The 71,230-nt window shown below is 50.4% G+C and overlaps 1 protein-coding gene across 1 annotated transcript; it reads right to left on the bottom strand.

Moving 5' to 3' along the window:
* Window positions 1-21,144: 21,144 nt before the first annotated feature.
* BLK (BLK proto-oncogene, Src family tyrosine kinase) lies at window positions 21,145-67,331 on the bottom strand. Its single transcript, XM_060153616.1, has 13 exons — window positions 67,211-67,331; window positions 40,172-40,280; window positions 37,825-37,879; window positions 36,266-36,359; window positions 35,258-35,356; window positions 34,129-34,232; window positions 29,636-29,782; window positions 28,994-29,146; window positions 27,568-27,747; window positions 26,367-26,443; window positions 23,725-23,875; window positions 22,487-22,618; window positions 21,145-21,793 (listed from the first exon to the last, which is right to left on the bottom strand). The coding sequence occupies exons 2-13, from the start codon at window positions 40,277-40,279 to the stop codon at window positions 21,588-21,590; spliced, it is 1,506 nt and encodes a 501-aa protein (XP_060009599.1). The 5' UTR covers window position 40,280; window positions 67,211-67,331; the 3' UTR covers window positions 21,145-21,587.
* Window positions 67,332-71,230: the final 3,899 nt, after the last annotated feature.

The raw sequence follows: 71,230 nt of genomic DNA, 5'->3' as shown, positions 1-71,230 counted from the left end.
TTAAAAATCTCGATGCTCCTGTGGTTTATAAAGGATTTGACAGAGGCTGTTCTTCATCCATCCTTTATGAGAGAGACGGGGCTGGGGTTAGTACTGTCACACTTCCTTCGAGGAGGAGACAGGCTCAGAGATGGAGGGTGACTTTTTCCAGATAAATGACTGCACTGAGGAATTCAAACTCTACTTCCGATCCTGAGTAGAGCCCCTCCACGCCACTACTCCAGCTGCCCCACCTCCTGCAGCGCTGTCCCTGCCAGTCTCCAAATATACCTATCCTTTTGGTTTTTAATTGTGGTAAAGTATACATAACATAACAGTCCCCATGTTAACCGTTTTGGGGCATACAATTCAATGGCAGTCAGCACAGTCACAATGTTGTGCAGCCATCAGCGCCATCCATCTCCAGAACTGGCCCATCACTCCAAACTGGAACTCCGTGTCCACTAAACACGAACTCCCCTTTTCCCCTCCCCCACTCCCCTGGCTACCCCCAACCTACTTTCTGTCTCTGTGAGTGTGATTACTTAGGTACCTCACGTAAGTGGGATTATACAATATTTGTCCATCTGTGATTGGCTTCTTTCACTTAGCAGAATGTCCTCAAGCTTCATTCATTGTAGCCTGTGTCAGAGTTCCCTTCCTTTTTAAGGCTGAACAATATCCCATTGTATGGCTAGACCACATTTTGTTTACCCCTGATCCATTGGTGTACTCTTGGGTTGTTTCCACCTTTCCAAATCTCCCTCCTGTTATGACTCAGCTCAGGTGTTACCTCCTGCACAAACCCAACTGCACACAGTTGCCGAACATGTCCAGGAACGGAAGGTGAGAGTTGTCTGGGGACTTGCACAGGGGGAGGTAGCCCCTTCCCCACGCCAGCATTCCCAGGTGCCTTGAGCAGGAGAAAGAGCAAAGCCTGCTTGTTGCCCAAACCTGTGCCAATCTGAGGCCTGGCATTGTGTTCCTGGCACTGAGAGTCGCTTGTTGGAAATGACTGAATACATCAGACTCATAGGGTGGCCTTTTCTTCCAGAAAGGAAATGTTTGTGTCAAGTCCCAGTGAGACACTCTACTGGTTGGAAGCTACTGGAGGGCAGGGCGGGACCTCTTGCCCCCAGATGGGCCCCAGCTCAGCCCTCAGACCCGGAGGGAGTCAGGATGACTGAGCTTGAGCTCTGAGAGCTCCCAGGGCTCAGGGTGGGAGGCTTATAGAACCGATTTATTCTTTAGTGAGCATCGATAATTTATAAGCGCAGACCCCCTCCACCCACTCCTGAACCAGTCAGCAAGGACTGGGGTCCTGGGGATGAGGCACCAACGCAGGAAAGAAAATGAAAGAAAGCATCAAGGAAAGGAAGAGAGTCGGGAACAGAGGCTAAAAGCATCTGGGAGCGTGACATGCTTTCTGAAAGTTTGGAGAAGGATTGCTCTAGATGCTTAAGAATGTTTTGCTTGGTCTTTAAAAAAATAATTTTAAAAAATCACTTTGGGTTTAGATTGCACATCACTGACCCCTTGCAGTGTTGAGACTCCTCAACTTTCCTTCTCACATGCGAAGGAAAAGGGAACCTCGATGCTGGGAGGACCAAGTCCCCAGGAAGTGGTGCATTATGGCGATTTGCCAGCAGGTGGCGATAATGTGCCTTGGGGAAAGACACGTTCGTCTAATTCACAAAGGCCCTGGATGGGTTAGTGGGTGGCCAGGGGGTGGGTGAGGGGCATGACTTAGACATTACTTAATTTTCCTTGCCGTTTGTCAGATGTGGAGTATGACCTGCTAGTGGATTAGAGACTACTTCACACAAGATCTGTGGAGGCAAGTTACACTCATGCTACTCTGCCCCAGAGACAAGGAGTAAGACCAAGGGGTAGATGCTATGGAAAAGCAAATTTTGTTCTGACCCAGGGTGAGCTTTACAATAATCAAAGGTGTCAAAGATTTATGGTAGTGAGGTCTTCGTCACCAGAAGTATTCAAACTAGGGCAGATGATTCTTTCTTAGTGATATTGTAGAAGGTCCTCAAACATTAGGTGAGGTCGGGTTAGGCGGCCTTTCCAACCCCGGGAGCCTTTCCTGTTATTTTACTAAAGGAAAATGATGATAAGGTCTTGAGCTCATTGAAGGAAGCAGTGTACCTTATTTGCCAGTGACTCATATGTCCCTAGAACATATAGGCACATGTGATAAATATGTCAGTAGCTACGGCAGCCTTATTAAGCAAACGGGGGCCAGAGAATCGGGATCAGAGCTGCTGTTAGCTCACCTGAGTAACTTATGAGGCCCCCTCACCTGGCTGATGGTTAACGAGGACCCTTCCCACCTCCCCGATGGTATCTTACCCCCTCCCCAATCTCTCTGCTGGTTGCCATGTCTGTGCTGCCATCTTGAAACTTCAGGTGAGCATTCAAAGAACCCCACCTCCAAACACCAGCTCCCGGCATCCACCAGGCGTAAGGTGGTAAGGGCAATAATCCCTGTCATTTCTCCTCCCTCCCTCTCTCGGGAGGTGGAGCCAGGCAGGAGTGACCCTGCCGCTTTGTACCCGTCTGGGGAGCTGGCCTAAATCCAGCTGAGAACTCAAAGTGTCCTAAAAATACCAGTCCCCACCCGAGTGTCCAGTCCCAGCCCGCACGTCCAGAAAGCCCTGACAGTAACCATATGCCACCACCAAGTCAGTCCAGGCAGCCTTGGCAAATGTCAGCCACAGTTGCTCGTAATCTTCCGGGAGGGAGGGCGGGGCCAGAACTGACCGGTTTCTTTATCCGCATCACCCAGATATAAACAATATCGGGGAGCTGTGACAGGGAGCCCCCCTGAACCATTTCTCCCTGAGCAGAGTTACCCTCAGGCTCGGGGCCCTAATGGCTCCTGGGATTTCGGCTTATGACTCTTATCTGCTGGAGGCAAAAGCACCCCAGCGAAAGACATTTTGGGTGTGCTGTTCTGGATGGCTCGGTAATCCTCTCATTTATGTACGCAGACAAGGAGATCAAAGCCCCCAGGGATGCATAAAACATGTCAGGGCTGGGAGCTGTACATCCATTAAAGCTGACAAATGCTTTGTCCAGCTGATGGGCGGTCAGATAGCCACCCCGGGGGGACAGGAGAGCTGCGAGGGTTGAAGCAGAGGAGGGCGGCCCCAAGCAGGGATGGGGGCGGGAGAGGCAGGGCTGAACGCAGAGCCAGAGCGGGGCACGCGGGGTGGGCGTGGTACCCAGGCCCCAGCCTCCGGCAGCGCCCCAGTCTTCCATGTGAACGGTGGATGATTTCTCAGTCTTATGACAAGTGCTGTGCAGAAAAGGAGGTTCAAGATGCCCTTCCAAGAATCCCTAGGGTCTTCTGTGTGGACATGGCGGGATCAACAGACATGGAATAGGACTGGAAATCCTGAGAGCCGGGAGGGCAGAGAAGAGGCAAGAAAGAAAAAGGCGAGGAAGGAATGTCCTCAGTTCTCTTTTAAAAAAGCACGAGACTGAAGTGCTCATCTGTAGCCCAACCTGTCACCTCTGCGGTTGCCATCATGTCCTCCAATTCTCTGGCTCAGGCAGGAGTGTGCTCTCTGGGGTCCACGGGAGAGGGAGACCTTCCTGGAGTTCCTCCTCAAGGGAAATCGTCAGTTTCCCTCGGCTTTCAGGGGGCTCACTCTGCAAACAGTGGAGCAAAGCGTCCCCGAGGGTGTCTGATGCTCTCCTGGTCTGTGGGAGAACACAGGCCGCTGTTCATGCCCAGATAAGGAGAGGTCTAGGTCAGAATGTGCTTGGGTCTGTGTGTGTGTGTGTGTGAGAGACAGAGAGAGACAGGGACAGAGGGGCCGAGACCTGCACCAGGAGCCCTGGCTGCTGCTGCGCCCCCAGGACCGTGGCACAGAGGGCATTCTTCGTAGGTGCAGGAACCCGTGATTCGAGCTGCCGAGCTGTACCGATGCCTGCAAAGATCATTCTGTTTTTTTCCTAACTTGTGGGCCTTCCAGGGGAGCCTCGTGGCAACTGCACAGCCTCACAAGGGAAGTCTCCCTCCCTGCACAAGGGAGCAGGTGGGAGCCACCCTAGGAACTGCCAGGGAGGCCTTGTCTTTAGTTCTGAGAGATGCTCTGTACAGTTGCTAGGAGAGAAACTGGTTCTCACAGTTGCTCTGGCTTTGCTCCTCTGCCCCCGGGGTCCCTTTGTCGAGTGCCGGGCTCCTGGTTGTAGTTCTAGAGGAAGTGCAGTCAGTGAGCCTTCCCTTTCCTCACGTAGGGATCTGCTGTCCCCATCACACCTCCATTCGTCCCCGTAGACCTTGTCTCAACCTGGACGCTAAGGAAGTGATGCTCCAGGCAGCCCCTACGTATGGATGGGTTTGTTTGGAAATAGTAACACACTTCCTTGTGGAAACAATGTAATAGTTCCAATCCCCTACCCCACCTCCCAATCTATTTAAACCCATTGTCTAAAATGATGTGTATTTGCAACAAAAAGTAAATGCTCTTGCAAACTCATCATTTACATGAACAAAATAACAGATTCAATAAAGCAATCAGGGCTTCCCTGGTGGCGCAGTGGTTGAGAGTCCGCCTGCCGATGCAGGGGACGCGGGTTCGTGCCCCGGTCCGGGAAGATCCCACGTGCCGCGGAGTGGCTGGGCCCGTGAGCCATGGCCGCTGAGCCTGCGCGTCCGGAGCCTGTGCTCCACAATGGAAGAGGCCACAACAGTGAGAGGCCCGCGTACTGCAAAAAATATATATATATAAAAAATAAAGCAATCATTTTCCTTTCCTAAATGCTAGTTCTTGAGGAGACATAGAGTTTTAATCAGAAGAAGGTGGAGAAATAGATGGAGACTTTTGCATGTACCCGAGGGCGCTCCTGAGTATCACCTACGAGTACTGTGCTGTAGAGATTGATAACATTGCTCTGCTTTTTAAAAATTGTGCTTAGTTTCAAACCTAATGTATTTTCCTTCCATTCATACAGATCCTTTGCTGTCTTTTATTAATGGTGACTGGGGTCATTTAAGGAAATCCCCCCTGTCTCAAAACAAAATTCAGGAAAGAAGAAAAGAAAGCAAGATAGGAAGGGGGAGAGGTTTCCCCTGAGAACGCTGGGCGTGAGCTAAGGCAGAGATACAGGAGTTAAGAGAGAACATGTGTATATGTGAACAAGCGTCTGATCTGGAGTGAACTAAGTTGTGCACAGAGAACCACAGAACGTTGTAAAGAGGTGAGGGCAGAGTGTCTGAAATTCCTTCAAAGAGAAAGGGGAGATGCCCACCTAGAGATCCGTCTCTCGCTTTTCCTCTCTAGCCACCAGAGGGCAGCACCAGCCCAGAACGCTTTGGTTGCTTTGGGCAGTGAGTCTGGTGGGTGAGACCTGCAGGGGCAGCTCTCCGGCCCGGACCTGCTTAGTTCTCAGCTCCCCTGCCTCACAGCGAAGACCACTTCATTCCCACCTTCACTCCAAGCTCTGAGACAAATCTTGATGAATCTGGTTTTCATGTTTATTCCTGTGTCACCGAAGCTTTGATTTTTGTCCCTGGCACCAAGTTCTCACTTGTACCCCAATTCCCACCACTCCCTTTTACCTCCTGACCACTGCTTCCTCAAAAAAAAAAAAAAAAAAAAAGCTCTCCTAGATCTTTATACCTCAATCTCCTCTCTCCCCTGTGCCCCCAGGATTAGAGTCCTGTCCCCCTGCCTCACAGAATTTCCTGACTATGCAGAAACTGGCATCCACTGCAAGGTTTCCCACTGCTGACGTATCTCATAAAACTGCTTGCCGGGATGTTGCCTTTGCCCACGATGGTAGGTCCTGTCTGGAGTCTGTCCCATCCCCTGTGCTGGGGTTGCCTCTTCAGCTCTGCCCCTCCTGCCCGACCCCCAGGCTACTGCAGTTAAATTTCTCAATCCAGCAGTATCAGGAAGGGAGACAGCCACACGCTTAGACCCTCCATGGTGCCACATGGTTTAGGACAAAGCTGACACTCCTTAAGACGGTAGATTCCAGGATCTTTCCCCATCTTCTTCTCCAGCCTCTCCTCTCTCATCCCTTTATGCACACCTTTTGCTCAGTCATCCCCTGCGTAAGCTCTTTTTGTTGGTGTTTCGAAGTCCCTCGTGGGCTTTTCCTTCTTTCTAAAACAATCTTCTCCAATACGAGCCTGGCTAACTCCTCAACTTGATTTAAAGCTCAGCTCAAGCAGCTTGTCCCATGGCAATCCCTCCCCGATGCCTGAGCTGGGGTAGGTGCCCTCTCCCGGGCATCTCCAGACCCTACGCTGCCCACTATTCCAACTCCTATTCAGTGTTTTGTGGAATTACACAGCCCCTGTGAAGCCAATTGACCATGGTGTCCCCCATACAGTGTATGTCTGGTGGAAAGGGACTGCACTCATGTACTCTGCATTTCTAGTACCCGGACAACACGTGTCTTTGTGAGTGAACATTGACTGTTCAATGAATCATGGGGTGAGTCAAGGGTATTTGAATGATATACTGAAGCATTTTCCTAAGTATGTTCCTAGAAATTCTATTTCCACAGAATGACAGATATTAGTGGAGAAAGGTTTTTGTAGAAAATTACTTTGCAGAAATGCTAGATTAAGCGAAGTAAAACAGACTTCTTTTTTGAAGTATTTTTCACACTTTAAAGTATGCAATATGTATTACTATCTCAAGGAGTGATTACATAGAGCTGCCGGGCGCATCTCTGGGAAACTCTGCTGTAATCCTGTATCGGTTCTCATATGAAGCACAGGGAGAGACAGCACTGTGATCTCTCTTGTGGGAATAAGTCATCACGGCCATAGTAACACATAACCTGCTGCCATGTTTAATTAACCAAGTATCCACTACTCTATCTTCTTATACTAGTAACACTGTTTTTTCATAACCTTATAAGATCTGTGGAAAACTGATTGTACATCAGCATTCCATCCCAGGAATGTGGGGAGGTAAGGCCACTTCATCATTTCTTTATATCTTCAACCCAGACGTTCCTTTAGTCAGGGACCCTCTCCCTTTTCCTTACCGGATGGAATTCATTTGCCTAATTTGTGAGTGTTGACATTCGTTGTGCCCTTCTGCTGCACAATTACTTCCCTGGGTTTCAGTGGGACCCAGCAATCGGCCACCATTGGCCTCTTGGAGACACACTCGTCACAGAGAGCCTCCAAAATTCCATTATTCACCTCTTGGCTGTTGTGAATAACGCTACTGTGAAGTTGGATGGACAGCCAACTTTCATTTTACTTTAATGGTGTAGGCAAGCGTCATTTCCGGGAGGAGAAGGGGGAGAGGGTGGCATCCCTGAATCACACCAGGCAAGTTAGGATGTCATGCATCTAAGGTGCCTGGCTACATAAGTGTTTTGTGGCCGTAGCCTTATTCCAACAGATCTAAGAGACAGGAAATAGAAGGTAAGAGACTCCAAGGCAGATCCTGAACTCATCTGAGGTGTATCTTGCAAGTTCAGGGGAAGAATCGACCTAAGGAAGGAAACGTGAAGCAGAGCGTGAAATGACCCTGGGGGCTCTCCACCTCCTCTCAAGGTGGGTGAGGCCAGATTGGTAGGATAAAGAACGTGAGCTGGCATGTGCCAGACTTCTCTTAGAGACCGTGCTGTAAGTGGAAGTGCGGCATCTCCCTGGCCCCAGAATTCTTACACCCTGCGGTCTGCACACCCACTAGCCTGGCCAGGGTGGGTACTAGAAACTCGGTCCTGACGGTTAGCTGGAGATTCTTTGGAGCCCTCGTTTTCCCCTCCTGGCATATCCTGCCACCACTTCTTTGCTGCTTACTTTTTTTTTTTTTAAACCAGTAAAAGTGAGTTGATTTGAGAATAGCCAAAGGAATTGCAATTCAGGAGGCATGAACTATGGAGGCCCATAGGCAACTCCAGAGAACAAGGAAGGGAAGCTTAATTTTACAGGGAAAAGGGAGGGAGTTGAGAAGGGCTGCAGGAACCACAGAATCTATTGGAGGAAGCTGAGTCCAAAGTATTTTGCTGCTTACTTTAAGGCACGTGTAGAGGAAAAGAATGAAGAGGAAACGTAAGTCTTTACACAGATTCTTATGAACGGTCCTGATCAGGGAGAGATCACCGTCAAAATGTTTGCAGTATCTGAAGATGTCAGTGTATTGATCACTCGCTAAGCAATTATTTCCTGGCCCTTCAGTCCTCCGAAGCAGGTGGAGGCTGAGGCAACGGGCTGGGGATCCTGGGTCTGGTGTGGCGGAAGTTCAAGGTGGGGGGAGGTGAGGTCATGTGAGGCACGCTGGGAAGCCAGATGGCGTGATGGGGAGAGGGGAGGAGCCAGAGCGCCCAGAACAAACATGGCTGGAGGAAGACAGAAAGGATGACCATTATTTAAGATGCTGAGCATTTACTGTATGCCACGCTTCATCCACAGGACTAACGGGGAGAATATCTAGAAAGAACTGTAGGACGAAGGGCAAGAATTTTGGTGTCAGAAGGACCCAAGTTGTGATCCAGTCTCAGCTGATTGTTTGCCTAATCAGTTCTCAGTTTTCTCATCCATAAAATGAGAATAAGACTAGAACCCACTTCATAAGGGCAGAATTACATAATAGGACCAAACTCTGAGGGTGTAGTAAGCACTTGGACATGGGAAGTACTTAGTAGATGGTAGCCTCCATTATTTTTGTGGTTTTGACTATAATTTATTCCCCTCTCAGGCAGGGTCCGTGCCTGACTGTGTGTCCCTCGAGTTCAGCGCCATCCCCGGCACATGGGAAGCCGGGGCATCTGTACCTCGGGGATGATGGGGGACGATGAACAAGCCAAGTGTGTGGCGGGCCTGACCCACAGCGAGCGGTCCCCATGCAGCAGCTACTGGTATTGAATTAGGACCCGCGGTGCTGGAGCCTGGCTTCAGCCCCGGGCTGCTCGGCCCAGACCCCGGACTGGCCGCCTCTGTGGACCAGGGAAGGGAGGAGGCTTAGGGGTCAGGCCTGGTGAGACTGACTCCCAGCTAATTTGGGGAAACACTTAGCTACGTGAGCCTCTGAAAACAGTGCAGATAACTAGTGAGACGTTTTCTCATGCCTCCCCTCATCAGCAGAGCGGACATAATTGTTACCCCCACGTTAGGACATGGACGCTGGGGTTCAGGAGGTTGAGAGCCTGCTTGAAGCCCACACCCCTGGTGAGTGGAGGTTCCACCTGAGCCAGCTGACCACAAGACCTGTAGCCTTCACAAAGGAGAGCAATGTGACTGGGTTTGCCCAGCTCTGCAGGGGCCTTGCAGCTTCAAAGTTCTGTGATTCTATCTCCATGTTTCTTCACTGACGGATGTCACAGACCACACTGCCTCTTTGGCCCATCCCAGGGGCCTTAGCATCTTAGGAAAAGACTTCTGGGGAGGGCAGGACTCATAGCGGGAAGGTGCTGACTGGTACTGAGTGCTTCTCTGTGTCCGGACACTGCACTGGGTACCGCACAATCTGATGCTCACAAATATTACAGGTCAAGCAAGAGGAGGCATTATCCTCCATTTGCAGAAGAAGAGACTGAGGTTCACAGTGGTCCCATGGAATGCAAAGGAGTATAAGGGGGAATGCCAGGAGTAAAAATGCCAGAGGGGCAGTGTTTCAGGAAAGGGGGCCTCAGAGAAGGCCCATCCCTTACCCCACCATATGCACAAGGTACCTTGGGCATACCTGTGGGTACTGGGTCTTTGGGACAGGTCCTCCTAGGCTGGGATGCTGCTTTTTCGGCCAGGACCCCCTCCCCCCAGGCCCGTGGCTTCCGGCAGAGGGAGAGATGCTTCCTGGTTCATCCAGATTTGCTGCGGATGCTGTCGTGTTCATCTCGGTGTTTACACCAACGTCTCTGAGAGCCTCAAGCCTCCGACACAGCCCCCCATCAGCAGGGAGCGTGGAGAGATCCGGATGCCTGAGCAGCTGCTGGCCCCAGGCTGACCCCCATGACCCCAGAGTTATCGCAGGGATTCAGTGCTGCGGTGGGCCTGAGACCACCTACGACGCAGCCAGGGCAAGGGGGGGGTGGAGCAAAGAGGGAAACTAGGGGAGGGTCCCTCAGGCCCCTGGACCAGCCCTGGCTCCACACGGGTGCTTAGTAAATGCGCGCGGCTTGCAGGGACAGTAATGCAAACATTGGCTAGCATCTCCTGGGAGCGTTACAGACACTACCTCACTCACCCTCATCACAGCCCTCGAAGTAGGTACCGGTGCTATCCAGATTCTGTGGCTGAGGAAGCCGAGGTATGTAACAGAGATGGGGTAAATGCCTTTCCTGGGGGCACTCCCCACCTGGGAAGTGACAACACTGGGATGGTAATCCAGGTGTGTCAGCCCCAGAACCCCTGCCTCACTCTACAGCCCTGGCCTGAAGACCACTCGAATTCCCACCAAGCCTTTACATCACCATCTGGGATCCGGAATCCTTGTGGGACATAAGGAACTGGGAGAGATGGAGGAGACGGTTGGGGGTTTCAGTGTCAGTGGGTAGATGGCCTGTCTTATCCTAGCCCCATTCCCAGGGGATGCGGCCATCGACCCACAGCACGTTAGCCTTAGGGCTCACCAGCCATGGGAGAAGGGGCTTGTTCAGGACCATGCAGCTGTCCCCTCCCCTGGGTGGGTGGTGGTAGTAGAGGATATAGAATCTATTGGGTCCCAGCCATTGCCCCAGTAAGGCTGATCACACTTGCAATTAAACTCAAGGGACAAATCATAGAACCCTGAGGCAGAGAGAGGTCATTTCCTCTAGCCCTCGGTCTCCAGACACTTTGTCGTAAGATTGTTCCATACTGTTAGGTGGAACCTATGAAATTGGTAAGATTCAATTATTTTTGACCAACAAAAATGGCAGTTTCGTATGGTCTAACTTAATATTGAGAGGGTCGCACTGACCCAAGAGAATTTGCTGGAAAGACCCAGATTGGAACTCTGATATCCTGCTTTACTCCAAGTCCTTTCTCATCCAGCAGCATCTTCCCGGCACAATTTATCCAGAGCCCATGGGGTTGCAAGCAGTCGGGTCCCCATCCCGCAAACGTCACCAGCTGAGGAGTATGGATAGGGGACTGGGCTGGAAGTCTAAAGCCGTGTGAGTTTGGGCCATTCACCCACCTTCTCTGGGCCTCAGTTTCCCCATCTGTGCCTTCTCATGGGGTTTTTACCGTTAGACAGAACGATACATGCGAAGTACCTAGTTCCAGGCACCCAGTCAGTGCTCATGCAGTATGTGCTGGGTGAATCTGAGTCCCCAGGATCAATGTTCGGCTCAGAAAGAGTCCCCACAAAGACGCAGATGCCACTTGGGCATTGGCCACCCCCAGCCCAACTCCACTGCGGAGGACGCCCTGCCTCCAGCCACTGGTGGCTGCCACCGGCGTCCCCGTCAGCCTCTCTGCACCCACATCCCCTGCCAGCTCTGTCTGTTCTACCAGCCTGCCTGGGTGCTGTTTTCCCAGAAGATTCACAAACATGTTCTGACCTGCTGTTGGGGGCTCGGGGTTCAGGAGACTCTGCCCTCTGCTCTAGCTGCGCCCGAGACCAACTACACAATCCTACCAGCCTCCCTAAAGCCCACCCGTTATAACATCCCCAGACCGTGGCACCATCCCCCTCCATAGCCCACCCCCCCCATGACACCCCACTGCTCTTTGATTTTTTTCGCCCTGGACCCTTGGGGAAGGGTCCCCAGCACTTTCAGTCAAACTGGGAAATGATACTGGAAGAATGGAGCAGAGTCACCATGTGCCTCAGAGAGAACCAAGAAGTTGATGTCATTTCCCCAAATCAGCTCCCCTGAGTCTTGAGGGGGGTCCTAGAACCCTAGGACACAGGACGGGACGAACTACAATTTTCCCAAGAGAAACCGGAGGCACAGAGAATTTAGGTGACTTGCTGGAGAGCACACAAAGGCTGGACCCAGGCAGGGGAGATTAGGGGAGCTCTGAGTCTCTCCAGGTCTGATGGTCTAAGGGTCCTTTCTAGGCTGAGGCCTGGGACAGCTTCGTCCACTAAAAAAATAGCATTAGGACCCAGAGGGAGCTGTGGCTGCGAAACCAAATAGGGATGGAGCTGGGAGCAGATGGTAAGCCTCTGAAAATCCAGGTGGCTGCTTCAAAGACCAGAGATTCCTGCTCTCTCAACTCATGAAGGGATTTTTTCCAAAGCTCCCCAGATCCCCGGCTCCCGCACACTTCCCTGAGATGCCACAGCGCCGGGGTCTTCTCCCGGTCAGCCGTGCCAACCCTTCTGAGTGGGGTGGAGGTGAGCCTGACTCTCGGAAGCTCTGTGCTGGAAAGTTGAAGATTTTAATAGTAAGGCTGTCCTGATACTTTCAGGGATGTAGGGCACTGCCGGGGAATTGCTTCCAAAGAGTGGCAGATCTGTGGTGAGCACGCTATGTAGGTTTCCGGAGGTCCTTGGAAGACTCTGCAAGTTGTATCCCGGCCCTGGTGAAGGACTGGGAAATCTCTGCAGGCTCGTTTATGCTAGTTTGGCAAATCCTATTTCCTCCAGGGGGGTACCAAGCAAACGTCACCTTGGCTAGCTGGGATTATAGAGAGAGTTGGCATAAACATAAAAGATCATCTAACCTTCCTCTTAATTTTTACAAATGAGGAAACTGAGGCCCTGAGATTGGCACAAATGACGCTGATGATGTTGTTGGTGGTGGTGGTGATGCCACAGTTCCTGTCACCCATTTACTTGACTCCCAAGGGTGTGATCTACGTTGGCACACCTTTTACTTGCACAGGGACTTGTACTATACCACTTTTACAGATGAGAAAAGCGAGGCTGGCCAGTGGCACAGCAGAGGTTCAGAGAGGCCTGCCAGGTCTCTGATCCTATCACGTGCTCTTTCCACCCACCCAGTCCCTCAAAAAGCCGAAAGACACAATTCTCAATTAGCAGGACTCAAGTGTAATGACGTTTGTGTGAGTCAGCTCAAAAGGAGAGGGCCCCTCACCCACTTCCAAGGATAAGGGGCAGAATGAGTCACTGCTGGGGCTCCGGGCAGCTGGGGGAGACCCAGGGCTGGAGCTGACATGGTCCACTGGGACCCCCTGCTTTCTGGGCACATGTCCATTCAGTGACCTGCGTCCAAATCCTGGTGCTGCCACATATTGGCTGGAGACCTTGGTCACTTAATATCTCTGAGTGTTTCCTCGTCCCTCCGTACTTCCCTGTTAGGTCTAAAGATGAAGAAGCAAAAAAGCAGGCCCACCAACTAGCACCGTGGTAGGGCCCGGGGTAGGCGTGCCATGCATTCTAGGTGCCATGACCGGTACTGTAGGAAACAAGGGCAGCCTGAGGTCTGAAGGCTGTCACAGGGCTGTCCGAGTCGTGGAGAGAGGAGTCGCTGGTGGTGGGAAGTTAGGCTCCCACCCCCCTACCCCATTAGGATGAGGAGAGGGGCTTGGTCACCATCAACCAGCCCTGCCTGGTCCCTGGACATGCCCCCCCCACCCCCGCACCCCGGCCTCCCTCAGTGCAATGATAAGCCTGATGACTGCACATTAAAGGTGTGGTGCCGAGCTGGCCTCCCCGTGAGGAGGCCGCTGATAACCTGGTGGGGGGCGCTATCTGGAGAGGAAGTGGGCTGGAATCGGGGTGGGGGTGGGGTAAATGAGGCCCAGCGTCAGGAGGCCTCTTGGAGCCCCAGGGCCGGACCCAACCCCGGGGTCACGTCACCCTGTCTCTGCCACCAGGCACAATTGCATCGCGCAATCCATCACTGACGCTGCCTGGCTTTTTTTCTCCAAGTGCATTACTGCATTCTCATCCCAAAAGATTCGAGCCGGTGGAGGACAGAGTAAACTGTGAGCCCCTCCCTCATCCGCCTTTGTCCCCTGAGCCCTCACCTCCACGCCAGGTCGTGCTGGGCTCGCTCTGGTCCCTTTGCTGCACTTGTACGTATGTGTAAGGGTCTGTGTGATAAATACAAAATTGTGTGTGTGTGTGTGTGTGTGTGTTAAATCACGCCATGTGTATTTTTCTGCACCTTCCCCATCCCGACCACGCAACGTATCTTGGGCATGTTTCCATAGCATATGGAAGTGCCCCATTCATTTTAATGACAGAATACGAGTCCACAAAATACATGTGCCTAAATTTACTTCCATCTTCCCCATGGTTGTACCTTCAAGTTGTTTTCAATGTTTGCTTTTGCTAAGACAGCATGTGGCCGCGAAGGGTATCATACACACGTCTTTGAGAACCAGGGCTTGTTTTAGTGTAGGGTAGTTTTCTAGAAGTGCAATTACTCCACCACTGTATGTAGGCTTCCCAAATTTTGAGTGGTACTGCCAAAAATGCTCCCCAAAACGTTTTTTATCAAATTACACTCCCATTGACACTCGATGAGGGTAACAATTTTCCCACGTCATCATCAATATTATTGGATATTAGCAGTATTGCCATTTTGCCATTCTGATGGCAAAAACACTGCATTACTATTTAATTTGCACTTCTCCATTTACTGCTGTGACTGGACACCTCTCCCTATGTTAGTAGCTGTTTGTAGTTGTCTTTCTGTGCACCGCCCATGTCAATCATTTGTCCATTTGTCTTTAGGTTGTTTAGAAACAGGAAGGACTCCTTACTTTTTCTTTGCAGTAATCCTTTGTTATACAGCTACTGCAAATATTTTCTCCCCGTCTGACACTTACTTTTAACTTGTTCAAGTCCTTCCTGAGGCTCTTATGTCCTTTGCAGGATTAGCAGTGATCCCATCCTTTGCTTTTGGATGTTTAGCCCTCATTTCTCTTGCAAACATCTGGTACCAATAGTAACAGTTACCCTTTTATCGAATGCCTGTCATGTGCCAGGCTTTCTGCGGAGGGCTGGAGATGCACCGCCTGTATCAATGCAGGCAAGGTAAGGCCCCGCGTAGTGGGTGCACTTGACGAGGGAGGACTCGGGCTTGAGGAGTGAGCTGACTTGCCAAAGGCCACCTGGCTGAACAGGACTCCAGCCCCCAGAGCCACGACCGCTGGCTCTTGTCTTCCCAGCCTCAGCCCCCTTATCGATGTGGCTCACACCATCCTTGCCTGAGCCCTGATTGGGCGTATTGTTTTGACTTTAATATGTTACTGTCTATCGGGCGTATTGTTTTGACTTTAATATATTACTATCTATCGGATGTGGACAAAGAGCAAAATAGCAACTTGTCCCCATTCATTCATGTATTTGACGCATATCCACTGAGCACTTTCTATGTTCCGGGCTCTGTACTAGGGGCTGGGGACACAGTGGGAAAAAGAAACAGCCCAGCTCAACAGAAGGGACGGCCTGGCAAAACCTTTCCGCATTTGACTTTATCATTTACTCACTCACTTAATAAATACCCGTGGATCATCTGGGATTCAGGAGGTCCTGCCTATTTTTCTTAATCTCAGGTGGGGTGCACGGGGGTGCAGCGGGCCTACTGTTCAAATCTAGGGGCTAGAAATGAGTAAGAAAGAAGCAACACAATCAAGAAATAATGCCAATGGCAAAAAGCTTGCACAATTCTGGGATTGAGTCTCTTTCCCAGGTGCCCTGGCCTGGTGAGTTAGGCGTGCAGGCAGGCCCGCCGGTGCAAGCACTCATACACCCTCACGTGCACATGCCCTACCCCTCTTGTCCAGCCTCTGGAACAGAGGCCACATATTCTACTTCCCTCTGGAGAGCAGAGGGCTCGCAGGCCAGTCGGTCTGTGCAAGCCCAGTCCTGGTGGCTCATGGGAAAGGCCGTTCAGTCCAGAGTGATGAGCTGCAGAGCGACCTTGGCCCAGAGGGAACGGCTCCAGCAGAGGTGCCTCCAGATGGTACCCTTGTCCTTCCAGAAGACCTCAGGCCGAGATTAGGGCCCCCCTGTCCTCCTGCCTCCCCTTCCTCGCAGGCGATGCTGTCAGCTCACGGGCAGCTATCCCCTTCACCTCATCAGTCCTCGGTAATCTGCCTGAAGACCTCTTGGGACTGGCTCCCATCAGCCCCGACAGCCTCTGCTGCCCACGGGGGCCTGGTGGCCCAGGGGCCAAGCTGATTGGAAAGGGGAGGCAGACGGGCCCCGGGGTGGGCAGGCTGGGCTCCCACACTGACTCCCAGGTGACCCTAGGGAGATGCTATCCAGCCTGGGCCCTGACGGGGGAGGGGCCGTGCATGTACTGACCTTCTACTGCACGTGTGACCCACACCCGAAACTTTAGCACATCCTCAGCTTCCCTGTGAGCTGGTACGTTTGTGTCCAATTTAAACATGATGGAACTGAGGCCGAGAGGGGTTAAATAATTTGCCGGGGATTCCACAGCCAGTAACAGGCACAGCCAAGAGGTGAAGCGAACACGGCCTGGTTCCTCCAAAGCCCGTCCTTCCACAGCAGGCTCGGCAAGTGGCCAGGGAGCGAGGCCACAGGGGTCTGGGCCCAGCCCGCGGATGGGTCTGGGGCAGCTCCAGCTCTGTCTCCAGCAAAGCCGTACCTCCCTCACTCTCCCAGGAACTCCCGCAGGAGGAAGCTCTACACGGAGGCTTGCGTCCCAGATGGCCAAGCTTGGCAGGTGACCTCACCTCTCACAGCCATGGTTTTCTCATCCATGAGGGGCACGGTTTGAAACATCTAGACCAGATTCTTCCTGGAAGAATGGTTAAGAGTGGTGAGTCCTCACTCCACCATTTACCAGCTGTGTGGCCTCGGGCCAGTTACTTACCCTCTCTGTGCCCCAGTCTCCTCATGTCTAAAATTAGGATCATAGGATCTACCTCTATCTTTATACCCAGTAAATGTTGACTGGTCATGAAGGTCTATTCAGCTCAGAGTGTACACGTGGTGTCAAGGTTAGTTCTTTCTTTAATCCAGAAGACTTTATGAGCTCAGCTTGGCTGGTCGTGGGGCGCACCGAACAAGCCTATGTCAGTTGTCTGTTTTCCCTGATCTGCCTGCGAGTCATGGTGGCCGCTGCCCGCAGCTCTCTCCTTGTTGCCTCTGCGGCTGGGTGCCCAGAACAGGATGTGTTTCTTCCCTGTGAACATGTTGGGGTGGAGGTCTGAGCACGTGCCCACGGATGCAGACCCACCTGGGGACGGCTGGTGAGAGCCTTGGGCAAGTAAACCCCGAGGCAGTGCTGGGCAGACTCACCCAGGGGGAAAACAAATAGAGTCCTTTCCCCAGAATAGAGTCCTGCCCGCCCCCCCACCCCAGACCTCCACCCAGCAGGGACCTCTCAACCAGGCCCACGAAGCCCCTAACACCCAGCCGCAAACAGCAGAACTTCAGAGGCACCAGCCTGAAGGGGCTTGTCACCAGCAAATACAGGGAAAAGAACTCGGGAAACTCAGACATCAAAGAGGACTGAGGTCCTGTGGTGTCCAAAGTCACAGAAACTTGGGTTAATACTATTAAAATGACACTAGCCACCCCAAACCCATTAGGATGGCTATTACCAAGATATCAAGTGTTGGTGAGAATGTGGAGAAATCAGAACCCTTGTGTGCTGCTGGTGGGAAGGTACAATAGTGCAGTTGCTGTGGAAAACGGCATGGTGGTTCCTGAAAACATTAAAAATAGAACTACTAGATGAGCCAGGCTTGGGTCTCAAGAGATATTTGTACACCAGTGTTTATTGCAGCATTAGTCACAAAAGCCAAACGGTGGAAACAACTCGTGTCCATCGACAGATAGATAAACAAAATGCAATATATATAATATACAATGGAATATTACTCTGTCTTAAAAACGAAGGAAATTCTGACACATGTCACAACTTGGATGAACCTTGAGGCCATTATGCTAAATGAAATAAGCTAGTCACAAAAAGACAAATATTGTATGATTCCACTTACATGAGGTTCGGAGAACAGTCAAATTCAGAGACAGAAAGTAGCATGGGGATAGCCAGAGGCTGAATGGGGAGTTAGTGTTTAATGGCAACAGACTTTCAGTTTGGGAAGATGAAAAACTTCTGAAGATGGATGGTGGTGAAGGTGGTTCAACAATGTGAATATACTTGACACTGAACTTAAAAAGTGCTGAAGTTGGTCAATTTTATTCTACGTGTATTTTACCGCACTTAAAAAAAAACCCAGACAACATGAAGCCTGGGGAAACTCGAGCCTTCCTTTTAAAGTACCTAAAGGAGTATGTAGTGGACCCCTTTGTAAGATAAATCATTGGAGACAGTTGTATCCTTTGCGTAAATCTGGATTATCGTGTGTGAGTTTGCTGAGAGCTGGTCCACTGGTTTTCCAGCTTAGCTTTGGTTCTTCCTTATTCGTAGATGGGAAGTTTATTCACACTAAATATTCTTGTTTTTAAAACTGGTCAGTTACAAGGATACATTGACCCCTACCGTACGTCTTGCACTGGGAAGGTAGAACGGAAGGTACAAAAGAAGAAATAATTATTATATTATGTCTGTGTGTCACTATTTGCTATGGGCTGAATTTTGTTTCCCCTAAATTCCTATGTTGAAGTTCTAACTCCCAGGACCTCAGGATGTGGCTGTATTTGGAGACGGACCTTTTAAAGAGGTGATTAAATTAAATGAGGTTATTGGACTGGACCTTAATCCAACACGACTGCTGTCTCTGTAAGAAGAGGAGAGAAGGACCAGACACACACAGAGGGAAGACCACGTGAGGACGAGGACACAGGGAGAAGACGGCCGTCTGTAAGCCAAGGAGAGAGGCCTCAAAAGAAACAACTCTCCTGACACCTTGATCTTGGACTTCCAGCCTCCAGAGCTGTGAGAAAATAAATGTCTGTTGTTGAAGCCCCGCAGGCTGCGGGGTTTGGTACTGCAGCCAAATGCACCAACTCAACGTCTCTTTAAATCCTGAAAACAGCCCTGCAAGGGAGTCACTGCTCTTCCCTGCCTGGAGAAGGGGAAATCGAGGCTCAGAGGACTTGAGTTACTAACTCAAGGTCACACAGCTGGAAAGTGCTGGGTAAACCCAGGTCCCTGACTTCAACACCCGGGGCCGCTCTTCTTGCAGTCCTGCCCCGAGGGTGGGAGCAGTGTGATGGCAGACAAAGAAAAATCCTAGCAACCAATAAAGAACAAAACGCTGAGGGGCACAGTTTGAAGCCCACCCTGGGAGACAAAGAGGACAGGGGACACCCAGTTAAGGCAGTTGGAGGTTGTGGATCAGGGTCTCTGAAGGCCTTTCTTTGGGGGCTGTCAAAATAATAAGAGCTTGGGCTTCCCCGGTGGCACGGTGGTTAGGAATCCGCCTGCCAATGCAGGGGACACGGGTTCAAGCCCTGGTCCGGGAAGATCCCACATGCCACGGAGCAACTGAGCCCGTGGGCCACAGCTACTGAGCCCACGTGCCATAACTCCTGAAGCCTGGGCGCCTAGAGCCCCTGCTCTGCAACAAGAGTAGCCACTGCAATGAGAAGCCCTTGCAGAGCAACGAAGAGTAGCCCCCGCTCACCGCAACTAGAGAAGGCCCGCGCACAGCAACAAAGACCCAACGCAGCCAGAAAAAAAGAAAAAAAAAAAAGAGCTAAAGTGTCTGAGCATTTACCATAAGACAGGCACTGGGATAAATACCCCATGTGTTCTATTTTGTCTAAACCTCAAAACAAGCCTATAACGTAGGAGTTATTAATGTGCCCATTTTCCAGATGAAGAAACTGAGACTCAGGGAAGTCAAGCAAAGTGTCTGAGTTCACACACCCGGGAGAGGAAGAGCTTGAATTTGAACCTAGGTGTATCTGATCCCAAAGGTCTTGCTGTTACTTATTTTACAATAGCACTGCAAACGCCCTGGCTCTGGGGAGGGAGGGAGAAGGGGAAGCACAAAATCCATGAGGGGTCCGAGGCTGGGGTGTACTCCTTACCAGAGCTCTGGTTGGGGGGCAGCAGTCATAGGCTCCACTCTCTCAGGCCTGGGCCCCTTTCCAATACCCTCACACGGACAGCTTGGGGCTGGGAGAATACTACCTCCACAGCCATGAATAGGGGCTGAGGGCAAAGAGTGGGTTCAGATCCAGGGTCCAGCACTGGCCAGCTAAGAGCCTCTGGACAGGCTTGGTGTGTGGAGTCTCTGCCGGTTTCCTCATTTGGGAAAAGAGTTTAGGCATAATAATGGTGAGCCCCCGCCCGCCTCTCCATCCCTCCCGGGGCTGTTTGGGAAAGCACCCTGGAAACAGCAATACTATGCAGATGTCTGTCCTCCTTTGCCTGTGCGGCAGCCCCTCCTTGAGGCTCTCCCAGCCCAGCATCCCCCATTCTCTGCTGCCACAGTCCAGCTGCTCTGCTTGGGGGCACATCCCTATCCCGCTACTAATGAGCTGTGTGACCATGGAAACACCGCGTACGCTCTCTGTTGCTGGTTTCTTTCTCTGTAGTCCCACCTCCTTGATTGTCACATGATCAGAGGAGTCGAAACAAGGCAAGTTGTTGGCCAGAGGTCCAGGGGGAGGGAGAGAGGAAATAGGTGGAGCGCAGAAGATGGCAATGAAAGTATGCCGTATGGTAGTATGATGACATGCGATTTTACATTTGTCCAAACCCACAGAATACAAGGCAAAGAGTGGATCCCAGCGTAAACTATGGACTGCAGTTAATAATAATCCGTCAGCGTCAGCTCATCAGTTGTAACAAATGTACTGCCACTATTGCAAGATGTTAATTATAGGGGAAATTGGGGGTGGGGCGGGGTGAGGGGTAAATGGGGATTCTCTACACTTTTCATTTCTTTTTCTGTAAACCTAACAGCTCAAAAAAAGGAAAATCTGTTACAAACAAAACAAAAACATGACAAATGGGGAGCCTCCATGAACAGTGAGGAACCCTGGAACCTTCCTTGGTGTTACCAGCCCCGCCTCATCAGTTTAGGCGGCCGGTCCCGGCGCCACCGGAGCCCAGGGCTGCTTCGCCTCCCCGGTGCGCGCACGGTCAGCTCTGCGCTCTGCAGAGCAACGGCCCTCCCACCCGCGACCCCGACTCAGACCTGGAGGCCAAGGATTTCTGAGGTAAGAGCGCCACCTGCTGGTCCTACTCAAGCTGCCCTAAAAGGCAGTGACTGTCGGGTCTGCGTCCTCGTCCTGGGGGGATGGAGGCTTGACTCTCACCCAGGGCCGTCCGCGAGTCCCTAGCGGCACCACTCATGCAAACACGAAGGTCATGTATGCGATGTCCAGGCTTGTCACCAGGAACGACACGGGAAAGGTCAGATCTCGTGACTTTATTACGGAAAAGTCCCCAAGTGCTCGAGCGCAGGACGGGTCAGGTGGGAGCCCGCGGGGCGCAGGTCGCCTGCGGTAGACTCCTGGCTTTTGGTGCCAGCACAGGAAGCCTTATATGACATGAGGACAAACACGAGTGTGCCGGGCACCATTCTCAACACCTTAGCGGGTCATCCTCGTGAAGGAGATGCAAGGTAGATACAACTGTGGCTCTTCCCCGTTGTGCCAATGAGACGGCGGAGGCACAGAGAGGCTAAGTAACTCGCCCAGGGGCACACAGCCGGAGAAGCTTCGTGCTGAGATTGGATCCGGAGTCCAAGCCGTGACCCACCTGCCAGGCCGCTCTACCTCTAGTTTGCTCATCTGAGAAATGGGCTTGCCGACCCCTCCCTGCCTTTGCAGCGCATCTGGGGCTGAGGAAGCCGCCAGTTGCACACGGGCCTAGGGCTGCAGCTCGTACTGGCCCTCGGTGGCCGTGTGGAAGTCCTCGAGCACCGACTGCAGGAACTCAAAGGTGGGCCGCTCCTCAGGCCGGCTGCGCCAGCACTCGGCGATGACGCTGCTGTACAGCTCGGGTGGGCACGAGTCTGGGCGCGGCATGCGGTAGCCGCGTCCCAGGTTGCCAATGACTTCGGGGTTGCTCATCCCTGGAGGCGGAGGGGACGCGGCTGAAGGGCGGCAGGGGCCCGCCAGGCACGGACCGCCATCTCCGCCCTCGCAGCCCGGCTGGTGCCACCTTTACGCATCCCACCATTTACTTTCCATTGCTTGGAGAACAGCTGGAAACGAGGCTGTAGCTTATCTCAGTGCGGGACAGTTCCTCCTGGGTGGGACCCTACCTCGCTTACCTGTGACTGCGCGGCACACAGGCGAGCATCACTCACTGCGCAGGTACTTGGTGAACAGGCCCCAGCCCCTCCCAGAGGCTGCTAAGAGGCCCCAGCCCCCCGGGCCTGAGGCTGCGGGGCTGGGGGTTGACCCTCAAGATGGGGCTTTGTACACAAGGTGAAAGACCAAGGGAGGGGCCACCTGCCCTCAGTTGAGGGCAAACGAGTTGGAGGAAACCTGAGTTCAGACCCCGACCTTAACTGAATTCCAGGCTTGGGGGCTCACTGACCTCTGCTGGATGAAGGGGACACAGCTCTGTTGCCAAGAGCAATGTTGAGGAAGGGGGTGGAAGCCCCGCCCCCAGAGTGGCACACTTGGGTTTCTGTTTCAACCACTGGGCTCCATTCTGACGTGCAGGTGGCAACCCCAGGCACTGAGGATGGGACATCTGCCATCACGGTCACGTCAGGACAGCCCCGAGCAGTAGAGTCGTGCACGATGCAGCCGCCTACCTGGGTAGGGCACACGCCCATAAGTGATGATCTCCATGAGGAGGATTCCAAATGACCACACGTCTGCTTTGATGGTGAACACCCCGAAGTGGATGGCCTCTGGGGCAGTCCACTTGATGGGGAACTTGGCCCCTGTGAGACAGCCAAGAGCAGCCTTGTGAGGCCGTGACTGACCGCCCCTGCATGCCCCCCGACGCCCTGCTGTCCCTCCCCTCCACCCTGCCCTGCCTGGCGGAGTTAGGGCAGCTGCGCCAGACACAGATGCATCCCGGGAGTCACTCCGACCCCGAGGACACACGACCAGGAGTGTGCAGACCCCGGGCGTCCGCAGCATGAGAGGACCAAGACCACCCCTGTCACCCGCTTTGGGTCTTTGCCCAGTGGGCTTCATTGGGCAACCAGCACGTGTTTCCATCTGGGATGGAAGAATCCTTTGGCACCTCCCATGAGTCTTGTTTACTAACAGGAACCCATGGCTTGGGAAAGTCATTTAACTTGTCCCTGCACTCATCCTCTCCTGCAAAAGGGAAGTGGTGACACATGACTCATATACCTCCTAGGGTCACAGTGAGGAAGGAATTCAAATCCTGCTGTCCATAAAGCCCACCGGATGGCCCTGCCCTTGATCACCTGCACCTTGCCTGGCTTTATCCCCTGAAGCTCCCTCAGGGAACGAGTCATGTCAATCCTTCTCCCGTATCAACTGATGAATGTGCTGAGCTAACACTGCTCACTAACTTGCTTGATGAAATGTATTTTGATCCTTTCAAATCCTCTTGTGAAGAGGGTTTTTTGCCAAAGTTTTACAAAGTAAAGTAGAGACCCGTGGAGACCCCAATTCAGGTATTAGGTTTCGCCGCTCATACTTAAGAGCAGTGTTTTCCAAAGTGTGTTCTGTGAACCCCTGGTTCTGTGGGAGGTTCACAGAAGTTACATGGAAAAAGTATTTGGGATTCCAATTAGTTTGGGAGACCCGAGGTGAGGCACAAGTACACTGTTCCTTAGCTGCAGGACTTCTCAGTGCCTTTAATATGCTGCTGTGGGCTGGGAGTCTCCAAGGGAGGGCTGGATGGACTGGGCGGTGTCTCCAAACTTACTCCCTCGCAGAGCTATTCCTCCTGAGGCACCTGTGCTCTACAGAACACTTTAGGGAAAGGCTGGACTAGCTGGGGGGCAAGGCCAGAATTGCACGACAAGGAGTCCAAAGGGACTGGGGGGAGTTGGGAGGCTCCGCTCACCCTCTTGGGCGGTGTACTCATTGTCGATGATCCGGGCCAAGCCGAAGTCACCGATTTTGCAGCACAAGGTCTCAGACACCAGGATGTTGGCCGCCCTCAGGTCCCGGTGGATTGAATTCATCTGCTCGATATACGCCATTCCTTCTGCAATCTGAGGGAATGGGCCCCACGGTGAAGGCCAGCGCCCCTCGGGGAGAAGGACTCCGGCCGCCCTCTGCGTCAGAGCCAGGGGCCCCGCCCTGCTCACCCACCTCTCCTCTCCTTCCAAGGGTCTGCAGGGCAGGAAGGTGGCAGATGGCAGGCAGGAGAAAAGGAAGGAAGGGGCGTGAGAGGAGGGGAAGGCAGGAGGTTGGGCAGAGGGTTTCATTTCCTCAGCAAGTTGCAAGCAGTGGTCCTGGAGCAGGGAGCCCTGGATTGCAATCATTGCTTAAGCTCCTCGGGGGAGGGGGAATCACTGCCCTGACATGGAACGTGAGGGGATGGGTCTCCAGGGCCCCAGGGTTGCGGTGAGCATTAGGTGAGACCGGTAGGAGGACCTAACCCAGCAGGATCCTGACAGAATGGAGGCAGTGAAAGAAGAGAGTTGTTTCTGTCCCAGGTCACCAGCATTGGGCCAGGAGGAGCTGTTTGTCCTGCTCTTGTGCCGTTTAGCCAAAGAAACGAACTCAGGGTTTATTCACTGCGCTCCCAGTGGATGGATGAAGAAACTGAGGCAGAGAGTAGAAAGCCAATTTACCTCCTCAAAGCCAGCACTGGAATTGATCCCACTCCTACTTAGGCTTCCATTGCACTGGTTTATTCATTTATTCATTCATTTGTATATTCTATCTTCATATTTATTCCTTCGCTAAGTCATTCCATCATACGTATGTGTTGGTATGGTACTGTGAGGACTATAGGGCTGAATACCAAATATCTTATATCTGGACAGCATTTAGCAGTATTCGTCCCATTAACAAAAATGTACTATATTGTATTCATGTATCTATGTACTATACAAGCGGTATTAGAAATTTTAAAGAAAGGTCTAGCAGGACCCGGATCTGCTTTCAAGAAGCATCCACCTGGCACGATGCTAGGGGAACAAGTGACCAAGGTGCTCTCTGCACTTCCTTGTCCAGAAAAATTGAACAGAAGAGACCTTAACCTGGGTCGTGAACGTTGATTAGGATTCTGCCAGCTGAGAAGAGAGGCAAAGGCATCCTGGGCAGAGAGGACAGTCTGGGCAAAGGCTCCCAGATGTGACAGGACAGGGGGGAGCTGCCGTGTGGCTGCAAAGTGGGGCACATGGGCTTGTGGTTGGAGGGGAGCTTGGCATTTCATGCCTTAGAGCAGGAAAAGGAGCGCCCAGGAGGCGGTGAGGGTGTGCGTGTGCGTGTGCGTGTGTGTGTGTGCACGCAGTGAGGTGTTAGCATGATCAGAATGTGGTTTAGAAGCTGCTCGCCTGGAAGGTTCTGATTTTCTTGTTTCCTAACCTTCAGATTCTTGACCACACCTACTTATAAACTCAGGTGGCTTTTCGCATCTTTTGCCTCTGGGTGACCCAAGATTTCCCAAAGGATTGACTAAGAGACAGCGGACAGAGAGAGAGAAGGAAAAGAACGGGGGAAAAAAAGAGTGGGCAGGCTGATCACTGCGCTGTGCTTTGAAACCGGTCACCAGCGTTAATTTTCCGAGATCACCTCACCAGCCTGTTGGACCCGGCCTGTGCTCACCTCGATGCAGAGAAGAGGGGTAGTGACCTCAGTGCCTGTCCTGATAGTAACAGCAGATAACGGTAGAGGAGAAGGTAGATGCGGGAGGATGCCTCTCTGCAGCAGGATGTGTGTGTGTGTGTGTGTGTGTGTGTGTCTCACGGGCTGACCACAGACCGGAGCTTTTCTGCTGAGAGTTCCAGTTTTAACCTGGAGCCACCAGATGTGCTTTGCTGCCAGTTAGAACCCTCAGCTAAAATCCCCGGGGAGGAAAGATCCCTCCCCTTCCTTTTGCTCTTTACCTCACGCCGTCTGAGTCTACAGAAGGCATTTGTGGGCACCGTCTGAGGACAGGCGAGGTCACCACAAAACACGGGCCTACCGTGTGGCATGGAATTCGTGGGAACTCTCTGGGTCTCCCACACCATCCTTTCCTCCTTCTCGTCCTTAGCAATAGAACCCACCTCGCTCCTTCACGGCTGCCCAGGATAAAGACTACATTTCCCAGGTTCCCTTGCAGTAGGTGTTGGCTGGTGACCGCTGGCCAGGGGGCTGGGAGAGCAAGGGTAGTGGGTGACTTTGGGGACGTGTCTCTAAAGGGAGGGAGGTGGGCTTCCCCCCACCCGCCGCCCCCCTACTTCTTCTTGCTGGCTGAGGAGGACAAGATGCTAAAGTGTGAGCAGTCTCCCTCGGTGGGAAGACGACCTGCTAAGACCTGGAGGGTGGAAGAAACCTGGGTCCCTGCTCTGAGGAGTGGCCCCGCTGCCCGCCCCAGGCTGCCCACCTCTGGTGTTTACACATTTAAGCCATGATGACTTTGGGCTCTCTGTCCTTCACAGCCCAGCCTAAATCTAATGGACACAACCTCTAACTAGTTGATATTGTTAAGCCATGGGGACGGAGGAGAGGGTCTGGGGGCCTGGCCCGCTGCACTCGGTTCTCACAAACCTGGGCCGACATGTCGATCAGCCTTGGGAGGGACAATCGGCTACCTTCATCCGTCTTCAGGAAATCCAGCAAGCAGCCTGAGGAAAGAGAAGTTGCAGCTGCATTTGTGCAGTGACCCAACCCTGGCTGGGCCGGCCTCTCAGGGTATGGGCTGTTCCCCACCTGTGGCAGGAAGTGGGTGGCACCGGATCTCTAGTGCCCAGAGACAAACCCACCCACAGCTGCAGGTGCCTCTGCTCTACAGAAACTCCCATCTCAGCCCTCACAGCGCCCAGGAGGTGCTGATCTGCTACCAGCTGCTTGGAGGATGTTAGGTCTCGGCCAAGTTCAGGGTCATGCAGCCAGGGAACCGGAGCAGAACATGCTCATTCCCTGCACCACATTCCGAAGCATCTTCTTGCCCCCTTCTCCGTCTGTTGGCAGAGATTCTTCCTCCGAGGACCAAGGGCACAAGAAAGCACCAGAACGGAGAGACCCGTCTCCTGGGTTGGTGCAGGGAACAAACGCAGCTCCCCTTTGGCGTCTAAGAGTTGGGGGATGCTCACCACAGGGGTGGCTAAGAGGTGAGCTGGGGAGTCAGGTGCTCAGCGTGGGCCCCTTCATGACGACCTTTCAGGAACTGTATTAGCAGAGCACGTTAGGATCTGACCAGAATCAGTGTGCGGTCAGGGCCACAGGAGGGGTGAGAAGGAGCCCCTGTCCCGGGAGAGCGTGGCCACACCATGGACCTCAGAGGCCATCTCGCCCAACCTCTCTTTTCATCCATGTTGTAAAATGCTCATAGGGTTGTCAAACGTTCTCTGGACTAGAACCGTCTCTGGACACCCAGCCTACTGTTCTTTGGACTTTGCCTCGCTCTGTCCTCCCCAGGGGGCATCAAGCAGTGCCAGGCACAGAAGGCGCGCTCCAAAAGTGCTGGTTCAAGGGCTCCTGCACCGAGGACACCGCTCTGTGAGGACCACTTATCCGTCTTTCTCATCATCCTTCCCTCCGCCCCCCACGCACACGGAACTCCCTAGATCTGAAAGATGTTGGCTAACTGATCCAGCCCGTGGCTCAGGGATCTCCTGCCGAGGTCCCCTGGCCAGGCAAGCCCATGGCAGCAGATCAGCCTCAGCCTTCTCGGGCCCCCAAGCCTGGACTCCCACCCTCAAGCCTCCCTGCCTCTGTCTGAAGGATGCAGTCCCAGGCAGGGCACCACCTCTGGCCATGTACTCGGTCACGATGTAGATGGGCTCCTTGGTGACCACGGCGTAGAGACGGACCAGCCTCTCGTGCTGGAGAGTTTTCATCAGGTTGGCCTCACCCAGGAAGGCCTCCGGAGACATGGTTCCCTCCTTCAAGGTCTTGATGGCCACCTTGATGTTGTTTTTGTAATAACCTGAGCCCCAGGGACGGAGAATGAGGAGGACATTCAGAAGACCCAGAGGCTGTGGGAGGTGATCCCTTAACCAAAATCGACATAAGCTTCCAGGAGCCATCCCTGTTCTATAGATGGGGCACTGAGGCCACAGCCGCCCCCGCCCCGCCCCCGGAAGTGGTCCTCGGCTGGAATGACAGCTCCTGAGACGGACGGATGTGCCTGCTTACCTTGCGGGACGGCAGCTTGTCCCAGTCTCCCCTGCCAGATGGGAGCGCCAGGCAGTGGAGGAACTTCCCCGGCCTGGGAGGGGGGCCATTTCACCTCCTTGCCCCTACACCCGGGTCTGGGGTGCATCTCTTGTCCTTCAAGTAGCCTGCCTCCTACCCCTACGTAGTGAGTCTCTGCTACCACTTGATAGCTTCAGCGTGGCAGGGAGCATCACAGCCCACGACAAAAGCATAGAGAACGCAGAGGGGGCCTGGAGACTCCTTCCCCCTTTCTGCGCCCTGTGATGTTTCCCTTACAGCGCCGGCACCTGCACACACCCACCCCCACCATGAGGTCCCCATCCACACTGGAGGGAGAAGGCGAGTCATGACTCAGACTTGCAACAATCCAGGTGGAGCTCCTGCCAGGGGCGCCTCAGGCATCAGTCCTGGGTGCCAGGGGACTGCGGGGGAGGGGGCAGCAGGATCCCACCGTGAAATCATGCCCATAGACACGGACCTTTCCGGGGATAAAATAAAGCACCTTGTGCTCTGAGAGTGCCCATGCTGAGCAGAGGAGCGACCGTCAACTGTCATTGAAGGTGAGGCCACAGGAGTCCAGAAGTTAAGGGACTGGCTAGTCTCACAGCTGCAAGTGCTGGCTTTGGTCTGTTACCAGAGTCTTGGGGCCCCTGGTTCACCGCTCACCACGGTTAACACGTGTTGCCGCTCTATGAGTTAGCAAGGCGTTCCAGGTCACACACAAATCAATGGCAAAGGCAGCTCTGGGCAGCGAAGAACCAAGGAGGGACTGGGCTGAGGGGGTGGGAGAGTTGGATTCTACTCCTGCTTCACCATCATGTGCGGAACAGCTGAAGGCAAGTCACTTTAGTGTCCTATGCCTCCATTACCTCATCTGTAAAATGGGTATATAGCCGCAGTCCCTTCCCCCTCATAAGCCTTTATGGGAAGCACGATGCCCTGTGCAAATCCCGAGACTTCTGTGCTTCGGGACGCAGGACAGGGAGAGAGCGGCTCCCGGCGTGACACATACTCACCCATCCAGACTTCGCCAAACTGCCCAGACCCAAGTTTCCTGACCAGCTTGAGAGACTGCCGGGGGATTTCCCATTCGTCCTGGGCCCAGGGGTTCTGGAGAGCCAGGCTCACACAGGGTTGGGTCAGCCTCTGGCACAAACCATCCCCCTTCTCTGCATTAGGAAAGAAGAGGTGGGGCTGGAGCCAGACTGATCTCATTCTCATGGGAGCCATAGCGCTCCCAGCTGTGTCCCTGCCCCCTATTGCCCGCCCTACCCCACCCCTACCCGTCGTGCACACACCACACACACACAGCTCTCTGCATTCGTTTTGCGCTAAGCAAGGAATGCTATCATTGTCTTGCTGTCTCTAAGACTGAAAATACTTGTTACTCCCCAAGTGCTCACAGCCAGTAGAGGGGATGAGGGACACAGAATGTGAATCATTATGTCGACAGTTGTCAACTCCTTAGGTCCAGCCTTGGGATAATCCTCCACCCCTCCACCAAGATGGTACCAGTAATTCACACCATCCTGAGATCTTAGTGACAGGGAGATACAAGGGCTCCTCTGGTACAAGCCCCCCGTGCGCCCTCATCAGACGCCCCCTGTATCTCCTCTGGTACAAGCCCCCCACGCGCCCTCATCGACGCCCCCTCTTACTAGAATAGTGCTGCACCAGAGCCTGCAGGGTGGGGAAGGTGTTTCGGGGGGAGATGTAATAGCCGCCTTCATCCAGGGAGCGGATCTTGTAGTGTTTGATCACCTCCCCCTGGGTGGTCACATCCTTCACAGACAGAGAAAAGGCACCTGGAGGGTTAATAAAAACACATACATGAGAAGCAGGGCATAGAGGGAAACCCAGGACTGGGATTTGGGCTTCATTTCAATACCCTGGAAAAAAGTTCCCCAAATTCTGCTCTCCATTTTGACCACTTCCATCAAAAGTTATCTTTTCCTTCATCTCGCCCTCCACCCTCCTGGAAGCCTTTCCTCTCAGCTCCATCTGACTCTGTCCTTGACGTTCCTCCCCAAATCTCCCCAAACTCAGCCAGAGAATCCCAGAGCTCTGGAGCAGGCAGGATGTTATCTTAGCAATCAGGCTGTCCCCCAACTTGGGCCCTGGGGCTTGCGGACCCTTTGCCATGGGATTTTGAGAAATACAGAGTTGTTGGAGGGACTAAGAGACTGACTCATTCATTCATTCATTCATTCCAGCTGAAAGGCTGACCCTACCCCACATGCAATACTAAATTACAACCCCAAGCACTCCTGTCCATGGGGGAGAACATAAGACACTCCCCAGGGGTTCTGTTCAAATCCATACACACAACTAGGTATTCTGTCTTCTAGGTGAACGTAGCAGATGGCAAGCGTTAAGAGCAATTTAGGTGGCAAGAGTTTTCAGCTGAAAAACATTCCACGAACTTGATGGTTTTTATAAAGCGCCTCTCTCCAGCTCTCTGGGCACCACACTCCTCCACTCTTATTTGGAAGATGAGGAAGCTGAGGCCCAGAAGGGGGATGTCGCTTTGCACCAGGGTCCTCCGCTGGCTAGCAGCAGGCTTGGGGGCTCCCGTGCCCTTTCTAAGGGCTCGCCTACCTCGAGCAGTACCAGCCCTCCCCGCCAGGTGTCAGGCTTGGACACCTCTTGTCCTGGGTGTGGGCGCTTGATTTTGCTTTGCGGTGTTTGTCTTTACGCGTCTTTCCTCCCCCATCAGCCCATCAGCCCATCTCAAATCTCTTCTCCCCTAACCCTTGGCCATTGCGCCTCTCTTATTGCCCACCTGCAAAAGGATGCGGAGAAGCCTTGCGCCCCGCGGCGCGCCCTGCCTCCGCCACAGCCCGCTCCACGCGCCCGACCCCAGCCCAGCCCGCACGCGGCAAACTGTGGCCCCGACTTCGCCCCGGGTGGGTGCAACGTGCCCCGGTATCTCAGGAACCAGAGAGTGGCTCTAGTGAGTCCATTCATCCGCGCATCACCCTAGTGAGGAAGGGAGCTGTTCTCCCCGTTCCCTCCGCTGCACCCTGCTTGTGAATCCTCTAGATTAGCCAGGGAGACCGGGCTCTCCTCCAGCAGGGCTGCAGAAGCTCGGATTTAGGGCCTCTCTCTTGTGTGGGCTCCTCCTAGGGACTGTCCCGAATATCTATTTACAATCTGGCATTCCTTCCTCTTAAAGGGGACTTCAACCCTTGAGGTTCACAAAATCTGGATCCCCTTGTCCTGTCTCCACGCTGCGTGTGGGCTGCGCTGGGCATAGGCAAGGCTGGGCTCCCAGACATTGAGATTTCTTAACACTGTAAGGACCACCTGCCCTTGAACTGGGAAACTAGTCAGTCCTCACACAGATACCAATTAAATGAAGCTTGAGAAGCTAAGGGATGTCCTGGAGGCCTCTCGGGGCTAGAACTCGCTCCCTGGCTTCCGGGGGCAGTGTTCCTTCCCCATCTCCCATCCTCTGTCTGTGGCCTCCAGATGCTTTGGAGTTCGGTGGAGTGTGCACATGTGTATGCAGGGATGTGTATATGTGCGTGGGGTCCTGAAGCCTCAGCTCCATCTGGCCAATCCCAGCCTGGACTAGCTGGGGAGGGGGGCAAGGACAGGAGGAGACACCCGCCACCCTTAGAGACCCCTTCCTCCTTCACACTGAGGCTGGGGACGCCCTTTCCCTCCAGGGGGTCCCTTAGCAATAGGCAACAATTAAAACATCATTTCCGGGTGAAATGACGTGATGTCTGGGATTTGCTTCAAAGTAAGAGTGGTGGGTGGCGATATACACAAAACGAGATTAGCTGGGTTGATTATTGTTAAGCTGGGTGTTGGGTACAGGGGCTCCATTATACTATTCGCTTTACTTCCATATGCATTTGAAATATTCTACAGCAAACAAAACACTTATGTCATCTCTAATGATTCCCATATTGTTTCTTGGACATAGGTGCCCTGCTATTCAGATGGAATAGTGGCAATATCCTAATATGTATGTGTATATAATTTAATGCATCCATCGGCGCATATCCGGAAATTCTGCACAGAGCGCCCCAACGCACCATTGCATCCCTCCACCTCCCCCGCCTGGTTCTGACCCTTTGAGGGGCAGTGAGCTGTGGGAGCTCCCCTGAGCCTCCAGTGGGCTGTAAGCAGCTCTCTTTGTCCAGCTTTTGCTGCTTTCGTGTTTCCACTCACTGCAGTTCTCAAGCCATGGATGGAGCTGAAGCGTAAGCCAGTGGGCGGGGGAGGGGGTGGTGCTCCCACCAGGAAAGCCCTGTCCTTTCTCTTTGCCCCAACACAGGGGGCCAGGCTCACAGCCCGGCCACCCTCTCTCCCCTTCACCTCTGATGTCGCTGCTGCCACCTCCTCTCCTGTAACAGGTCCCTCTGTGCAGTGTCCTGATAACAAAGGCTTTCTTCGCCCTGCTTGGGAAACTCCCCTCCATCCACCCAGGTTAGGCCAGTTGGACACGTTTTAGAGCTTGTGAAGATTTTTGGTGCCCCTCAGATGATCTGGGCCCTGACACTTGTTCACTGTTGGTCTTGAATGAGTCACTTCTTCCCTCAGGGAGTCAGTTTTCTCATCTTTCAAATGGGGGTATTGGCCCAGTACCTCGAAGATGGAAGACTAGTGGCAGACGTGTGCCAGGAAGCATATATAACAAGGTTCATAGCGGCACGGTCATAACAGCCCCAAACTGGAAACAACCCCAAGTCCACCAACGTTAGCGTGGAGAAATAGCAATAACTTACGGAATATTCATATACTAGATTCCGTATAGCAGTCAAAGTGAGCTGTTGCTATCCTCAACAACACGAGTGAGTCTGTTATGGGCTGAATTGTGTCCCCCCCCTCTCCCCACAAATTCCTGTGCTGAAGTCCTAACCCCCAGTACATCAGAATGTGACTATCTTTGGAAATAGGGTCTTTAAAGAGGTGATTACATTAAAATGAGGTCATTGGGGTGGGCCCTGACCCAATATGACTGGTGTCCTTATAAGAAGAGGGCATGAGGACACAGACACACACAGAGGGACAACCATGTGAGGACACAGGGAGAAGACGGCCGTCTACAAGCCAGGGAGAGAGGCCTCAGGAGAAACCAACCCTGCTGACACCTTGATCTCAGATTTCTAGCCTCCAGAACTGTGGGAAAACACATTTCTGTTGTTTAAGTCCCCCAGTTCCTGGTACTTTGCTTCAGAAGGCCTGGCACACGAATACAGAATCTTACAGTGTTGAGTGAAAGGAACAGGACACACACAAAAACTAAAATACTATGATTCCATTTGTATAAAGGTGAGAAACAGACAAAACATGGGTGGTAAAACTATAAAGAAAGATAAGGAAGGATTTCCATCCAAGTCAGGACAGTGGTGGCTTCTCTGGCGGGTGGGGAGGTGAATCAGAAAGGGGCACCGGTGGGGCAGGGAGAGGGGCTCTGGGTGTCTGGAATGTTCTCGCTCTTGTGGTCACACAGGTGTTTACTTAGCATGACTCTATAATTATGCACTCATTTATAATTTATGCAATTTTTAGATGTGTTTTATACTTTATAGCAGAAAGAACTTTGAGGAGGAAAGACAGAGAGAAAACTAAAGACAGAGAAAGAGAAAACCCAGTGGCCTGAGGGTGGTGGCAGAAACGTTCTGCTCGATCAGTGGGTTTGAATCTGTTGAGTCCACCAGATCTCAGTGATCACTGCCCCGTCCTTGTATATCACAAACTTATACCTCACAGGCTCTTGGAAGTGTCTTGAGTCACAGCCTCTAGCTGAGATTATCTCTAAGGATTCTTTCAGCTCCCAAATCCTTTGATTCCAGACGTGGCCCTGGGTCACACCCCCTCTTCTACCCCCGCCAGCTTCAGCATCCCTGCTGACCGAGGCAGTGCGAGACCAGCCCGAGATGGGAGCCGCTCTCGTGCTGGGCACATTTCCAGCGGGGCCCTGGGAGAACTGTCCATGTGTACAGCCTCACGCTCAGTTACCGGATACCCATGGGCTGTCCTGGCTGGCCTGATGTGGGAGGGACCCCCCGGGGTGGACGCCGCCAGGTTCTCCTGCCTAGCACCCCACACGCTGGCCCCCTCCCAACTCCCAGAAGCAAGGCTGCAGGTGGGGCTCCTGGGCTGCACAGGGAGGGAAGCGGAGGCCCAGGCTTACCTTTGCTGGTTTCGCTCTCTCTAATTAGAAAGGAGCCGGCCTTATTGATTGGAGCCAGAAGCTGCCTCTCGGCATCTCTCCGGCAAATTGATCTAAAGAACCACCTGGAAAAGAAAAGCACGAAGGCAGACGGACCTCAGAGAGTGGCCACACTCCCGGGGATACTGCCACCCAAGTCCCTTCCCTCCAGAGATGAAATGTGTTCCCGTTGCCAACTTAACCCTGAGCTGAGCCCCTCACATTTTGATACATGAAACACCCCTCGGTCCCCTTCCCTGCTGTCAGCGATGGACTCGGTGTTTTCTTGAAATGAAAGGAGAGCAGTATTTGGTGCCCTTTGTTAATTTTGCTCTGGGAGAATGCACCTGACACCTTCCCTCACAGCCCACCCTCCTTGGGGTTGGGTCTCTAGTGCCCCTTGAGCACAGGCTGGTCAGGGTGGATGTGCCCGCCCCACACTGGTCCAGGGACAGCACAGGGCCGGGCGTGCTGGGCAAGGAGCCCTCCTGGGGGCGAGCATCGCTGGATGGGAGCACTAGACGAGGCGGCAGACCCGTGCCAGCTCGTGAGTTTGACAGACTCTGAGCTCCTTCAGGGCAGGGGTCACGTCATAATGGGTTTTGCATCCTCCCTGGTCCTGGGCAGAGCTGGGGCTCTGGCTCTGTTTGCTCAGGGCACTGATGCTCGAGGCCCTGGCTGGTGCCGTGTGCAGGTCGGTTATGAGGATGCTGGGGCGGAGCTGTCCCCTAAGGCCCCCATCCTGTGAGTCCCCCGAGGTGCAAGCCCTGAGTCCTGTCCTGGAGGCAGGGGAGGAGGGTGGCTGATCAAGGTGGTGGGACATGGGGTCATCTCTACCAGGTTAGCCAGGAAACGGGCAGCTCCCATTTTACAGGTGGGAAGGGTGAGATGGGCTCCCTGAGTGACACCCTCAGTGTCACACAGAGATTTCAACGTTGCTGGGACATTAGACAAGCCTTTCCCAGAGGCACCAAGTCCCCACCCCTCTCCTGCCCCCTCTGTGCCGGGTTCACACCCTGCTCTGCTATTTAGCCACTTTCTGGCTCTGCCCTGCACAGACTAGAAGCCCCCAGCACACGCCTCTGCTCTGAGGGGCCGTCTGTCCACCTACTTTTCCACTTCCAGGGTCTCTATTCGGGTCACAAAGTTGCTGGGCACGTAGCCTTCTCTTCCTGTGATGAGAGACTTGGCCAACCACCAGTCTCCAGCTCTAGGTGGGAAAGAAAGACAAAACAGGTAGCGGCTCCCACAAGGCTCTCTGGGCAGCTCACAGCCCACAGCATCTCACCCCTGGGAGGCAGAGGATTCGAGAGGCAGGTGGTCGGGCAGAGGGAGGGAACTGGGGCCAGGGTCTCAGTGATGCGGGTGTCCAGGTCATTCCAACTCGCCAGCATCCGATGGGCCCGAGATGCTCCTGGCCCAGGGGAGGAAAGGGAACAACGCAGCCTCCGGGAGAGGTTTGTCTCCGTAGCCTGATCCACCCACGAGGGCCCCAGTCCTCTGGTGAGCCGCCTTCCTCTCGATTAATGGGACACGTTTAGCGTTTGGGGAGTGAGGTTGGACTGGACGGGAAAGACAGAAACAAGGAGGGCTGCGGAGGAGAGGACCAACCGGAGCCCACAGATGGTCAAAAGGTCAGGGCCTTCACACTTCATCGCAGAACATCGAGAAATAAAGGAGTCCTCAGCCTCCACAGGACAAGCCCGACGTGCGACAGAGTGGCTTTAGAGCAGTTTCTGAGAAGAAACTCTGGATAAACTAAAGCTGAATTCACAGGTAGGGTCTCAGGCGAGATCTTGTCTGGCAAGGGAGACAAATCTGGACACAACAGACTCCAGTCCAGAGCGGTGATGGAGCAGCCAGGCAAGTGTTGTGGGCATCAGGAGGGCTTCATGGAGGAGGTGGCGTTAAAGGTGGGTTTTGAAGGAAGAGTAGGGTTTTGACAGCAGAGCAGGAGGTAGTGAATACGAATCCCTACTGAGTGACTGGGCTGGGCTGGGGGGCAGGGCACTGGAGAAGGTATTCTGGAGGCAGCCGTGCAGGGCGGTGGGTTGGGGGAAAGGTAGGTGGGTGGGGGGTGGGGTCCTGCAGTCACAGGGACGGTGTCCGGGACACTTACTCCTTCAGGATCTGCAGCTTCTCCCCCTTCAGCATCTGCAGGTCCCGGTCGTTCACGGCTTTGTAGTCATACAGGGCCACCACGAAGTGCTCCTCTAGGGTGAACAGGGAAGAGATGGTCACTGCTTGGGCTGCTAGAGCGACGGTAGGGGCTGGAAAAATCCTGAAGATCTAGGGAGATCAGCTGTGTGGACCTGAGGGACGCAGACCCACGTCTGGGAACCATCCCTTATCACTTCGGAGGCCATGACCCTCCCCTCTCTTCCCCTTCTCCCCCTGCCCTCCCTGCCTCTGTTCCAAGGGGAGTAGTGGTCTCGGAACACAGCAGCTGTAACTTTGACCTGTAACGGTACCCAGGGCCCTGTCCCAGCGCTCTGGCTGGCAGTACCCAGACGAGCTGCTGGTCCCTGCAACGGAGCGGGCTCCGGAGATTGGCTTATCGTCTTTCCAATGACCACTGCTTTTCTGCACAGCCCTGGGGAGCGAAGACCCCCCCGCCCCGAAAAAGGTCACCTGGAGACCACTTAGCGTCCCCAGCTTTGTCACCAGAGTGTGGCTGTTCCCCTCCCCTCGGCGGGAAGGGGGGCTGGAATAGATGACAGAGGCCGCCTCCGGTTCTGAGATTCAAGGGCTTGTGCCAAAGGCAGTTGGTTTTACTTCCTTCTCCTGGACTTCCTTCCTGGAGATGCGAAGCCCCCGGCAGGAAGTAAGGATCTCCCCTAACGGTAATTAACCGTGATCCTCGGCACGGATAAGAAACACCAGGCACCAGGTGAGGCCACTAACTGGGCTGCAGCTCTTGACTGACAGACTCTGAGCTCCTTCGCGGAGGGGACCCATCGTAATTAGCTTTGCATCCTCCGCAGTCCTGGGGCAGAGCCGGGCTCTGGGTTGTTTGTTCAGTGCAGTCGTGCGAGTGCTCTAATGCCTGAGGCCTCCCGGTGCTGGATGCAGGTGGGTTATGAAGATGCTGGGGCAGAGCTCTCCCGGAAGCCCCATCCTGTGAGCCCCCTGCCCCGGCCTGAACCCCCTAGGTCATTCATTATGTCACCTCCACAGTCCGGCCCATCAGAGTGGAAGTGGAGACCGGGGGTGGTTAGAAGGCCGGCAGGGGGCCTTTGAAAGTGGGCTGGGAAACTAGATATGGGAAATTCCATATGGAAGAGAGCAAGGGGTGGGACACAGAGCCATCGGCCTTCGCCCTTGGAGGTTGGGAGCTAGAATTTTTGAAAGCCTGGGTTTGACGATGCTGTTTGTATTTGCTGTAACTCTTTTGGTGCTCGTAGTTTGTAAAGTCTTTAAAAAAAAAAAAAAAGCCCACCCAGGCTCAGGTACACTAAATGAGCCGGTGCTTGGCTCCTGGAGGGACATCCCCCAAGGGCAGGTGAAGCCTAGGGCACCTCACTCAGCCTCCCCCCAGGCCTCCTCCTCTCCGACCCTTGAGGGCCCATCTTCCCCAGGAAGCCGCTCCCACCTTGGCCCCTGTTCCAACTGCACGAAGCCGGGGGCCCGGAGGACGTGGCCAGGGGAGCCTCAGCTGCTGAAGCAGCCCCTTCTTACCTTGGTCCGGGTGCCTGGTGTCAGGAGGGGGCGGAGCCAGGTGGTTAAACACGACCTAGAGCGGAAATGCACGTGCTGTGTTAGGTCACGCCCCGAGGCCTGGGCAGGGCAGGAGGGGTGAGACTGCTGCGTTCCAGCTGGAGGGTCTGGGGGCGCCTCTCTGCTGGCCCAGGAGGCCGCACAGGTAAATTCTACACGTGCTGCCTCAAGCCCCAGGTGCCAGTGCCACGTTCCACAAGCCGGGACCGCCTGCCCAACCACACACGTGGCTGGAGGAGGGGTACATGGGGATGCCCCAACTTCGTAAGAGGCAGCTGTGGAACTGTGGGAGGAAGCCGTATCACCCAGGTTAAAGTCCTGGTTCTTCTTTAAAAGAGAAATTGCCAAAGAGTATTTGCTCTCAAGGGAAATTATTTTAAAAGCATATTTCCCTCAAACTCAACAGATGTATTCCCAGGTATGTACCCTGTAGAGAAACCTTTGCACCGGAAGGCTCCCAGAAAAAAAATTAAAAAAAAAAAAACATCGTTGAAGTGTGGAAATCACCCTTTGACCAAAAAGATAGACGAATAGACAAACTGGAGCGAGTCATGCAACGAAACCCGGGGCAAGTTGGTGGCTACAGCCCCAGGCATCCCCGTGGATAAAACCCACAAACGTAACGGAGATCCAAAACCCACGTCTCGGACGAATACGTGCTGTCTGATTCGAATGATTTAAAGTTCACAACGGGTAAAATCAAACTGAAGAGTGTTTAGAAACACATACATATGTGATCACACCGAAAAAGCGAAGCTAAGGAATGATACACACTCTCAGGATAGTGGGGCCCGGGGTGACGAGGATAGACTGGGGGCAGCAGACAGTCTCAACCGGTCACCTTCTACTTCTGAAGATGACGGAGCTGTGCTGGCTCTTCATTCTGTTCTTTGTTCAACTTGACATATGCGTTACAAATTTTTTTTTTTTTGGCCACGCAGCATGTGGGATTCCCTCACCAGGGATCGAACCCGTGCCCCCTGCATTGGGAGCATGGAGTCTTAACCACTGGGGCCGTCAGGGAAGTCTCCAAATATTCTTTTTGTATTCCATATTTATTGAAAACAATTTTGAAGTAGGATTTTGCAAAATGGCATGTATAGCATGGTTCCATTGACAATATAAACACGTAATATAAATAACCCACAGAAAAGGGGTCTGGAGGCAGGAGCTCTGAAGTGCTAACTCCAGGTATCATTGGGCAGTGGAATAATGAGTATTTACGATTTTTTTCCATAATTAATAGATATGATGTGACTTTTAAAAAAGTTTAAAACCTTCCAGGCTCTACTACTTATTAGCATATAACGAACACAGTCGAAGTCGGCGTTTTCCCAGTCGATCATTCATTCATTCAACAAACATTTCATTGCTACCTGCCAAGCCCTGCACTAAATTGGGACACGGATAGATAAGATTTCTCTAAGAAACAGGATCGGCAATCCCCCCTCCCCTCCCCCATCAGGTCACTGTCAGAATAAAGCAATGGCCAGTCGAATGTGCTGGTGAGGGTTGGGGGACCCAGGCATGACTCCCAACTGACCCAAACCAAAAGGGGGTAGGTGGCCGGGTGGGGGAGACACAAACATCATCATCTAAAAGTGCCTCTTTGGGAATGCTACCGTCAAAGTGTGCCAACTGTTTTGTGAACAGACCAGAACTGCATGACAGGCTCCATGAGAACTTGAGGGCGTGCTGCGGAGGAGAGGGCCCCTCCAGTCCTAGGCTGCCTTATCCCAGGACGGCAAGCTGCTTGGAATGCCAGCAGCAGTGCCACGAAAGGGACAATGACCATCAGGAGCTTCTGGGCAGGGGGTGGGGGCAGCAGATGTTGCTAAATGCCCCAGACCCCCCCTCGCCCCACCCTTTGTTCAAGTTGACATTTTTGATTTCCTTTCCTCTTCAAGGCTGCCCATGTGCATTGAAAACTGGCTAAGGATTACCGGGAGCCCCCTAGGCCCGGCCCTGTGCCTTGCACACCTGCATATGGTCACGTCCCCATCAGAAAGGCATTCTTACTGTACCCATTTTACAGATGCGGACACTGAGGCACAGAGGAGTTAAGTAACCTCCCTGGAAGCACACCGCCCGTAGATTTAAGCTCGGCAATCTGGCTGCTAAGCTTGGTACTATGCCACCACTGCGACGTGGGTCGTGGTGGCAGTGGGAGGGGTCTACTTGTTGGTGCCCCGCATTGTCTAGAGATGGCGCTGGTGCTGGCTGGAGACGAGCAGCAGCCCCCGAGCCTCGCGGGGGAGCTCCGTGCGCCCCTCTCCCACCCCTCCAGCTGCGCACAGCAGTCACTCACCAGGGGCGGCAGTGGTGGGGCCTCTTTGCCCTGGGTGCTGGCCTTCTCGGGGCTCCATCTGCCCTTCCCCTTCTCCTTGACCTGCCTTTTGCTGCTCACCACTCCCATCCTGTTGGAGAGCACACAGCAGATTGGCCATGTGAGTAGGTTTTCAGAGCCTCTGTGCACAAAAGCGTCCCCAAACCCCTTCCGGTTGCCGATTAGAAAGGTGGGGAAGCAGGGGGGCAGTGAAGGTCAAAGTCAGAACATGGGGTCAGGAGGGGCTTGGGTGGGCTAAGCTTGCCTCCACCTTTTTTCCCAGAGCAGGAAGAAGTGGCCCAGAGAGGAGAGACTCCTGGGTTTAGGACACAGAGATGGTCTGGCCTGAGGAAACTGCCAGAAACCGCCAGGGTGGATCCCAGGCCCCTGGGGGTAGGAGCCTTGCCGTCTAGAAGGAGGCTGACCAATGTGTCTGGTGGTCTGGGTTTCAGTCTTCACTTGGGAAAGTCACATTCCCTCTCCTGGCCCACGTTAGAACATTCTGAGGTTCTTTCCAGCTCAGATTTTCAGGTGAGATGCTGTAATTTAGGTCACAAAGATAGTACAGGCATCTAATGCCAACTTTTCAACAATATCGGGGAATCTTCTTGACAGGTGAGTGAAATACGATCAAGATTTTTCTTGGGTAAAGAATCTTCAAACGACAGATGTGGGAAAGACCCCGGGGACCACAGCCAAGAGCATCGCCACTTCACCACCACCCCCATTCCAGGGCCGGCTGTTCAAGGAGAACTTACTCTTGACCAAGAACTTCACCTATCTTGTATCATCCTTTCAAGTCTCTAAAATAAGTGCAAGTAGGAGGTCTGAGATGTTAAGCAGCTGGTTCCCAGTCAAAGAGTTAAGCAATGCACAGCGAACCATGGAGCCCTGGCGGACACTAGACCACCACACTTACCCACATTTTGGATAACAGATTATGGGGTTGTACTAGGAAGCGCTGCTGACTTTTATCAGGGGACTATTTAATATCTATTTATATGATAATTTTCTTCTTTAATTTGTTGATGTAATGAGTTATGTTGATCAATTTTCTGCTACTGAAACATCCTTGCATTCTGGAATAAATGCTATTTGGGGGCTTCCCTGGTGGCGCAGTGGCTGAGAGTCCGCCTGCCGATGCAGGGGACACGGATTCGTGCCCCGGTCCGGGAAGATCCCACATGCCGCGGAGCGGCTGGGCGCGTGAGCCATGGCCGCTGAGCTTGTGCGTCTGGAGCCTGTGCTCCGCAACGGGAGAGGCCGCAACAGTGGGAGGCCCGCATACCGCGAAAAAACAAAAACAAACAAACAAAAAGCTATTTGGTTACAGTGCCTTAGTCTTTTTGATACACGGATGGGTCCTATTTGCTAATATTTTATTTTGAATGAAAATCTATATTCCTGAGCGTGATTGGTCTATAAGGAATTAACCTTAAGATGATTCTGGCTTCATAACATACCGGGGATCTCTTCGTCTTTGTTCCTATGATCTTGAATCGTTTAATAACATTGGGGTTATCTGTTCTTTAAAGACTACATGGAACTCAGCTGGTAAGTCATCTGTTCCTGGGACCCTTTTCATAGTAGATCTCTAAATAAATTTCCAGTTTCTTCCACAGGAATTTGTTGCCACTTTTCCTCCTTCTTGCACCACTTTGATAATTTATATGATTTATAGGACATCTTTGATTTCCTCTCCATTTCCAATTTACCATGAAGTTTTACATCGTATTGTTTTGTAATTATTTTCATCTCTTCTCTTTCCTGATTATGACTTATTTGTTGTTCCCAATATAAATTAAATGTACTTTCAATAATTACAATTTTTAATTGGATAACATTATCTGAAGGTTTCTATGACCAAATAAAGTCCTACCCTAGCTTTAAAATTATGAAAAAGGAGAGTAAAATCAAACCTGCCTGAAAGTGGAATAGGAATAGACATATCATCAGTGACGCATAATAATTAGAATGCAAACAGATTCCAGTACATATGGAAACTGCATATATGAAACCAGTGGCATTTTAATTCAGTGGAGAACTGAGGGTTTATTTTAATAAAAGGTATTGGGGAAATAGCTATCTACCTAGAACAAAATACAATTGGATGCCAATCTCACACCATATTAAAAAAATAAATTCCAGGTGTATTGAAAAAATATATTAAAAATTAAACAATTTTAATTGGAAGAAAATTAAGGAGACCATACATATGACACAGAGCTTGGAGATAACAATTGACAAAGATGGAATAGCTAGAAGCTGAGAGAGGACAAAAAGACATATTCATAACAAAAGGACAGATTCATAAATGTTAAAGGTACTACACAGTAAAAGAAACCATCATGAAGATAAGCAATAGATTGGGGAAAAGATTTGCAAAGCATATGGCAAACAAATGTCCACTTATACGCAGAGGTCATGAAATTTGGCCAGAAGTATGGGTTTAGCATATAATCTACTCGATAGAAAAATGAGTAAAAATTATAAATAGACAATCCATCCAAAACAAATCCAAATCACTAAATAGGCATGTGAAAAATGTTGAGATTACTTACCAATTGGAAAATGCAAATCAAAATAACAAGAACGTTGCATCAATAAGATGGGGAAATATATAAGAGGAATGGTAGAGGGAAGAGATATGGGAACATATGTATATGTATAACTGATTCACTTTGCTATAAAGCAGAAACTAACACACCATTGTAACGCAATTATACCCCAATAAAGATGTTAAAAAAAGAAAAAAAAGAGAAATGGTAATACCAATTGTTGATGGTAAAGAAAAGGAAAATTGTGTTTTCTTACATTTCTGGTACAAAAGTATTTATTATTGTTATTTCATCTGTTCTTTCCCACTCCATTTCTAAGATGAAACCTCTGTGACATCTGGGATCTTTGCATTATACATTGTTAATCCAAATTGCTAAAACAGTGCCTGGCACAGAGTAAGTGCTTAATAAATATTGAACAAATAAAATATGAAAAATTGCCAAACTTGTAGAAAGCAATCTCTCAAGTTCTATTAAAATGAAAAACTACACATACCTTTCGATTTACAGTCCCACTTCCAAGAATCTCACTGTGTACTAAGACATCCTTACGTAGGAATATATGAGATACAAACACGTTTATTGCCGCAATAGTTGTAGCAACAAAAAACAAAACAAAAGAAACTTTGTAACTGCTCACCAACTGGGGAATTGTTGAGTAAATCTGCACTTTAAAAGTCTCTAAAATATTATGCATCTATCAAAAAGAACATGTTAGATCTTTACCAGCGAGGCTAAGAGGAATTGCTACAACATATAGTTAGGTGAGAAAAGCAGGATGTGAAGAAGCGAGGCTGTCCCATATTCGGAAAAACCAAAGAACGAGACAAGAAACCCCTATGTAGGCACATGTACATGTTTTTATATTACATGGAAATAGATTTGGGAGGATAAACACGAAGGTGTTTACTTTGGTGACTGGTGGAGGAGGTAGAGACAGAGGGGAGGCAGAGACAGAAAGGGAGGAAGCACGCCCACACCCAACAGAAAAAACAGCAAATTTAAAAAAGTGCATGTGTGGGTGTTAATGCAAAGCAGGACTCCAAAAAGATATTTCCTAAAGTGTTAATATTGTTTATCTCAAGTAATGAGACCTCGTGTGACTTTTACCTTCTTTCTTATGATTTTATATATTCCTTGAATCCTTTAACAGGAAACATAATCTTATTGGTACAAGCAGAAAATGAAAAGAGATGTGAATGACTTGCCAGGGACCAGAGGGGGCGTAAGGCCTGGACCCGGGTCAGCCCCAGCTCTGGAGAACGGCTGCCTGGGCCTCAGGCCTTTCCTCCCTCTCCCACCCAGCCTCCTGGCGCAATGAAGCGTCAACCATACTGCCACCAATTTTAAACTTCCTGGGCAGACCTTTATGTCCACTTAAATAGCAGAACTGAACATCTACATAACTTGACAGGAAGTAAAATTCCTCAGATTAAATCACCACTACTTACACTTCCTCGTCCTTTGACTCCTTAGCAGTGTGTATGCAGATGCTTTTCCATGGGTTTTATAAACACATCGGTTCTCTAGGGTCCCTCCACCCCAGAGGCTCTGACTGGAGCCTGAGTTACGCAGGAAGCCATGTGACAAGCAGAGCTGTGTCCGCGTGCTCGGGCTGCCAACCCGCTGTGATATTTTAGCAGTTTCAGGCTGGGTGGAGCCAGGAAACAAACGCAGCGTCCACGCAGAAGCCCAAGGCAACACGTGCGGCTCCCTGGGTGTTCAGGGGGCTTTGCTGCACTTAGAGGGCACTGGCCTCCTCCCACCGGGGAAGGATGGATGGGAGAAGGATGTGAGTTGTGTGTGTGTGTATGTGTGAGAGAGAGAGTGCACACACGTGCACCTGCGTGTGTCTGTGAGTGCATGACAGAGCAAGCATGTGAATGCACCCGTGTGTGTGTGTGTGTGTGTGTGTGTGTGTGTGTGTGTGTGTGTAGTGCAGGGGGTAGGGGTTAGAAAGAGGAGGGGATGTTGGGGGAGGCGACCTCTGCTTGTTTATTTGAAATGAATTAGACGCCCCTGCCCACCTTAACCAGAGCAGGGAGATCAATGTAGGCCCCCGGGGAGACGCTTAAAACCTGAAACAGAGGATTCCCTGGTGGCACAGTGGTTGAGAGTCCGCCTGCCGATGCAGGGGACGCGGGTTCGTGCCCCGGTCCGGGAAGATCCCACATGCCGTGGAGCGGCTGCGCCCGTGAGCCATGGCCGCTGAGCCTGCGCATCCGGAGCCTGTGCTCCACAACAGGAGAAGCCACAACAGTGAGAGGCCCATGTACCGCAAAAAACAAACAAACAAAGCCTGAAACACAGCCTCAGCCTGGCAGGGGATGTGGCAGAGGCAGTCACTAAAAATAGAGAAACTGGAAACCCTTTATTTACAGTGGCCAGCATTTCACAGGATGAACGCACTTGACATATATGATTCATTCAATATTCATGTAGCATCCGTAGGGTGGTTACAATTACAGTAAGTCCCCTACACACGAACGAGTTCCTTTCCGAGAGCACTGTCATAAGTCCAAAACAGCCTAGGTACCCAACTAACACAGTCGGCTATATAGCACTGTACTGTAATAGGTATACAATGCTTTTCACACAAATAATACATAAAAAACAAACACAAAAAATAAACATTTTTAATCTTACAGTACAGTACCTTGAAAAGTACAGTAGTACAGTACAACAGCTGGCATACAGGGGCACGTTCACGTCTTTGAAAGTTCTCAGCGGGACGGCTCGTATGTAGGGGACTTACTCTATTCTCATTTCACAGCTGAGGATGGAGTGGCAAGGTGGCTTGTTAAGGTCACACTGAAGGTGACAGAGCCAGGTGCTGGAGGGGGTTCTCAGCCCCCACGCTGCCCCCGACCTCCCTGCCCAAATCAGGGACATGGGTGCCCTGCCTGGGGCTCCATCCCCTGGGCCCACAGCTCAGGCTCAGACACACAGTCCTCTCCTCTGTGGAGGCTGCACCTGCCTTCAAAGCCCTCCTGCCTGGAGGAAAACCCTCTAGGGAGCTGCTGGACGGGGGAGGTCTGGAATTCCAGGCAGAGCCTCATACAGCCATCTCCCTCCTCCCTGGCTCTGGGGGGAGTGGGTGGTCCAAGCAAGCTGGGCTCAAAAGCAAGCCACGAATTGACTGTGTGAACCTGGGCAAATCACCTCATCACCTAGGCTCAGTCTCCTGACCTATAAAATTGGGAAGTATGAAACTACTCCTCGTTTTCATACATAAAGACTTCCTGAGAAAACATACTCAAAGGTGAATGCCGAAAAAAGCCAAACAATGGACTTTCCTGTTTGGGGGTGAAGGGGCAGTTCTGTTTCTGTGGAAATTAAACCAGGTTTCAGTGCACTTTTCTGCTTGCAGTGCCCTATGGGTGCGATTCCTTCATCCCCATCCTGGCTTTATGGAATGCCATATCTTTAGCATGTTTTTAAACAAAAACTAATAACGTGTCAATTACGTCTTGCCTATTTGGCAAATCTTTGTCTATTTTTAGCCTTTCACAGATGTCTTTTAATTATGCACTTACCCATGATTACAGGCATAATTCCAATGACTACTTGTGTAAAATTAGGGGGCAGATGCACCAAAACATTAAAACACTGTGCAAACACTATTACCCAGATGAAAATGGTTGTCCTGCCAAGACGGAGCAGTTGGCAGGCGGGTGGCAGTCCATTCACCAGCTGACGTGCTCAAGTCCGAATTCAACACATGGAAAATGTTTGGGGATGTTGACCCATAATGCACAACTACATAGGTTTTATAGAGTTCAAGGACCAACAGCCCGTACGTAAATCACGTGGTTGTCATGCGGACCAAACAAGAGGAGGGTCAGAAAGGAACGAGAGCAGAGAGGGTGCTAAATAAATTCTAACTAGAGGATGAACTGGGTGACAGAGGAGAGCTTCATGGTGCCCTAAGCTACCACTGGGGTCCTTCGGGATTTCCTAACCTTTCCTTTGGGGGTGAGAGCCTGGGTGGTGGTGGAGACGGTAAGTGGGGGACAGAGGCCACCGAGGATGGCGGGCTGTCGTGTGGCCCCGGGAAGTGTTGATGGCTCTGAGTCCCTCCACCTGAACTGGCTGCTCCAGAAGCAGGTTATTTGAGAGGCAGGAGGATGATGTGGTAGAAAAAATCTTCTGCATAAAATCAACCCTGGAATGCACATGGTTGCACGACAGAAAAATCAGTTTGACTCTGGTTTACTTTTTTTAATTTAATTTTTTTAATTGAGGTATAGTTCATTTACAGTGTTGCGACTCTGGTCTATTCTTTTAAATAGCAGGTACTGTCATGTGTTAAGCGGTCCCCCTGTGCCAGATACTGAGCCAGATGCCCCATGAACACTGTCTTGTTTGAGAGAGACCGTGGAGCACCGTTGACAAGAATGCTGAGTTCTGAATCCTGGTTTCGCTACTTTTGACCTGTGTGTCCTTGGGTAAGTTGCTTAACATTTCCGTCTCTTAGTCTCCAGATGGTAACAGTTCCTGCTCCCAGAGCGTGGTAAGGATTAGATTAGTTATTACATGCTACTGGAACATCTTAGAACAGTGCCTGGCCCATAGTGTTTAATAAATATTTTACTATTATTCCACATACACAAATAGTCAACAATAATATTTCCTTTAGTAACTGTGGGACAGGCAATGCTACCTTCTTTCTACAGATGAGATGGACTTGAGACTTGAAGCCACGTCAAGCTAGTGAGCTGCGGAGCCAGCCTTACACCCACCTCTGACTGGTTCCTAAGTCTGGGATCTGGAAACACTGCCATGGTATTAGCCGAAAGCTCTACCCTCTGACTTAACCTGCCAGACATGGGTGGGTAGCTTCAAGTTGGAACAGGTAAGCCTGTGTGCAGACCCAGGGCCCGTCCTGGGCGTTGGACGTCGTGGTGAGACGCCAGCCTCTCATTGGCGAGTTCCTTCTGCCCTCGTGGAACATTTGTCTACTTCCAAGCAGTCCAAGGCCTGCCCCCCACGAATCCACTAGTGCAATGCCCATTTCCTAGAGAGTACAGTGATGGGCCTATGACTCTAAACTAAAGAAGAGGCCAAAGAACTTGAATTGAAACTTATTTTTCGAGTCTCAAGTTCAGGATAACTAACTTGAATGACGCTACATCACCTTTGCCCATATCGCTCCCCCCACATGTGATCATGAAACAGCTGCAGTGTTGGCTCTTAGAAACTATATTCTTGTGTTCATTCAGTCACTGTCAACCGTGTACTGTGTCAGACACAGCGAAGACATAGAGATGAAACAAGGAAGGCGTCCGTTCTCGGGGGACGATAAGAGGTGAGACATACACTTAAGTCACAACAATCAGGGTAGGCAGGTGACATACAGAAGAGAGGTCTTGTGAGCTCAGCAAGAAGAAATCACTTCCACCTGGAAGAAAACACTAGGTAGTCCTTAACGGATGGCTCAGATATCACTTTTTTAGATTAAAACTATTTTTAATGAAAACTTTCTAAATATAAAAATAAAGAGTATAATGAACACCTCCATACTCATCCCCCTAGATTCACCAATTATCTTTAGAAATTGTTTTCTTGATTGAAGTACTTTAGGTGTTTTAAGACAAATCATTTTATAAATAAAGGATTGAAACTTTGAAATGAAAGGAAACTCATGGCTTGAAACATGCCGTGTCACCTCCACATACTCTGCACGTGTCTTTAAAACATGGAGACATTTTCTCACAATGTCATTATCACACCTAACAAAATGAGCAATAATTCTGCGGTTTTATGTAACATCCAATCCGTAATCAATTTCCCCAGTTGTCTCAAAAATGCCTTCTTGCTGTTGATTTGTCCTATCCAGGATTCAAACAAGCTTCACACATTCTATGGGGTGGTTGAGTCTCTCTCAAGTCATCTTTACTGGAACTGCCCCCCAGCCCCTGCTTAGGTTTGTTTCATGCCACTGAGTTATCGGATCCAGAGTGGTGGTCCTGTGGAATGTTCTGCGTGCTGGAGTTTGCATCCTCGTGGTGGCTCACAACCTGCTGCTCTATCTACCTCTTCCTCATACATAGAACTAACTCTGCGGGGTCCACTACATTCAGGTTCATCTTTTCCTGGTAGGGATACCTTATGGGGGTGACGTGAGCTCTGTGTCACAACCTATCTGGAGGCCCAACTGTCCAGCGGCACCGCTTCAGTGATGCTAAGATAGATCTGGGTTCAGGTGATGCTGGTTTGATCCTTCCATCGATCATCTCCTCATCAACATTTCAACTAATGGTTCCATGAGGGGTCACTAAATACTGATGTGCTAATTCCAGCATTCCTTCCACGCTTGTTAGTTGGGAGTTGAGAGAGTAAAGGATGAGAGCGAGAGAACACCAGAAAAAAATGCCCTGCATAATTCCACCAGGGCTGGGTAGTATCTGCATATACAGAAATGGTGCTTTCCCAAAGACATCGACGCAAGAACCTTGTTCAGCGTTTTCCACTGGCTGGATGCTAATGCTAGAATTAGTCAAGAAACCACAGTTAACACCTTGTGCGATATTTTCAATACTAGTAGAATATTTGCCCAGTGCTAGCACAGGACCCACTGTAGAGTTGTAACTCCTGCCTGAGTATGTCAGGGCCACTGGGCGAGCTAGCAGTGGACTTGGACTTGTGTATGCCCTTGGTCAAAGCGGTCGCCAACTTAGGCCCAGTGAAGAGGAGACACACATATGGCTATTTCAATTTTGTAAACTGAAAATATTTCTGCAGTGGAAATTCACTCCCCGCAATGGTAAATTGATCAAAATGATTTTCAGGTGGTAAAACGTTTGAGGGTGCTGAGCGAAACTTCAGGAAGGAAGACAGCCTTCTTGTGACAATGTGTTAAGTAAAATATAGACACATGCTTCCTGTGTCACATACATTTGATTCTGCTGACATAGGCAAGCTTGAAATTTGTTAGGCAATTAGGCGGAAAATGGTACCATGATGATATTTAAATTCTTGTGATAATTACTAGCTTGTGAATAAAATTCTTTTATTGGGAGACACCATGTACATTTATACTAAAAAAAAACCCAACAACCACGGGCTTCCCTGATGGCGCAGTGGTTAAGAATCCGCCTGCCAATGCAGAGGACACGGGCTCGAGTCCTGGTCAGGGAAGATCCCACATGCCGTGGAGCAACTGAGCCCGTGCGCCACAACTACTGAGCCCGCGCACCGCAATTACTGAAGCCCGCGCGCCTAGAGCCCGTGTGCTGCAACAAGAGAAGCCACCGCCATGAGAAGCCAGCGCACTGTAACAAAGACTAGCCCCTGCTCACCACAGCTAGAGAAAGCCCGTGCTCAGCAACAAAGACCCAATGCAGCCAAAAATAAATAAAAAGAAAATAAATGAAAAAAAATAAGCAAACAAAAAACACACAGTAGTGATAAGTAAAACATGCTACCCGTATGTCGAAACAAACAAAAAAACTACTGGTGTATTTGGTACTGATGGGACCATGGATCTTAATCTACTTTTAAGTTCCTATTTTTTTTGCACTGATTTTATTAAAAAATTAAATCATAAGTTCACTTCCTAATGGAGTCAGTTATGATTCTTTAGCACAGTAGTTCCTAAGCTTGCATTATCAAAGCTGGGAGTTTACAGCCAGTTTGAGGCCCAGTCCCAGCAGTTCTGACACGTGTAGGTCCAGCCTGGAGCCCCAGGATCTGCATTTTTAATTACTGCCCTGACCATGCTGATGCAGACGGTTCATCAACCCCACTTCATGGAGACCCTTTCTTTCATTTGGATGCATTTCTGGAGTATTACTTGCAAAAAGGATTAAAAGATAGTCCTGAAGACCTTGGGTATTTCTTCATATGAGTCCCTCGTAAATAATGCTTGTAGTTTTCCTGCCTGTGATCCTCTTGTCTTTAAAAGGAATGATTTTTTTTTTTGTCCTCCATACACGTGTCCCTCAAAACGACCCTGTGAGCTGAACAGAAACCTCATCCTCGTCCTCAGGAGGCTGAAGACGGAGGTGAAGAAACAGAAGCAACTGAACAGGGATTTGTGTCACATCGCTGACGGGAAGCCTTGTTCTCTCAAGCTGAGGCTCACAGGTGTCTTCCCAGATGCGCGTCTGTTCACGACCTGAATTGCTTTCAAAGGCACTAGCCATCATCAGTCCTTTTGAGCCGCCTCTCCAATGTTTATTATGCACAACTCAGAAGCGGAATTTGTAAACAGAAGGGAGGCTTGTGTAGAGAAGCACCTCTACCAGGCTTGAGGGGGTGGGGAGACATTCGGACTGAAAATGCTGGCTCTGTTTTATGCTTGCAAACAGGAAATTGGAAAAGGTTAAAGACAGAAAGAAAGGAAAAGAAAAAAAGAAAGGTCTTAGGTCTCTGACATTTTTTTTTTCTTCGGTATGCGGGCCTCTCACTGTCGTGGCCTCTATCGTTGCGGAGCACAGGCTCCGGACGCGCAGGCTCAGCGGCCATGGCTCACGGGCCCAGCCGCTCCGCGGCATGTGGGATCTTCCCGGACCGGGGCACGAACCCGCGTCCCCTGCATCGGCAGGCGGACTCTCAACCACTGCGCCACCAGGGAAGCCCCCCCTGACATTTTTTGGGTTAACTGTAATTATTGTGAGACATGGATGTCCGGCTAGAGGCACAGAGATCTAAAATTAACTTATAAAACTCTTTGTTGTAGGATTTGCCTATCACAGGGGAGCATGAATACTAATGATTACTAGCACTGGACCTAGTATTCCTTCCTACTCAAGGTTGGACACTCTGCCATGTGCTTTACATATAGTATATCTAGGCCTGACAGTAGACATACTCCTTCCCATTTTATAGATGAAGAAACTGAGGCTCAGTGAGGTCTAAAGACTTGATCAAGACCGTACACCAAGTCAGAGACTAACATTTAAAAACCAATTCTCTGGCTTCGAAATCTGGCTGAATCTACTGTGTTCCAAAGTATGTGAAGTAATGTAAATGAAACACTTGTGATGACATCTGTGAAAAACATAAAAATGATTAGAAAATTATGTATAAGTAATAAGTGATAAACAAGTAAAAGTAGATTACGGTAGGATTTTAGAACAGGATGCAGGTCTTAGAGATTGTAAACATAGCAGCAATAGAAAAAGAAACTAAAGTGAAGTGCTTTCAATAAATAAAGAGAAATAAAACTAGAAAAAGAACAGGGCACAGCGACCTGTGAGACAACTGACCACATTAAGTGGTCAAAAAACACATAATTGGATTATCAGAAAAGGGATGGAAGAGAAAAAACTTTGAAATGAAAGATGGAAATTCCAAATTTGATGAAAACTATAAACCCAAGGATTCAAGACAATCACTCAGCCTCATGTATGAAGAAAACCACATCAAGTTACATCATGATCAAATTGCTGAAAACTAGTGATAAAGAAAAAATCCTAAAAGCTGCTAAAAAAGATACATGATGGTTCTAGAAAAAAAATCATAGGGGAAATCTTTGTGATCCTGGCTTAGGCAAAAAAAAAATCTCCTAGAACTTAAAAGCATGTAAGCATGAAAGAAAAAATTGATAAATTAGACTTTTCCAAAGTTAAAAATGTCTGCACTTTAAAAGACACTATTAAAGAAATGAACACGTAAACCACAGACAGGGGAAAATGTTTGAAAAACATATATCTGATATGAGAGTATATAAATAACTTTTTCAATGCAATAAAAGAAGGCAAAAGTTCAACTTAACAAATACTTGAATGAAGAAGATACTATATGGGGAGTATGAAAATATTGTATCTGGGCCTTCCCTGGTGGGCCAGTGGTTAAGACTCCGCACTTCCACTGCAGGGGGCAAGGCTTCCATCCCTGGTTGGGGCACTAAGATCCCTCATGCCGCGTGGCACGGCCAAAAAAAAAAAAAGAAAGAAAGAAAGAAAAAGAAAATATCCTACCAAGGGCAAAAAGAAAAGAAAAGGGAGAACTTTGTTTCAGTCTTTCTTGAATAATTCATTACTTTTTTGGAAAGGCAATCATGCTTTTTGCCCAGAAAACCTTGAAAGTGAATAATCTGGACTCATCTATAAGATGAGCAAAGGCAAAAAAGCCAAAAATACTTTTATGAAAGCAAGTTCCTGAATGATTTTATATTAAATAAGTTGAACTATGTAACTTACTTACAGTAGTGCCTTGACACATAGTAAGACTCGATAAATGTCAGTTATTATTATACCATGGCTTGATAATATATTATTATACAGACCCCCAAACCACCAAGAAATACTTATATTTGTTTATTTAGAAGCTTGTGTGACTTGGGGCAAGATTTTTAAATCTCGCTGAGCCTCAGTTGCTTTATCTATAAAGTGGGGCTAGGGATATGTTTCCTGCTTGCCTTAAAGGATCAAATGAAAATCATTTAAATAATATGTAAACTTTAAAGTACCATACATAATAAAAATCTCTGTTAAGACCAAATAATAAAACCTAAAAATTTAGAACTGTCCATCTTCCAGACTATCCGCCTCCCTACTGGATCACTAATATGTCATCAGGTGGACTTCAGTGCAGTGTTTAGAGTGAAGTGTTTTTTTTAACATCTTTATTAGAGTATAATTGCTTTACAATGTTGTGTTAGTTTCTGCTGTATAACAAAGTGAATCAGCTGTATGTATACATATATCCCCATATCCCCTCCCTCTTGAGTCTCCCTCCCACCCTCCCTATCCCACCCCTCTAGGTGGTCACAAAACACAGAGCTGATCTCCCTGTGTTATGCAGCTGTTTCCCACTAGCTATCTATTTTACACTTGGCAGTGTATATATGTCAATGCTATACTCTTACTTCGTCCCAGCTTACCCTTCCCCCTCCCTGTGTCCTCAAGTCCATTCTCTACATCTGCGTCTTTATTCCTGTCCTGTCCCTAGGTTCTTCAGAACCTTTTTTTTTTTATTTTTTAGATTCCATATATATCCGTTAGCATACGGTATTTGTTTTTCTCTTTCTGACTTACTGAGTCAAGATTTTTACATGCTAACGATGATATTGATTAGACCACATTAAGAAATGATAATAAGTTCTGGAAAAAAGCTAAGGAAACACCCAACATGATTTTCTTGGGTGTTGGTCCCTGGGTCTGATTGAAGAACTAGTCTTCATTCATGGCGTAGCCCATCCATCATCCTGGCACCCTGTTTCCATTACGTCACCCCCTCCTCTGGCCCACAGCACTTCTTACAGCACCAAACACAGTCCTTTGGGCCTTCTGTTTAATGCCTGCCTTCTAAATTAGATTTTGTGAATGCCTCAAGGGAAGGGGCTTTTTTTTTTTATCTTTGTATCTCCAGGACACATCTCAGCACTTGGAATGTATTCTAATATGCAGTAGAGCTTTCTCTTCTTTTGAATGAATGAATCAATCAGAGAGAACCCAAATATAAGAAAATGCCTACTTATCCACTTCCCCCTAATATCCCGCTGCCATAAAGAGTAATCAGTTTAATTTACCAGGACTATAGTAAAAAGATGCCATTTATACCAAAAGCCAGTGTTATTCTATGTACTGATTATCGATCCCTAGCCAGTACTATGTGGTCAACAAGGCACATTGATCTAATGTTTAATATTGTATTACATCTAAGATGTCCAAAATGAAATAATTTACTCCTTTTTTATTGAATGATATTTCCCATATTTCAGGAAGTCTTTCCCCTTTAAGGGCTGCCAATTTTCAGGAATAATAAGTGGTTAACTTAGCAGAGGTTCTCAGAGGAAACAAGGAGACCTGAGATTGAATTTTGCCCCACCTTCTTGCCTCCAGGTATGCACGCTTGTGTTTAAGGAGATTCAGGACAGGATTACTAAGAGAGAAAGGAAATCAAACACATTTAGGAAGCCAAAGTCACTTAAGGGTGCCAAATAGTTTGTTGTTACTAAAAACATCTGTTTGAAGAGAAGAGGCCCCTTGGTATTCAGGAAGTCATGGGTTGAAGTATCCCACCCGTTGGGTTGAACTGTTGGGTTTGGTCTCTTGGATTTCAAAGTTTCTTTGGTTCCTTAAGCCTTGAGTGATAACATTTCCTGTGATAAACTCAGCTCATCTCCTATGGTTAATTAACCAACCACAAATATTTCTGTGTCAGGCCAACTCCCTGGAGAGAAATGCAAGGCCAAAACATTTCCTCTTGTTAAGAACCAAGGATGGCCATGATCATGGCAGAGCCTCTTTTTTGAACACATTCGCAATTGGCTTTGGTTAAAGAAGTAAAAAGAGAAGCAACTCTCTTAACCATAAGGCACTTTAGCACAATGGGTACGCACACGCGGAGCTGACAGTGAGACAGGCTTGGGTTCGAATCCAAGTCTCCCCAGATGGGGATCGTATGGTCACCATTCCACGCCTGGACTTCCTGTATGGAGACACAGATCTTTCGGATTCTTTTATTTCAACCCCAGACTCCCGAAAGGGGGTGGGAGGGAAGGAGAGAGAGAGAAAGAAAGGTCTGTTGTTTTTAAAAACATTTTGGGGGCCACAGCCTCCTTTGAGAATCTGACGAAGCTACAGACACCTCCCCCCGCAAACACACTTATGTGCATACATGTCCAATTGTGTGTTCATTTTCAGGACGCTTCTTCCCCAAAACCCTCACAACGATTCATGGACCTCTGATTAAGAATCTTGGTTTAGACTATGGGACAAATGAGGCCAAAGCCTTGGGTTTTGTTTCCTTATGAGTCATTTCATTTCACAGAGAGGAAAGTCTGTTTTCCGGCCAAAGACCACATCAGTAACCCTGGTCAGCGAATATAGTTGCTGACAACGAGGGAGCTAGATGAGAGGATGAAAACTCAGGCCACTATCACCACGGCTTCAAATGCAAGTCCAAGTCCACCCCACTCCACCCCCAAATAAGCATTCCGTCTCCCTATATAACTGTCGTTCCTCGGAAGGACTAGGAAAGGATACTCTTTGGCTGAGTGATGCAGTTCAGAATGACTTTGCAAGCTACATGTTATTTTGTTTTTAATCATAGCCCTCTGGGATGTTAAAAAAAGGAAACTAAAATGGCCAGTTTGAAATAGAGTTAACACAGTGAAATATTATGCAGCTTCAAAAATGATCCCTGTGAAGACATGTAGCCATGGGAAAGATGCTTATGTTAAGATGAAAAAAAGAAAGCAAGGAAAAAGCCTCCAGAATCCAAAGGTCTCTGTCCCTTATGATTCCAGCAATGAGAAGCTGCATCGTATGAACCAAGACAAGCAAGTCTTGGGTGGAAATCAGAGGTTAGTGGAAGTATTGATGGCTCATATCTATTTCCAAAAATTTTTTGTATTATATGATTCTTATAGTTTTAAAGAAAGGAGGTAAATGATAAATCTGTACGAAATCAGCCTATTCTTCCAAATGGCTGTGGCGGATCTCCTGCTTCTAAGTGGCCCGGCCCTTTCTGTGGCTTCCCTGTGAGCAGGTGAAGAAGGAAGGCCCCCGGCGGACCTGGTCAGAGCTCCGCAGACCTCACGGAGCACAAAACCCCAGGCTGCAACTGAAAGAGCGGAGAGAGCGCATCCTTATTCCTAGGCTTGGGTCCTCGTCGTCCGAGTCTGGGCTGACAGGGAGACTGGTTCCTGCAAACAGCATGAGGGATTTCACGTCTAAATGTACGTGACCTTCTGCTTTTTAGATTCCCCCCATCCACAAGCAGAGTCAGAACTAAAGGACACACCCAGGTGACAGACCACTCCCCTGCCAAGCTGGAAATAGACACAGGGTCCCCGCAGGGTCTGCATGGGTCCTGGGAGTTTAGCTACTCTCACAACAGCCACCAAGAGAAAATTGCCAAGGATCTTCCTGCAGTGCAACCAGCTGGGGGGCGGGGCGGGGCGGCAGCAGCTTCATCAATAAGGACTTGACCTTCTTAAGGTCATGGTCAGCGCACTAGTCATTAGCATGGAGGCTCCACAGCCCAGCTCTGACCTCAGGCCTGGCTCATGTCCCTCAGGCGAGCTCCTAACCGCCTCCCTCTCATCTCTGAAGCCCTGCAGCTGGGGGGTCGTGAACAGCGAGAGCCGCCATCACCGCATCCTGCACATGTGGCTTTTCCTTCCCAAAGCGCTCAGCACATGCAGGGCTGCCCTCCTTCTGCAGCTCCTCCACCGAGGCTCTGCTGGCCCCTAGAGAGATGAGTGGCTACCTCGTCTGATGGCCCCGAAGCCCGTGGCAGGACCTGGGGGACAGCCCCGTCACAAACAGAGCAGATAGGGGTGGGCACAGCGGGTGCACATCTGACCTCACAGAGACTCTCGTTTCTTCGCCCTCGGGGCCTCGCATGAGTCTGGCTTAGCGCACGTGGATGTGGATGCCAGGGTGTGGCACCCTGACAGCCTTGACCCGGGTCAGAGGCTGGAATAAGACATCCCAGCAGCGGCCTGCGTGGATAGAGAAGGAGGATCAGATAGGCCGCCTCAAAGGCCTGATTCCCTTGAGCTCCCCACCCCCAACCTCGGACCCAACCCTGGAGAAAGGGGGAGGGTGCTGAGCTCACTGGGGTTTTTTCCACTACCCAACAGAAACAAAGATGCTCAGACTAGATGTTCTGCTTTTGCACACTGAGTGTGGCTGAGATTCATACCCTCCCACATGGGTCCACACTCTGTCCTGACCCCCCCGAGCCCACCAGACATCCTTCCAGAGGCAGCAACACCTTCATCATAAACTTGCTCAACCCGTGCTGCTACCGTCTGTGAAGCTGGTGTCCTTGTCAACAATTTCAGAGGTTCCCCTTAGCGTCATTGTTCTCACAAGCAGGACATTCTTCTTCTTCTCTATTTGGGGGTGAGGGGATAATAAATGAGCCAAATACTGATTCCTGAGTGTTCCCAGGCTGTGCGGCCTTGGGAAAGTAAAAGAGAGTAAAGCAAGGAAACAAACTCAGCACCGCGCTGTCCTCCCCTTAGGTTGGCAAGCGCAGCATGGGAAAGCTTCAAGGCAGTCTTAAGGCCAGACAGACGGAAGTGACGAGTGACGAGGTCCAGCCCGAGGGCCAGGCCAGTCACCAATGATCTGTGTGACCTCGTGAACGGTACTCTGCTCTCTGGGTGTGTGGCTGGGAGTTGGCGATACAACTGGGGTGTGTAAATGGGACCTGGGATGGAGACCGTGCCACCCAGCTTGAAGCCCAAAGTCCTTTCTCTTAAGCTCCCTGCTGGGCTCCATGGAGGGAGCCTCTAGCCAGGCCCGGGTGGAGGGGAACGGCCATAAGAAGCTCACGAGATTTTAGAGCTGGACCTTCGAGGTCCCACAGGATCTCTCCCTGGGGAGATGGGCATTTCCGGCAGAGAAGAGGATTTAACAAAAGCTCTGAGTTGTGGTGGGCCCAGTGAGCCTGGAGGTGGACGCCAGGAGAGGGGACGGAGACCCAGACGGTCTGGTCTCTGTTCTCAGTCATCGAGAGGAGTCAACAGAGATTTTACCCTGACTGGTGACAGGGCCACGTTTGACCTTTAGAAAGACCTCACCGACCACATGCAGGATGGACTGGCGTGGAAGAGACTGGAAGCAGACAGATGAGCTCCCAGGATGTGCAATCATCCAGGCTAGAGTAGGGGGGACCTGAGCTAAAGCGATGGAGACCTGGGGGCGCATTTGAGAAAGGAGAAGTCAGTGTGATCATGGTGCTGCCCTCACACAGGGAAGCCTGGGGAGCTCCGGCCGTCCTCTGCCTTTGCTACGACTCCTGCTTCCCCTGCACTTCAGGGCTCCTTTGTAGGAACACTCCACACTCCTCCCGGAGATGCCAGGGGAGCTGGTCACCTTAGCGGGAGATGGGAGGAAGGGCTGGCAGGGCTCCCAGGGATTTCAGACCCGGCCTGTCCTGCGGAGTGTGGAGTCAGGCCAAGGAACACCAGCCCCCGAGGACGGGCAGGCCTGGCACCTCCATCCTCCCCTCTGACTTGCCCACAGCCCCAGTCCCAGCCCATGCTCCCGCAAACACGCCGGGCCCGGCTCTGGGTGGGAGAGTGGTGGTGGGTGCTCTCGGCCCTCCCGAGACCCACTCAGAGCAGAAGAAGACATGTCTTGCCATTTGATGACAGAAAACATTGTGCGGTAGAAAGTATGAAGGACTTTGGGGAGGAGGTGCTCCAGCGACTAGATTTCTCCAGAATGGAAGAGGCCTGGAGATCTCTTTATGGGGCAGAATGGATTCATTCACTTTTGTTGCAAATGCAATTTGTTGTGCTGGGTGGTTTCTTGGTGTTGTTGACAAATGTGTGTGTGTGTGTGTGTGTGTGTCCATGTGTACGTATGAGCCGGTGTGTCTCTGTGTGTGCTTGTGTGTCTGTGTGTGCGTGTGTGTATGTGAGCACACCTACATCAACAAGCCCCTTGCCTGCAACAGATTTTCTTTTTCATCTTTCTAGTACAAAATTCTTAAAACAGGGTCCAAAAAGGACTACCGCACCAAACACTGCATGCCGGCAAGTTCCAGCCTCCTGAGGCTAAAACCTCAAGGGGTCCTGTCTCAGGGGTGGGAGATGGGGGCGCGCTCCTCCGTCACGGGGCCCCATGGAGCAGCAATCACCACACTGGAAACATCTTTTGAGCACCTGCTCAGGGGAGATTGGCTAGTGGCCCCTCCCACCTACAATGAACTGAAAGTATTTAACCAAGAGAATTCATCAAAGACCTTAAATATAAAACTTCTGACAACATTATACACCTGGACAAAACCAGCTCCTGAGGCCCGTGTTTTGTTTTTTGTTTTTTTTTTTGCCGTACGCGGGCCTCTCAGTGCTATGGCCTCTCCCGTTGCGGAGCACAGGCTCCGGACGCGCAGGCTCAGCAGCCATGGCTCACGGGCCCAGCCGCTCCGCGGCATGTGGGATCTTCCCAGACCGGGGCACGAACCCACGTCCCCTGCATCGGCAGGCAGACTCTCAACCACTGCGCCACCAGGGAAGCCCCTGAGGCCCGTGTTTCTCTCCAGTCCTTCTCACACCTTTCCCTTCCCTTCATTGTCAAGGGCCTTTCCCATCAACAGGATGAGAAGGGCCACACGTGGTGACGGTGACGCTTTCACAGGCAGGCAGCCCCCGCGGCAGTTCTGATGGCACACGAACAGACGGGAGGAGGGCAGGGCGCACATCACGAGAGAGTGGCTTTCTGTGCAGGCTGCAAGTAGAGGTTCCACGCGCCAGGATGAATGTGGTGGAGCCATTTGCACGGATGTGGCAAAGGCCGAGTTGCACCCACCTCGGTCCACCTGCGTGTCCCTCAAGGGGCCTCGAGGAGAAAGGTGTTAAACCCTCCCGACGCCACCAAAGTGTGACCTTCCTATGAGCAAACTCTGTGCAAGCAAATGAGATCCTCCTGAAGACCAGAAGGAGCGAGCCAGTCACAGGGCCTGTCCCCTCGGCTCTGGGCCAGGAGCCTCTCTGGGGGTGTTATTTTCGCTTCCCGTTTGCGAGTTCTCAGAGGGCACTTGTCTTGGTGACAATGGGGCGTGGAGGACCCTGGGAAGCTCCATCTGACCAGGAGGGGAGGGTGGGAGTGGGCACCTCTCACTGACTGCCCAGGTGGGAGCAGCCTCAGCGGGGGTCAGGCCGCAGCAGGAACATGGGCTCGCTGAGCCCCATCCCTCCTCCACACCTGTGACAGGGCCACCGGGCCTGGTTGTCAGGGGCGACATCTGCAATCTCAGCCTTGACGGCTGGGAGTCACAGCACTGTGTCCTGCACTGAGCCCTGGTCCCCTCTAGGAAGCGTCTCCGCCCACACTTCTAGGTGACAAGAGTGGCAAAGGCCTCCCCTGCGGGGGCCACCTTGCCTCATTCTTGGAGCAGGTCCCAGGAGTACACAGAAAAGCCACCTTCACCCCTTGGAAGTCAAACAGAAGCCAATCCTTCCTGTGCCAACAGCCCCAAACCTTCCTGAAATCTGATGAAAGCTGTAAACGATCTTTGCTCAAGACCTGTCCATTCCACAAAAGCTTGCATGCAAGTTCAAGGAGGTCATAGGCTCCATGAAACTCAGCAGGGGTCCATGATCTCCAAGACTTAGGTCGCCAGCTGCAGCAACAGGTGCAGAGACACACCTGCTGTGGGGAGAGGGTCTCCATCCAGGGCCCTGAACCCCTCCTTCTTCCCTGCCACCAAGCACACAGCAGGACCACCGGATCCCTGGGCGTCTTCTGCCAGGCTTGGGACTCAGGAGAGCCCAGGAGGCAGGTTAGTCTCTACTCGGCCCTGCTCAGCAAAGCCCAGATACAGACAAGGCGCAGATCTGTACTTCGGCACTGAGATATTATGCCTCTCAGGCAGCCATGTGCTGGAGCCAGCTCACGCTGGTTTGTAAGAGCCAACTGTTAAATTTGGGGGGTATTTGTGAGCTGTTTGTTAAGTACATTGTTATCCAAATTAAAATGTACAAAATTAAAATTACATAAAATATAATTAAATGACATTAAAAACGGAGGTAATACACACCCAAACCTCATCACTTCCTAGACACTTTACTCTTGTCTCTGCTCCTGAAGGTATTTATATCAGTAGTATCTGTAGGGTGGACACAGTATAACTGTGTGCTACCTCGCCTCTTTCCAGCCTCCCAGCTTTGTGTTCAGCCAAGTCATGCTGGCGGCTTGAAATCAGCTATGGCGAGAGTGTTTACACCACAGGAATAGGCAAGGGCTATACCTCTGGGGTTGATCTGTTACGCTGATCTTCCCAACTTAAGACAGTGATGGAGAAAATGTTGATAATGTTGATTTCATTTAAAAATATTTGTAGCTGTGAATAGCACCCCCCAAAATGGGGAAAATTTTTAAAGTAATAAAAAACGATTTTCCAATTTAGTAAAGAAGTGGGTCACCACACAGTTCCGACACGTCTTTGTGGTTTCAGTCTGATCTTACTTCTTGGCATAAATGAAAATATCAGTGAAGTTCACGTGCATCGATGGCAACCATAGCTTGACTTTGGATACAAGGGTTTGGCAAAAGCCCACAAAAGCATTCTATGGAGAATCAATGGGCTATATGGTATTTATAAGCAAGGGTATTGTATATATTAATGTTTGTAAATTATGCATCACACATCCTTCATACCAGTAAAACTGATGATTAACTTATACGTGTGAATGTGTATGTTTGCTTCCTGGAAAGCTGGTGGTTCAGCATGTGACAGCACATCCCTGCTGTCAGTCCCGAAGACTCCTATCTTAACCTGACACATCCCTGACAGCACTGACAGGTGCCAGGGAGTCTGCCAGACTGACCGACAGACAGACGGACACTACAAAATAGAAATGGCTCTCATTAGGAAAAGGAGACTTCAGCCTTTCCCATAAAGCCACCCAAATAAAATCATAAAATGGCTTATTACTTTTGGTCCTATCTTCAAATGCAATACTTTTTTATTTTTTAATATCTATTTATTTTATTTTGCTGTGCCGGGTCTTAGTTGCGGCACGTGGGATCTTCGTTGCAGCATGTGGGATCCTTGGTTGTGGCATGTAGACTCTTAATTGCGGCATGCATGTGGGATCTAGTTCCCCGACCAGGGATTAAACCCGGGCCCCCTGCATTGGGAGCACGGAGTCTTAACCACTGGACCACCAGGGAAGTCCCCAAGTGCAATACTTTTTTTAAAAAAATGAATTTATTTTTGAAAAGTCCCATTCACTTTAGAAATGGTAGGAATAAAAAGAATCTTACCATGAAATAATTTTATATAATCTCTGTAACAATAGAGGCTAGAATAACTGTAAAAACAGACAGTTGAAACAGGCTATTTGTCTAACTATAATAGACTCACAGCTGGATATCTCACAATAGGTTGGTCTATGCTTTGTACACAGAAAGGGAGCTAATTCTTATTGAGTACCCTCACCACGCAGCAGGCTCTTTCCAGAACACTGTCCTGTTTTTGTTTACTTATTTATTTATTTCCTGATGTTTCCAAAAAGATTTGGGGCCACTTATAAAAATAAATATGAAATAACAGGAGAGAAAAGTAGACAAAGAAATCAGACCAAAGGGTAAGTTAGGGCAGGAAAACAAATTTGACAGTAAGGCAGGTACACAGAAATACAGACCCTGAGATGGGGCTCCCCAGCTGCTAATACGGTTAGATGGAAATTCGGCTCTAAGTGTCCTGGAGTCTGAAGCAGCGGGTGGGAAATGACCCGTTGGAAGAGCTGGTGTCTCCCGGGTCTGGAGTCTGAGAGGAATTCTCCCCAGGCTCCTTTTAGGGGGGTGCTGAGTGCCGTGGTGGGCGGCGGTCTCAGCGTTGCAGCAATGATGCCACAGTGAAGGGCCTGCCTTGTTTCTTACAGGAGGCTTTAGTATGAGCCAAGCACAGTGTGTCCTTGCCAAGCTGGGTGCACGGGCCTGATTCAGGAATGTGGTTCCCTGAACAGCCCAGGCACTGAGATCCAGACACACAGATCTCGGCCCAATAAGCTCGACACAGGGGGAGCACCCAAGGCACCTAGGTTCGTGTTTCTCAATCTTATTAAACCCATTTCCTCTTTTGAGAAACCAAATCACACTCTCCCTTTTCAAGATTTCAAGATAAATGTTGTGCGTACAAATAAATCTAAGAAGTTACAAATGTGAAATGTGCCTTTTCAAATTACAAGGACTCCTCTTACACGGAGAATTGATTCTTCCATGAAGCACTGAATAGAATCTAGATGGAAATATTGTCTCCTCCTCAGCTTCAATTCACCAAAGAATTAGGGCTTTGGCGTTTAATTCTTATAACACTGTGATGTGCTATTATCAACAGATAAAGAAATGAGACTTAAGGGTATAAGTCCCCTACTGAGATAGGTGAGGCTGCCAGTATAGTGTGAGGTCAAACAGTTGTTATTTCAGGAAGACATTTGGTGACATGCCTGAGGTGCGACAGCCAGGAAGTGGCAGGACTGAACCTTGAACTTGGGCCCTCCATTCCACAAGCCCAGGCATCCAACCTCTCAGCCGTAGGACCCCTCGGCCACGGCTGCTTTGTCTCTCTCCTATGCCCAAGTCCCTTCCCCTGCCTTGTACATACAGCACACTGAGATAACATTAAATTATCCTTCCTAACCATCGGACTTGGTGAGTCCAAATATTTTGGGGTGGACAGATCCTTTTGGGAATCTGATGAAAGCCATAAATGCTCTTTGTAGAAGAATTCACGCGTCCACAAAGTTCAGGGAGCTCACAGGTCCCGTGAAACTTAAGAGGGGTCTGTGGTCTCGAGGTCAGAACTCCTGACTTAATCCATTAAACACAGAGCATCTCATATCTGTGCAGACATGTGAATATATTCGACCATCCCCTGCACCTGAGCGATCCTGAGAGTGTGAGCCTCTTTAAATTCTGTACCCTCGGAGCCCCACTTGCCTCACCCTGGTCCCGGCGCAGCAGCCCAGGTAACAAGGTGTGCAAAGAGGTCAGCAGAGAGTGGCCTTGACAAGGCACCCGAGATAATCTCTTTCTACCCCCATGGTTTTAGGAAGCATCAGGCCTTTGGTGAGGGGGCATGCACAAGCCACACAGTGGCCCATGGGGAGCTGAGGGGCCATGGCAGAGCCTCCATGCTCCAATGATCTTGTTCAATTTAGTTCTCTCTTCTGTACCTGGAGCTGGGTGCAACTGTTTCCCCTTTACAGAGAGCTAGGTCATTTGCTCAACCCTCCCAGATCCCCCATAAGTGGCAGAGCCAGGTCCCAGTGCAGGATTGGCTGACCCCAAGGTCCAGCACCTTCCTCTGGTCCACTCTGCCTTGCAGGAGCAGAACATGCTGAAGACCTAGTGACACCCCATCTCCTTCTGCAAGGGCCCCCGTTAAAGCCCCGGTGTGGCCATGGTCCCGGAGTCCACTGTGACTAAGGGTGATCGTGAAATCTCACATGCTTTTCCCCCTTCCAGCTTTCTTCCTCATGTCTTAAGCTTATTTGCCTTCAAGAACGTGTCCTTGTTTCTGTCCCTCAAGAACCACTCCACAGGGAATCCACCCTGTGCTGGGCACGTTCTGGGTGCTGGGACTCAGAGGGAAGGGAGGAAGGGCCTGGTCCCTGTCCTGGAGGAGCGCAGGTCCAGAGGGGCAGCACACCGGCAAGCAAATAGCCCTAAGCATGTGCTGGAGGCCATGGGGACACAGGGATGGGTCTGGGCACTGGTGACAGAAGAGAAGACATTGGTCTTCTGATCCTGAGAATCAGGACAAGCGGGACTTGCCTGGATGAGGGGTGGGGGGCCCAGCAGGAGTGCGGACCTGTGGAGGAGGTCCAGGAGCAGGGAGGGAGCAGGGGACATGACAGGGAAGGTAATCTCCGCTCTTTAATTTTGGTCTTCATCTAAGTGATGTGATTTTCATCTAAACGCTATCACCCCACAGCTTCATAATTCTTTCTTCTTTCTCATCTGCTTCCGCAGCGTTTCTCTAATCTGGCTGAGATATCACCTTCAAACAAGGGCACGCCTGCTCTGCGGGGCCTGTGGGGTGTGCGTGCGTGCGTGCGTGCGTGCGTGCGTGCGTGTGTGTGTGTGTGTGTGTGTGTGTGTGTTGGGGAGGTCAGGCTTCTCTGTCTCCCTGGTACCTTTCCAAACACCTGCCCCTTACAAGCAAGGATGCCGCCCCTAGTGGTCTCATCTGGATACTGCAGATTCTAGGGCAGTGCAGGAGCTGGCTCTTCAGGAGTCCCAGTTCTGCTCTGCGTCCCTCTGGAGATGCTCCGCTCACGGGAGAGCGTCGGCCAGCACAGCTCACTGCTGCTTGGCTGACCACAGATTCTGTGGGGATGGCTGAGCTCAGGATGGCAGAGTTCAGCGGGTATTCCATGCTGGGTCTGGGCCCTCCCTGGCCTCCATGCTCCGCCTCCTACTTCCTCACTGGTGAGGGGCCAGTTGTGAGTAGCTAGGCATGTGCTGGGGGCCCAGGAGCCTGAACCAGCGCAGTGAGCTCTGCTAGGAGACAGAGGTGGGGTGTCGGCCCTAAGTCTCCTGACACAGAGTGAGGGCTCAAAAAATGTGTGCTGCATGAAAAAATAAATGAATCATGAGAAATACTATGAAGAGAGGGAAATAAGGAGCTTTCTGGGAATAAGGTGGGGAGCTCCAAGGTGATAGAGACTTCTATCCAAGAGGATAGAGACTTCCCATACATCCTTCACCCAGCTTCCCCTAATGTTGGCTTCTTTCCTAACCATGGTACATTTGTCAGAACTAAGAAAGGCACAATGATAGTCATTAGACTCCAGACTTTATTTAGACTTCACCTAGTTTTCACTGATGACTTTGAGGTTGTTGTTGGTCCGGAATCCAATCCAGCCCGGATATGAATTCTGGATTTAGTTGTCACGTCTCCTTCCTCTCCTCTGATGTGTGACGGTTTCCCCATCTTTACTCATTTGTCATGACCTTGACAATCTAGAAGGTCAAATAGTCTGTAGACTGTCCCTCAATTTGGGTTTGTCTGACGTTTTCTTATGACTAGACTGGGATTATGGGTTTGGGGGAAGAATAGCACACAGGTGAAGTACTTTCCTCCTTGCAGACAAAGTTACGCAATAAATACAATATGACTTATCCCTGGAGATGTTAACTTTGTGGCCAGGATTCTCCACTATAGTGTTACCGTTTTTCGCTTTCCATACACTCTACTAAGTCCAGTTCTCACTTAAGCTGAGGGGAATCAAGCTCCCTTCCGGGAGGGAGGAGTATCAACATATATTATACGGAATTCTCTATAACTACGGAAACGCGGTGATAACTCTTTAGTTCATTGGTAATGTGGGCAGTTGAGGCTAAACACAGCGGTGAACACAGTTAGGAAATGACTAGAAAAGTTGTCAAAATCCTAGAATGTTTAAAATCCTTTCAAAATATGTTGTCAACTGTTCTTTCCTTTTCACAGTTGGCCAAATAGATCTCTTAGCCCAAAAGGCCATCGTTAAACCTATTCCATCACCCTACCCCCACATGTCTGAAAAATGGAAAACCTTATTTAAAAAAAAGGAAAAACCCAAAATGAAACAAAAGCAACAGCCAATTGTTGACCTTGAGCCAGACGCTCCCATGCGTCACCGCTGGCCTCCATCAGCTCTGCACCATGGTACCTTTACTCTCGCTTATAGGGAGGCTCTTGCCTGGAGCCCACAGCTGCCGTGAGTGCCCACGCATCTCGCCACCACCCGGTCCAGCCTCCTCCTCTCTTTCCTCTGTGGCACATTTACCACCTTTTCCAGCTTAGAAAGCCTGAGAAACAGAATCTACCCTGGATGGATGAACTTTTATAAATCAAACAACTCTCTAAAACAGAAATGAACAAACAACAGGGCAATCTGTTCATAGCTGCGGCTCGGATCCTAAGAATGTCTTCTCTCTCCGCCCATAACCCCCATAGCAATGTTCCTGCCCGGTCTCCCACCCACAGGCCTCCGGGCACTGTTGGCACCGTTTGAGGAAATGAGACGGTTGGGAAGGCAGAAGATGCATCTTACCTTGGCAATGCTCAGCGGCCGCTCACCATAGCTCTTCAGATCCCCGCGCCTTGTGGGGCAGTGTCCTTCCAGCTACAGCCAGCAGCTCGGAAGCAATCCCAAAACAGGAGCCCATCCCAGGTGTCTCAATCCGTTCAGTAGCTCGTAGCTTCCTGCTGACGATGGCAATCACCCGGCCGAGGTGGCAGGCTCCCCGGTCTGTGGTCACAGCTGCCCCCAAGGAGCCCCGCCCCTCCTGCCAAGCCCTTCAAAAGCTTCCGTGGGCTCACTGGGTCCAGGAAAAGCCTGCGAGGAAGGACCACAAGCAGCTGGTCTTTCTCTGGGCCTGGGCCGCATCGGTAACAATGCCCCTAGGCCACTGGGAAATTTTCTCATGGGGTTTTGATTGAACAACACAGATGTTGTTTTTCCTGCAGCAAAGCCTGGCAGAGTTAGTAACCTCCAAGCTAACTCGGCAAGGGTACTTCGCTCTGCTTTGCAGTGTTTGTCTTCAAGGCAAGAAGGAGCCCGGGCTCTGCTGCCTTGTGCCGTCTGGGTGGGCAGGGTGGCCATTCTCCCAGGCTTGCTGGTTTTTTCTTGTCTTCCAGATAGTCCTGACAATACCTAGCCCATGGGATACTAAGAGCACAAACGACAGAATGAGTGAGAGGCGGCACAGAATCAGCTAATTCCCTCGTTTCTAGCACCCTAGCCAGTCCTTGATTTTGATCTCAGAGCCTCTTCAATTGTGCTATTTCACTCAGCTGTGAAAACTCAGAGGAACCGAGAATGATGCAGGTGATGGGGAAGGACCCTAACACCCAGAGTGGTGAGGTGCTGTCCTGTACCACACTGGCGGAGGGACCGATGGGACCAAGAAGGTTGCTGAGATGACCTCTGGAGACTTTGCTGGTCCAGCCAGACATGGTGAGCCACTAGACACCTGCTTTCTGATGCACAGACAAAAGGGAGCCAATGAGTGGCTTCCTCTCCTGCCTTTATGTCTGGGAACCTCAGTGAGGGTGCGGCAGGGATAGAATTTAGACAGATCTTCTTCTACTCCTGCCCTGGGACCACAGTCCAGAATTTCAGCTTCCTTATGGAGTTTCTCTCCTTGGATTTTAGGACAAAGACAGTAATTCTCTGCGAGTTCCCGGTAGGAAAGAGCTTTTTGACAGATGTTCATGGCATCAGCAGCAGAAACATGGAGTTCGTGGGTTCTAAGGCTCCTTGGAAACAGTCTGCTTCATTTCTTCCAAAAGGTTTTTTGTGAGAATAAATGGATTAATGTATAAAAAGTCTCTATTACAGTACTTAGCACGTAGTGAGCTCCAAATAACTGGTAGCTGATGGGACTATGCCTAATCTAAGTCCCAAATCTGATCTTTAAAAAAAAACTGCTTTGTTTTCTTCTATCCTTGAGAGCAAAGGGCCCAGAACAGGGCCCAGAACCAGCTGTGCTCACTAAATCACAGGTGTTATTATTTTTGTATTCACTTCCTGACACCCGAGAGTTGGACCTAAACATTTAAACACAAGTTCAAGGACTCCCAAGCTTATGATTTAAAAGTTACTGTTTGAAATGAGATGATTCAGTCTTGTTATTTCAATTCAGTTAACACAACAGACTTTGGTGATCGTTCGCCCTAAGCACACACCAGAGGCTGGGGATACAGATATAATAGGCACGGCTCTCCTCTGAGGGACTCAGTCTAAGGAGCCTGGGAAGGGGTCTGGTAGACAGACAAGTATCATGGGATGTGGTAAGTGCAGCCATAGACGCCTCAACAAGGCACATTATTAGAACAGAGGCAGGAACAATAACTCCATCAGGGATTATTGGGGGATGTTACCAAGGGGACGGCCTTGAACATGGTTTATCACTAAGGATCCTGCAAATTCTCAGAGGCAGACACCTGGGTTGAGTCTTTTACTAAACGAGGGTCCAGTGACGCTGCCTGAATTACATCTAATTTTTTTTTGAATCTGTGGGTTTTGAAGAACTTTTATAGACTTGGACCCAAGGATACAGAGAGTACAGCAGGGAGCAGGAAACCTACCTTTCTAAAGAGAAAATCCATTTCCTCAAACTCAGACTGATCTATTCAAGGTGAGGGTGAGAGGGGATGTGAGAAGTTTGCAGGGCAGGGAGTTCAGGTAAGCTGGTTTTTACATGATCTGGGGAAAAAAAACCCTTCACCTTTCTGTCCACCCCCAACAGACAGGGGTCGGAAAAAAACCCGAAAATGTGTTCCAGCAGCCACTCAGAAAAGAACAAGGAAATGACCTTGCTCTTGAGTTTCAGTTGTTTAAGCAGAAGTGAAAGTTACTTTCTGCTACTTTCATCCTGACAGAGTCACAGAATCCATGCAAAAGGCAGGGGGAGGTAGGGGGCGGGGCAGGGCAGAAGGTGGGCAGCAGCGAGATGTGTTAGGTGAGGTTAGGGGTGTCCTTAGCAGAAACATTTGTTAGAGCACCCTGGAGAGGGCTCCCCGGGCTGCGCTGAGATTAAACCCCAGCTGTGAAACCCCCAGCTCGGTGTTCAGCCTGGCTGGCTCCCCCATTTATTTTTGCACATTTAAAGTGATTTATGCAAAATTCGGAGCTATCCTTCTATGTGTTTGCACCAGCCTTCTGACATCAGTACATTTCTGAAAAAATCAAAAGCTGTGGGCAATAGAATATTTGAAAGGAAGAAACATTGAAATAATCCAGTCCAAGATTCCCTTAGGAATGGTGGTATGAGAAGCTGGTCAATTTCCCCCTGAAAAAAACAAGTATAAAAACCAGATAAAGTTGTTAAAACCAACCATTTAAAGGCACTGGAACATGACCAAAGGCAGAACAACAAATTGAGAAGTGTTTAATCTTGAAAAACTGCTCTTGCGTCAGAATGGCCATGAGTCTGTGGTCTTCTTGCGTGGAGTTTCTATCCCTCGCTCCCACGCCTTAGATTGGGTGATGAGAACCACAGCTCTACTCGTGGGAATGATGGACTTGTTTGAGGGCTGTTAGTGAAAACCAACAGCCAGGTGGAGGTGACAGATCTGATCTGGAACAGGGAGGTGAAAACCTGCCATTTATGGGTTAAAAGGTCATGGAATCCGTTCAAGACCAAAGTGAAAAACTGCAGATTTTCTGGCTTGAGAATATAACTTCTGTCCAGAGTGGCCTGCAGATCACCCAGGAATGTAATGGGGGTAAATCCTGGAAGTAAGTTAAGAGAGCCCCCAAAGGGCTGAAATAATAAACTCCCCACATGTCCCTCACTGACTCCTAAAATACACACGAGGGCTTCCCTGGTGGCGCAGTGGTTGAGGGTCCGCCTGCCGGTGCAGGGGACACGCGTTCGTGCCCCGGTCAGGGAGGACCCCACATGCCATGGAGCGGCTGCACCCGTGAGCCATGGCCACTGAGCCTGTGCGTCCGGAGCCTGTGCTCCACAACGGGAGAGGCCGCAACAGTGAGAGGCCCGTGTACCGCAAAAAAAAAAAAAAAACACACGAGTCACAGAGGCCAGAAAGAGTCCAGCAAAAAATGAAAACCAAAGGAAACCTAAGGACTTACTGTAGATTTGAATTTGTTCCTCCAGCCATACACAGCTTGGGCAGCGGAAGGTAGAAGGCTCACATGTTCAAGGTTGCTGAGCGTAACCTCTCTCCAAATTAAATAGTGCACAAAAAGGGAATACCCTTAGGGAGCCAGACTAAAAAACAAAGTAAATTACTAAAAGTAAAAACTACACGGTGATATCAATGGCTGCACACCATGGAGGAGACCACCTTTGCAATTCAAGTGCAGAAAAGTTAATAAAAGCAAAACACACCTTTCAGCCAAAAGAAACAGAATTCAGATATAAAACAATTTACGGCAATGTCCAATTTTCAGCTAGAAATTACTAGACACACAAAGAAACAAGAAACTCTGACCAGAAAAAAAGCAACATTATGATGCCACATGGACCCAGATGCTGGATTTAGAAGAAAAAAAACTTCAAAGCAGCTCCTATAGTTATGTTCTAGAAATTAAAATAAAATATAC

The sequence above is a fragment of the Lagenorhynchus albirostris genome, chromosome 7 (assembly GCF_949774975.1).
Source record: "Lagenorhynchus albirostris chromosome 7, mLagAlb1.1, whole genome shotgun sequence".
Taxonomy (NCBI): domain Eukaryota; kingdom Metazoa; phylum Chordata; class Mammalia; order Artiodactyla; family Delphinidae; genus Lagenorhynchus; species Lagenorhynchus albirostris.
Note: the sequence above shows the minus strand (reverse complement) of the source record. Positions and strands in the feature narration are given on the sequence as shown.

Coding starts and splice junctions, on each gene's coding strand:
- BLK (XM_060153616.1), bottom strand. CDS start 40,279: ATGGGAGTGGTGAGCAGCAAAAGGCAGGTCAAGGAGAAGGGGAAGGGC. Junction 22,619..23,724: donor TGAGTACACCGCCCAAGAGG/GTGAGCGGAGCC, acceptor GCTGTCTCACAG/GGGCCAAGTTCCCCATCAAG. Junction 21,794..22,486: donor TGGGCGTGTGCCCTACCCAG/GTAGGCGGCTGC, acceptor CTCCGCCTCCAG/GGATGAGCAACCCCGAAGTC.